Raw genomic sequence first — 70,630 nt, 5'->3', positions numbered from 1 at the left:
GTGAGATTCTTAATCCAGAAAAAATATTCTTCGTCTCTAGTGTATTTTCTTCATCTAGCCGAAGCCTTGAAATGTTTCTTGAAATATGTAGAAAACTTTTCAACCGCGAGCATCCTCGGAGACTTCAAGACTCTCAGCTCGGAGAAGGATGTTAAAGGAGAATTACCGAGTTGATACCCGAGCTAGACGCCGACTTGGAGGGCAAGGTAGTGGAATATATAGAGAATATGCACGAGTTGAAGAGAAAGGAAAAGTTCTCTCGTATAAGGAAACTACACATATTGGAGATCGGATTCCTGAAATATTAAAAGGAGAAGAAAAAGCTCGGACAAGACAACTCTTTTTGACACTCAAGAACCCTAGACTCGGCAGCTACTAGAAAACCCTAGCTTTACCCTTACAAAAGTAGAGGATTCTTGTAAACAAACTGTCGAATCTTGTTCTTGAATCAATTAAGATCTCTTTCTACTTATTAAGCTTGTGTTAACCGCTCGGTTTACAGTTGGTACTGGTTACCCTCGCACACAGATCATTAGACTAATAGACTGGGGAAAAAAAACGTAGTGAATTATGTACATGGCAAGTAATAAAGATTCAGGTAAATGACAATTGAATTAGCAAAAGGATGCGGGAAATTAGAGTACGTTAATTTTAAATGAACCCTTTAGAAAATTTATTGATCTTAAGATAATAGATTCACACATTTACAGGACACTTGATAAACTGGATGTCCACATAAGAAAATATTTTTGAATTTACATGTTTTGCAGCAAAATTACAAATATATCCTGTTTGAAAAAGAAAAAGAAAGTCCTAAAAAAGTCTGCTTGGTAAATTAAATGTCCACAATAGAAAAATAACATGTCACAGAAAATCACTCTTTATGTAACAATTAAATTCTATTCATTCAAAAAAGTTGAAATCTACTGTCTACAATGAAATGAGTTTATCATTTTTTTTTGTAAATTCCATATTTTGGATTTTTGAAAGCCCAAATATTTAAGAAATTATTACTTTAATATATATATAAATATATAATATAAATAGAACTCGATCAAGAAAAAATATTCAAGAAATTAGTACTTTTATAAGAATTCATAGTAAATATATTTTTTTTTACTTAGGGCACTGATAATTGCAACGACATATGAAGTTTAACCTGTCTTTGGCCAGAGAACAACTCGCCAGCCCTTGCCTCTTCAACACACATATCAACCCACACTCTTGGGAATCACACGTTCTCTTTTTAAACAGAATTTCCTCACAGCTAAATGGTGCTGAATTCACATTTCCGACCACTCCTATTTATTACACCAAAATTTATATGAAAATATATTTTTCCATTAAAAGAAATTTGTTTTGATACAAAACAATAACATGGCATTCATTAAAAAAAAAAAGATCGATTATTTGTAATATATTTAGTAAATATTAAATATATAGATACATACCAAGCACGAAAATGTTGAAGATGGCTAAAACGGTGAACAAGAGTTGAATGTGTTTAGTCATCGTAGACGATAGAAATGGATTGATGTTGTTTTCCAAATGATAAAAAGAAAGAACATAATATGTTATAATTAAGAAGTTATGTCTATTTAACTTTTAAACAAATCTATTTTTGGCTATATATGTATCTCCTTAAATTGTGATTTGACTGGCTCTAGATTAACGCAAACTCCGTTTAGTTGTATTGATCTGGTCAACGCAAACTCGAAATTTTTGTTAATCTAAAATATTTAAATTCATTATTTTTTACTATATTTTTTTTATAAACCTTCGAGGTGCAATCTTCTCCTTTACTTTTGGTTGTAGGTAGCCTGCAAGGTTTTGTCTCTCGGCTTCTGTTTTGAATCTGAAAATGCAAACATATGATACAGACACTGTCCTAAGGGCAAGTAGGACAAGAAGAAATACAAGCAAATCATAAAGAACCAAAAAATAGAAATAAGGCATGACGTTTAATGTATTAATTGATAAGGAAAATTACAAGAGCTGGAAGCTTGGAGAAAAGTCTAGAAGCTTGGAAAAAGGAAATTTAGCAAAGATAGAAATTTTCTTTTTTTCTCAAAGAACAAGAAAATTGCAATTCCTGTTAGCATTAGAATAGGAAAAAAGCCTGTTGTATGACACACTCTGTTAGTATAAATAGGGGACTTTGGCCTCAAGGTAGAGGCAGAGATTTAGAGTTTAAGAATTCCTAGCAATTGAATGTCAAGCTTAAGAAATATAGCTTAGAGATTCAAAGAGGGATGAGGAGTTTTTGAGAGAGGTTCTTGATCAAGCTTGTGATCTAAGAACTTGAGATTGAGAGGATAGAAAATAGTTTAAAAGAAAGTATTGTAAACGTATTTTCTATTAATCAAAAAGAGTTTTGAGAAAATCTATGTGTTAATTGTTGATTTAGTTTCTGTACCAATAGCTCTTACACTTTCATTTGGTATCAGAGTTGTCATCTGTGAGGATTGCATACAGGTGAGATCCTGTGAAGAAGATGGAGAGCTATGGAGATCTTGTCAACAATAATAAGGTTATCCTAGATGAAGGAAACTATGGTTTTTGGAAACCAAGATTTAATTCCATTATAGGAGGAATCGATCGCCTCGCTTGGAAGTCTGTACTTGAGAAGTAGGAAGAACCAACAATTAAAGATGAAGCTGGGAAGAGAATACACAAACCAGAGATCGATTGGAAAAATGAGGAACAAAAGAAATCAAAATATAATGCTAGATCTCTCACCGGTATACACTGTAGCGTTGGGAGAAAACAATTCGATTTGATTCAAGGTTGTGAAACTGAAAAAGAAGCATGGAATATCTTACAGACGCCACTACGAAGGAACAACTAAAGTTGAAAGCTCAAGGATGGATATGTTGGCTTCAAAATTTGAAAACTTAAAGATGGAAGAGCATGAATCGATCTCCGATTTCAATTCTAAATTGAGTTCTTTGGCACAAGAGGCTCTAACGCTTGGAAAGAAGTACAAAGATAAAAAATTGGTTAAAAAATTCTTGAGATGCTTGCCATAGAGATTCATGGCCTATAAAACTGCTTTGAATGTTTCTCATAACACCGATAACCTCAGTTTTGGAGAAGTAGTTGGGATGTTGCAAGCACACGAGATGGAACTCGGAGGAATTAAAAAAACTGAAAGGTCTGGCACTAACATCATGTGAAAGCAATGATCAAATATATGAAGGAGAAGACCCTGTGAGTTTACTTGTTCATAGATTTGATCGTGTTTTAAGAAAAGTGGAGCAAGGTCAAAGTCAAAAAAAAATTTTTGTTCTTTCAAAAAGAATACTGAAGAAATCAAAGGTTCAAGAAAAGCTGAGATGCAGTGTCATGAGTGTAAAGGGTTTGGACACTTTATCCGTGAATGCCCAACTATCAAGAGACGAGAACTTAAGTGTTCAGGTTGCAAAGGGATGTGATATTCTCAAAATGAATGTGTTGATAGAAAAGAAAAAAATCAATGCCTGAGTATGGAGGAAGGTTCATATGAGATTAGCGAAGATGAAGAAGAAATTTCAAACTTTATTGCCTTGGTGGGTATCACAAAGTTTGTGGATGGAGAAGAAGTCTCTGATTCTAAATCTGACGAAGAAATAGAAATTGATTTTGTTAAAAGTTACAAGGAGGTTCGAGAGACGCTCATTAAAATTAGTAGAGAAAATCAAGATCTAATCAAAGAAAAATCACGTCTTGAAGCGCTTGTTGCACAACTAAAGAACAATTTGAAGATGAGAAGAAAATCAGCACTGAGAGTCTGAGCTTAATGAAAGAGAAACTGACTTTATCCTTAAAAGCATACAATTTGGAAAAAGAGTTATGCTCAGAAAAGAAGACAATAGTCAATTTACAAGCAGAGTTGGATCAGCAACATCAGAAGATTCGTATGTTTGTAGGAACCAAACAACTTGATAAAATTCTAAGTTATGGAAGAACTGAGAAGTCTAACAGATGGTTAGGATATACTGCGATAAATGGATCCAACTCAGGTCATGTTAAGTTCGTATCTGGTGGATTATCTCATCAAGATCAAGACATTAAATCAAGTGGTCCGATGAGAAAATCAGAGTGTTATTTCTGTAAAAGAGATGGATATATAAGAGCTTTCTGCTACAAGTTTCGGAATAAAATAAGTAAACTCAAGCATCTGGGGAAGTTTTTTGGAATGGATATCGGAATCAGATCTGGGTAAAGAAGTCTGATTTATATCAAACTACATCAGGAAGTAAATCAGAAGCTGGGTTCAGATGCAGTATGGCGTTTGTAACTAAGGAGCAAGTGGATACTGGTCCATGGTATTTTGACAGTGACTGCTCACATCATATGACTGGTATGCTTGACAATCTGCAGGATGTTAAAAAAATTAAAGGAGGAAAGGTGACTTTCGGCGATGGAGGATACGGAGCTATACAAGCTAAAGGGAGAACTAGTAGTGCAGAACTTCCACAATTAATGAACGTATATCTAGTTCAAGGTTTAAAAGCTAATTTGATAAGCGTAGTCAGCTGTGTGATGAAGAAGTGGAAGTTACTTTCACTAAAATTGATTGCAAGGCCATCAATGAAATCGGTGATGTTATTCTAAGAGGAAGAAGATCTGGAAATAATTGTTATATGTGGGAGAACAATACAATATTTTTTTTTTCAGCAAGAGATGAACTTAGTTTGAATTTATGGCATCAACATCTTGGGCATATGAACACAAGAAACTTAACCACTCTTGTCAACAAAGAGATTGTGAGAGGAATACTGAAAATCAAAGGAGAAGACAAGATGGTGTGTGGTCCATGTAGTAAGGAAAAACAAGTAAAAATTCAACACAAGAAAGTTCCATATGTTCAATCAAAAGCAGCATTGGACTTGGTGCATATGGATTTGATGGGACCTATGCAAGTTGAAAGCTTGGCTGGGAAGAGATGTTTTTGTATTAGTGGATGATTTTCCAAGATACACATGGATTAGACTTCTTCGTGAGAAATCTGATACAACAGATAGTTTAAGAATTTGGGCATTGCAATTAATAAATGAGAGAGGAAGAATCGAGAGAATAAGAAGTGATCATGGAATTTTTGTGAAGATCATGGTCATTCTCATCAGTTTTCATCACCTAGAACTCCACAACAAAATGGGGTGGTGGAGAGGAAAAACAGGACACTTCAAGAAATGACTAGAGCAATGATACATGGAAACCAAGTTCCAGAAAGATTTTGGGCTGAAGCACTAAGCCTACTACATTATAAATAGAGTTTATGTTAGAAGAGACTCAATGAAGACTCCTTATGAGATGTGGAAGGGGAAGACACCAAATCTAAGCTATTTTCATGTGTTTGGATGCAAGTGTTACATCCTCAATGATAAATATTATCTTGGGAACTTCGATTCTAAAAGTGATGAAGGAATCTTTTTGGAATATTCATAAAGTAGTACAGCTTTCATAGTCTACAACAAGAGGACATGTGCAATTATGGAATTGGTTAATGTTGTGTTTGATGATAATTATCTTAGTAAATAGAGTGAAGAAAACTCTGAGAGTGATACAGAATAAGATGATTTGAGCGTAACAGAAGAAAATGAAACTTTTACAGAGAAAACTAAATCAGACCAGAATGTTGTTCAGGAAGTAGTACAACAAGTTCATCGAAATCATTCAGCTGCAGATATCATTGGAAATATAAAAGATGGAATGAAGACCAGAGGTATAAAGATTGATTTCAAGAAAATGGCCAGTAATATAGCTGTGTGGGAAACAGTTCAATGTGAATGTTTTTTGTCCGCAATTGAACCAAGAAATCATGTTGAAGCTCTTGATGATGATTTCTGGATTATAGCCATGGAAGAAGAACTTGAGCAATTTGTGAGAAACAATGTATGTGAATTAGTTCCACAACCAGAAGGAGTTAATGTTATAGGAACAAAATGGATCTTTACAAATAAATCTGATGAACATGGTGTTGTAGTACGAAATAAGGCAAGGTTGGTAGCTCAAGGATATACTCAGATGGAAGGTGTCGATTTTGAAGAAACATTTGCACCAGTAGCAAGGTTGGAATCCATTAGATTGTTTCTTGGGACGTCTTGCATATTAAACTTCAAAGTGTATCAAATGGATGTAAAAAGTGCATTCTTGAATGGGATTTTGAAAGAAAAAGTTTATGTGGAACAACCTAAAGGCTTTGAAAACCTGGTTCATTCTGAGTATGTCTACAGGTTGGATAAAGCTCTTTATGGATTAAAACAAGCCTAGAGCATGGTATGAACGCTTGACAAATTTTCTGATTGAGCATGGATACATAAGAGGAAGTGTTGACAAAACACTCTTTGTGTTAGAGAAAAAGAAAGAGATTATGGTTGTTTAAATTTATGCCCTGTTCCAAAAATCGGTCAAATCGGCCGATTATACGGCGTGGAATCGCTAGGCAGTATAGAGCCGCTGCGATTACACCCAAATCGGGAAGAAAATCGGAATTTTTTTTTTTTTTTTGATTTTGACTTGATTTTCTATTTATATATGATGTTAAATCTGAAGATCTACTACTTTTATATCATACCTAATTGAATATAAGATGAAATTGGTAGAAACTGAGCTAAAAAAAAAGTTGCGGCCATAGATTAAGGTTTGACAGTCGCTGGATCGGGTGGAGAAGAAGACCGGGAAAATTACTGTTTTGCCCTTCGTAATAAAAAGGGCAAAAAATGGACAAAATAGACACAGAGAGTCGAACTCGCAACCTTAGTTATTTTAGAGTGTTAAACCGATTGAGCTGTCAAACATTTTTGAAATACTACGGCAAACAATATATATATAACCCTAAAAATTAAATATTTTATAATTTATTATATATAATAATAAAAAACCCTAAACTAATCCCTGATTAATCTCCGATTTAAATCCGATTTTCCGATTAATCGCTAGGCCCTCAGTCACCGCCCGACTAGCGCCTAGCGATTATTAAAACAGGGAATTTATGTAGATGATATTATTTTTGGGAGCACTTCACAGTCTATGGTGGATCAATTTGTGGAAAGCATGACTAAAGAGTTTGAGATGAGCTTGGTTAGAGAGCTAAAATACTTTATGGGTTTGAAAGTTACACAATCAAATGATGGAATATTCATTTCTTAGAGTACGTATGCAAAGCAGCTCCTTAAAAAAATTTCAGTTCGACAAATGCAAAGAAGCAAGGACGCCAATGAGTACATCAATGAAATTAACAAAAGATGAAAATGACAAAAATGTGGATGCAAAGCTTTACAGAAGCATGATTGATAGTTTATTATATCTTACAACTACAAGACCAAATTTATGTCTGAGTGTGGGTATGTGTGCAAGATATCAAGCTAAGCCTAAGAAATCACATCTAGAAGCGGTTAAGAGAATTTTGAAGTATGTTAAAGGAACTACAAATCTTGGACTATGGTTCTCTAAATGTTCAAACAAGAAATTAGCAGGTTTTTGTGATGCAGACTGGACAGGATGTGCAGATGATAGGAAAAGCACAAGTGAAAGATGTTTTTTTCTTGGAAACAACTTAATTTCATGGTTGAGTAAAAAACAAAATTCTGTGTCTTTGTCCACAACAGAGGCAGAATATATTGCTTTGGGAAGTTGCTGCACACAACTTTTATGGATAAAACAAATGGCAGCTGATTATGGAATGGATTCCAGAGAATTGCAGGTTTATTGTGACAGCAAAAGTGTCATAGATATCTCTAAAAATCCAGTACAACACTCAAGAACCAAGCATATAGATATTCGACATCATTTTATAAGGGATCTTGTGGAAGGTAAACATGTTTTGATTGATCATGTTGTTACAAAGTCACAACTAGCTGATTTATTCACAAAATCGCTGGATTTCAATCGATTTGTTGCTCTACGGAATGCAATTGGTATTTGTGAAGTATGAGCTGTGTTAGTCAGAAGGGTGTACAGAAGTTCGAAGATGAAAAGGGATTATTTGTTTTTGATCGGGATGGATCATAATTCTAGTGAGCTTAAATCAATAATATAAAGGGCTTATAACATTAAGAGGTTGAAGTTTGGGTTTAGTATTAAGTTTTTTAATGAAACCTGGGCTTGTTTTTGATAGAAGAGGTTTTTTTTTTTTTGTGATTTGTTTTTTTGGGGGTTGTTTTAAACAAAAAGGAAAAGGGATCTCTAGGGTTGTCGAGATTTAAAAAAAAAAAAAACTTAGGAATTATTGAACATGGTGAGAGCATCTCGCAAAGGGGCGACTGGAGGAAGAAGGGTTGCTCGTGAATCTCGATTAGAAGGAAACAAAAATCGACCTCAGCTTGTTGATGATTTGAGTGACACCGAAGTCAGAACAAGTCTAGTTCTTTATGAAGGTGACAAAGGTTCAATCGATGAGGGTAAAGAGTGTAGATCTGATGGTGATGAGATCGAGAAATCAACTGAAGTAGCATCCTCAGAAGAAAAAAATCGCCAAATCCAAAGAAAGCAAAGGAGACAATGGAGAAGATGAACAAGAGATTTTCTCTTTTGATGATGAAACCGAACCAACACAAGTATCGGTTCAGGAACAGTTGGATCGCGCTGCTCGGAGAAAGAGGATTCATAAACAGTTGGGTCCTTCTCCCCCTAAAAAGCGACAAAAACAAGATGAAGAGCTTAGGACGAAGTCTCCAATTCGGTCCAAATATTTCTTCTTAGCCAAAGCAAAAAGGAGGTACAAATCTTTTTTTATTTAGAGACTTCATAGAGGAACGAGTGGTTGATTTTAACGAGGAAGATAAATGGGGATATTTGGCTTTGATTAAAAATGGAAATTTAGAAGCAACTGTGTCAGGATTAGCTAGTTATGTAAAGGATATTGTGTGTGAATTTTATGCACATTTACCTAGCAAGAAAACTGATAAGGGAGTCAAGGTGTTTGTCAGAGAACATATGTATGATTTTTCTCTTTCGGCTATCAACAATTATCTAAAATTTGCTCCTTTAACAAACGATGAACTCAAAGCTGATGCCGATGCTGATAGTGTTAGTTTAGAGAAGGTTGCTGACATCTTGAGTGAAGAGAATAGGTTTGTTTGGGGAAAGCTTAATACCAGAAATTTGTCTGCAAGAGTTGGAGCTCTTTTTCGCATTGCATCTTCTAATTGGTTTCCTGCTACTAATCAGGGTTATAACTCTGAAGAAAGAGCTCGGTTAATTTATAAGATGTTTCATGGTATTCGGACTGATGTTGGTAAGTTGGTGTTTAAGCAAGTGATGGAGCTTCGTTCGTTTCAGAAGAATGCGTCACGAAACATTTTGTTTCCTCGGATTATCTTTGGTCTTCTTGAGCATCAAAATAAAGTCAGAGTTTTTAAGAAAGTAAAATACATTCCTCCAGTTTTCTACATAAAGGATAAGAGAATTGGTGAAGCCTATGATGCATGGTTCAAAAAGAAGCATCCCAAATCGGCCAAAAGTTTTTTTTCCAGAATCAGCGAATGTATCTCAAGATGAGTCGGATCAAGATGTTGAAGTCTTGCAGCTTGGGAGCATTTGAATTCCACAAATTGGACAAGAGGATCAAGCAGTGACTTATGAATCTCTTGTGGATGTTGCCCAGGCTCTTCAGACTATCACACATGTTGTTCATCGCCTGATTCAAAATCATCCCTTGTCAAAGATGATTTAAGCTCTATTTTTAACATATATGTTCTCAAGCTGGGGGAGATGGTGTGAGTAAGAGTTTGTGGGAGAGTTTCTCTTTTTCATTGGAAGCTTCGGTTGTAGGATTTTGGGGGAGTTCTCTTTAACATTTCAAGCTTCGGTTGTATGTTTTTTGAGGAAGCTATAAAACACAAGGTTGTTGTTTATCTTAAAAAACTTTAAACGGCTCTATTGGATATTTGTTAAAATTGAAGCGGCTTTAAAGAAAGTTCTTTCATTTGCATTGCTACAAACATGAGCTTGAGAGACACAATATTAAAAAGGGGGAGATCGAAGATGCAAACATCTGATACAAACGCTGTCCTAAGGGCAAGTAGGACAAGAAGTAATAAAAGCAAATCATAAAGAACCAAAAAAATGGAAATAAGTCATGACGTTTAATGTATTAATTGATAAGGAAAATTACAAGAGCTGGAAGCTTGGAGAAAAGTCTAGAAGCTTGAAGAAGCAAAGAAAAGCTTGGAAAAAGGAAATTTAGGAAAGATAAAAAATTTATTTTTTTCTCAAAGAACAATAAAATTGTCAATTCCTGTTAGCATTAGAATAGGAAAAAAGCTTGTTGTATGGCACACCTGTTAGTATAAATAAGGGACCTTGGTGTAAATGCAGATTCTAGAACAACTAGCTCTGAGGAACAAGTTGTTGTGCCGGACAGAGAGTTGTGCCAATCGGGAAGCTGTATCAGATCACATACGCATGAGTTGCTGACATGGATGCGTGAGCTGATGTGGCAAGACATGAGTAGATTTGATGATGTGTCGAGGAAAGTTGCTGACTTGGCATTGAAGATAGAGACGAGATTGTACTTGGAGATATGAAGAATATTCTCTACAACAAATAAGGAAAGGATAAGCTTGAGCAGCAAACAGTTTCATTATCCTTGATACTTGAAGATTCGCCTTGTAAGGTTTCTCAAGTCATGTATATATATTCTAAGAGTAGGCCACGAGCCAATTTGAGCACTCTAGAATATTGATAGGTTTGTAAACTTCGAAGCCACAAAAATAAGGCTTAGAAGGTGTGTTCCCAGTTCTCTGTGACTTAATCAGGGAGGTGATTAAGTGCGCAGAGAATTGTTTTTCTTTCTCTTAAATCTATACTGATGAGAGTTTAGATAGAAAAGAGAGAGGGTTAGTTTTATTCTCTTAGATCTACACAGGTGTGTGTTTAGATAGAAAAGAGAGAGGCTTAGATTCATTCTTAGTCGGGATCAATCCTATTGGATAGAATAGGTTGAATAAGGGCCGAGACAAAATTGTATCACTGTAAGAGATAAATTTTGTTAATAAGATTGAATAGAAAAGCGTTGATTTGCGTGTTCCAAGTGTAAATCTGTGTGTTGTGCTTCTCTATACCTTAACACTTGGCCTCAAAGTAGAGGCAGAGATTTAGAGTTTAAGAATTCCTAGCAATTGAATCTGAAGCTTAAGAAATATAGCGTAGAGATTCAAAGAAGGCAGAGGGGTTTTTGAGAGAGGTTCTTGATCAAGCTTGTGATCTAAGAACTTGAGATTGAGAGGATAGAAAATAGTTTAAAAGAAAGAATTGTAAACGTATTTTCTATTAATCAATGAGAAAATCCTTGTGTTAATTGTTGATTTAGTTTCTGTACCAATAGCTCTTACACTTTCAGAATCCGTAAAGCTTGCTTTGTTTTGATGCGGCATTGGTTTGCTCCACGACAATCTCCGGTGGGATCTTCAGTGTTAAATAGTGGTGGTGGTTTGCTGTACGTGGATTTTCTAACCCGTGAGAGATGGTTCTTGTAACTATTAGGGATACAACTTCATGCTCAGGGATTGTGGTTGGAGGCGGCTTCATTTTTCTGCCCGTAAATGCTCTCCGGTGCCGTCGGGTGTGATTTAGTCCACTCCACGTTGATCACAGTTTTCATTTTTTAAGAAAATTTTTCATTTGCTGCGCACCACTTATTCCGTTTGTCCCATAGCTAGTGAGTGATCATGAGTACGAGAGGTCGAGCCCTCTCTCGCCCCATTATTCTAAAAAAATCATCTAAAAAAACGTAGAGAGTAGTTTCTAGTTCTTCTTCCAATTAAATTAAGTATACGCCATTCTCAATTTGGAATTAGCAATATAATTTCGTTTCAGTAACTTGCGTTAATATCTTAAAACTAAAGAAACGTTACAACAGCAGTAAGTTTTTCTGTCACCAAATTAAAAAAAAAAAACACCCTATGAATTAATAGAAAACCTTGGATCACCAAAAAAAATTGTTCAAAGTTGCACCAAATTGGAAATCCCTCCAAATAATTTAATCATGTTTCAATGCATCTTCGCAAATCTCAGTTTTGCTATTAACACTCCCCTAAGTAGTTTATTTAACCAACGTATCAAACGCTATCATATACTCATTATTATTGAGTAAAAGCAAGCTGTCCAGTGTATCATTTTTTTGTTTGTATAGGTAATAGGTTCATCTTTTATGTCGACGTATTAACTTCTTATTCCATGAATTTGACGTTGTAATTAAAATAAAATAATGATACACTGGACTTGCTTTTACGATAATAATGAGTAAAATCTTGTTAAATATTCGATGAACCTACAAAAAAGAACTATAATAAAAATGTAGAATAACCAAGTGTTTTAATCACAAACCAGTACCACTAACTCGTAAACGAATCAACACACTACTCTCTATTTTACACACTCTTTGAAAGTCTCGATGATGAATGATATGAAGTTCTTGATGATCATCGCCGTCGTCATCTCGGCGTCTTTGTTTCCAGCGTTGGTGTTCGGATCTCGTCCGGTGAAATGTGACAATTGCATTGACAGTGGAGAAGAAAAGATCACCATGATGAAGAAGATGAGATCAAGTTTGGATTTGAGCCGTAGGATTCTTCAAGCTTCAAGATATATAAACTATGATGCAATGAAGCAAAACAAACCAGCTAAACCAGATGGTAAACCTGATCAATCCGATAACACTTACCGACGAGGTTGCACTGCTGCTACAGAATGCCACCGCTTTACGAATTAAAATATTTCACAATTCGAATAATTTGTTGTGTTTTATTTTATTTTTAGTTAGTTTTTTTTTTTCAATCGCATTTCACAATTCTCATTGTGATAAAATGAGACCTACTAATTATGATTAGAATTTGCACTGTAGTTAAAAAATGATTATTAAGTGAATCATATGAAAACCATCTTGTCAATATTAGTTTATGGACATTTACATATCTACAGCTACATCTTCATCATCAGTATCATCATCTTCCCAGTCGAGGTTAAATGAATTAGCAGCTTTCTTAAGCTCGGTTAAACCGGTGAGATCTTCCAGGTATGTAGGATGGTTAATAGCTTCAAGTATGAAACTGTTTCCTCTCTCTCGATACTCAGATATCACCTGAATATAATAAAAGTTAAAAAAAAACGTTATGAGCTTCGCGAGAGCTTGGTTCTGTTAGAAAAGTTTTCATGTGGAAAAACTTACGGTTTCAGAGCAAGCTGTACAACTGTTGGAGGCTTGGCCAAGCAGCGTGATCTGTGAGAACTGAGAAACTGAGCCTCGAATCTGATGAGGTAATATCCCGAGAGGCGAATCATCATTGTTTCCTCCATTACTCAAGCTCGAATTGTCGCCTTTTGCATTGATACTGTATCAAACATATGTAAGACGATAAGGCTGAGTATTGAATTTTCAATGTATTGTTTTCAAAAGACTTACCCAAGTGGGTGTTGTAGGACTCCAACTAAGAGTTCAACGGCAAGAGCTCCTGCAATAGGAGCTAGACCTGGCCGTGTAACAGTGCATTGCTGGTCTAGAGTTCGATCAGTCATTGACTGCAAATACAAGAAAAGAGCAGGTCACGACAAATCAGAGCTGAACCAGAGGTATCACAAAACAACAACAAAATATCAAAACCAAAGAAGCCAAGGGAATTTACATCCTGAGGTGCAACCACATCGTTGCAAAAGTAACATCCAAGTCTCTGTTTGTTTGTCTTGTTCATGTCAAGATTCTGCATATCATCAGACAGGGAGGTCGGGCCAGCGCCATGGCGCATTACCATGTAGCTATCGAAACCTAAAGCCGCGTTTATAGCAATCTGAGTTTCAAATCAAACACCAACATATCAAGCAGATTGTTATTATACTTATACTTAACCAGCAAGATAGAAAGAAAGAAACAGAGTTGAGTTACCTTATTGGCATTAGCACAAAGAAGAGAAGGTAACCACCGGCTTTCTCTTGTATCAGTTAACAAGAACACGGCATCATGAGATTCAATCAAATCGCTAAGACGTTTACAATCTGCGAGAATAGAATCCTCTTCTTGGCTAGAAATCGGATGTCCAGGCATCGGTATAGCCATAACAACTCCACTAGATTCCATTGCTGGAAATATCTGTTTGAGACTTTTAACAGCAGCAACAGCTTTAAACTCGCCACGGCCTACACAATCTTCAAATGTGTAGAGAGATTGCCTGACTGGATTAGACATAGCTACTTTACCATAATCAACAAAGGTGATATTGCGGATTCCCCAACCCTAAATAAAGAAAAGATAAACAAGTTCTTAAGTAATCAGTGAGTTCGTAAGATTGTTTGATCTTGCACTCTCTTCGATACATACCATAAGGGTGCGAGCAACTTGGCAGCCCAATGTACCAGCTCCAAGAAGAAGGCATTTGACAGAGGACAAAACGTTTAAGTCAAGAGACGGTAATGCACGCCATCTCATTAACTTTAAGTTTAAATCAACAGCAGAAACAGCCAACCTGCAAAAGGATGAGGATGCGTTTCTTTAAACAGACTATACCTATTTATTTGTTGGAATCTTTGACATGGAGCAGAAAATCACCTTGTTGGATCCATAGAATTAGCAAGGCTAATGGATCGGGGTACTCGTTTCCCTTTGTTAAGCTCCCATCCCACTGAGTTAGGTACAGTCGGAGCTGATTCACCTGATGCAAGTGTAACTGAGGCTTGACCAACAAGGGAAAGGTTCAAGTCAGCGAAACCACGACTCTCTCTGTAGCAAAAGAACCAAACTGTCTCGAGGTTCCATCTTGAGCGAATAAGTGCCAAGTAATTTCGAAGTGGCCAGCCAGGATTATTAGGAAGGTGACACGGGTCATAGAAACCAAAAAGCAACTGCAGAGAGAGAGATAGGTAAAGGTGAATTATTTTCCTATTACCTAACGTATATGGAAGAGTTAGTTACACCTTACTACCTTATGATGATCACCTTGGCACGCTTCCCAGTCTTTAAGATGTCTGATACTAGTTTTCGAATCAGAAGAAACCGAAACCAAAAAGAATGGAACATCTACAGCAGCAAAACACAGATTTTCAGCTACTGCTAGTTGAATTTTGAAGAAAACATAAAAAGAACAAGAATGTTGAGTACCAGTAGTTAAATCTGAGTGACGCCACTCGTTACAAGCAGCGGATACTGACTCCGCCTCTTCAGAACTAAAATAAGCTGAAGCTGGCTTTAAATCTACCAAACTTGCAGGAGGATCAAGAACAAGCGCAGGAAACGCAAACCAATAACGGAAACTCCATTTCTTAAGGTCAGCGAAGGAGATAACGAGGAATCTTGATAACACAGCAGGGTCCTCAAGAGCTTTTCCTGATTGAATATCATCCCAAATCTAAAAAATTCACCAACAAAATAAGATTAGACTTCACCACAAAAGAACTGATGAGAACCAAGTCAGAGATAAGTTTTGTATTAACCTTATTGGCTTCTGCTTTGAGCAGACTTTGTTTGTCAAGTTTATGGAAGCTTTCGAGGGTATTGGTGTTATACAAAATCCCAGGAACAGGACACTTATTCCTATTTCCATGGCTAGTACTAGCAATCGATGATTGTTCATCTAAAGGCAATGACTCTGACAAAAGTGTCAGATGATTTGAGACTTGTGGATGTGAACATGGTCCATAAAAACCTGAAATTTTTCCACATTAATTCCCATCACATTAACACGCTATAACGAACCAAAAACAGAGTAACTCTAAATCTGAATTTATTAAGGATCATAAAACAGAGGATTTTAAAGTTTTCAAAATTTTCTGATTCTCTAAACCTAAACGGATCATAAGAACTTGCCCAGAAGTTAATACATCAAAATTTATGTAACAAAATCGATGAATTGGGTATTTGTTTTTGGTGTGTTTACCGGTGATTGAAATCGGAGAATCGTCGATTCCGAGTTTATCGAGTTTCAAAGACGAGAAGCTATGCCAGAAACCTTCGTCGACGGAACTGTTCAATGGAGCGAATTGAAGTATGGCTGGTGAAGTTTCTTTCTCAGACATGGCTGAGATTGCAATTTTGCTGATGAGAAGGGTCAATGAGTGTAAGGCGAAGAAGAAGACGATGACGGAGAGAAGAGAGAGTCGTGCAAGGAACAAGGTCAATCCGGGTCGGGTCGCCTTTAAATCGAAGCAAACCAAAACCGGTTTAACTTTAAAAATTAAAAACGTAAATCGAACGGCTGAGATTTTACCAACTAAACCAAACCAACCAAATTCGGTTTTGTACTGTCTTCTCAGTTTTAATTGTTAGTTGTTTTTTTTTTGGTAGGCTTTAATTGTTAGTTGTTTGATTGAACCATTCATAATCCTTTTCTTTTTTGGCAAGGCTTGTAAAAAGGGAAATTGGCACAGATAACCAAAAAAAAAACAATAATTAATTATCTAACTATTCTAACTATATAAATATCATACACACTATATAATCTACAATATATACAATTTTATCCTTATTCAACACCAACGCCAACCCCTCTACTTCCTATTAACCATGATCACCTCCGCTGGGTCACCTTCGCTGGACCACCATCGCCGGACCACCTTCACCGGACCACCATCATCGGACCACCGCCGTTGGGCCACCGTCGCCGGAACACCTCCGCTGGACCACCACCACCGGACCACTGCCGCCGGACCACCTCCGCCGGACTACCGCCGTCAGACCACCTCCGCCGGACTACCACTGCCGGACCATCCCTGCCAGACCACCGCTGATAAGCTCAAATAAATCTCTAGAGCTACTCTCTCAAACAAGAGATCACTGCAGTACTTAGGGGTCGAATCCACAGAGACTCAAGATCAAACGCAATAGATTGTAAAGTTTTGTAAATTACGCTAAACAAGTTAAATTGAATTAAAATAAAGCAATGCAAATATTTAAATAAAAGTGTTGTGAATTCAGAAAATCAAAAGAGTTAAGCCTAGGGAATTTCTCAGGAAATTATGAAATATTAAATCAGATAAATTAATTAAGGCTCAAGCAATAAAGATCAGATCTAGAACTCTAAACTTTTGGTAAATTAAATCAGTTCTCACTGCAAATAATATCTAAATTTAAAACCAGAAAATCCAAATCTCTTTGTAAAATTCTAAGAAATAAATCAGCTTTAAAAACAGGTTTAGAAAAGTTCACAGAATTATTAATTCAAATCTCTTTGTAATAAACATTTCTGCTCATCAATGGTTTAATCAGAAAAACAATTATATTCTCATATCAATTTATTTCCCTAAGATAATAATTCTAAGTGATCAATCAAGAATTATTGCGAAGAACAACCAAGGATGAAGATCATAAAAGATTAAGAACCCTAAAAAAATCTCAGATCTAATAAATCATAAAAACCCTATGAAAAACCCTAAACCTAACAGGCAAATTACTCAGACATATTAAATAAAGCACAAATCATAATTCTGAATAACATGAATAGATATTAAAAGTAAAAGAGGGAGTTCAAGAAATCTTCTCTCTACAAAGAATTTAGATCTATCTCTCCCAAAAGCTCTCAATATCCTTCTCTCAAAAACTGCTAGAAAATAACTTGAGGATTTCTAAAACCTAAAAATAATATATATATACATCCTAAAACACGTCCAGGGGCTTATGTTGCAATTATAGAAGACTTTGGGTAAATTTGTAAAACTTCCAAATTTGTTGTTCTCTCGTCGGGTAAACACGAGTGTCGATCGATGCTCCTTTGTGTGGTGTCGATCGATGCTCGTACTCTGATCCGACTCCAACTTGATTTCCTTCGGTAAAGTGCTCCAAAATGATCCAAATTGTTCCATATTGCTCCATCTGTGCCAAATTCCTAGATAACCTGTAAAGACTCAAAAATAACCTAGAAAAAAATCAAAAGACTCAAAAAAACACACTTATATCATGGTTAAAAACCGTAAAAACCATGATATATCAACTCCCCCAGACTTAGCCTTTGCTTGCCCTCAAGCAAAACAGAAACTTAAACCTGTGAAAGAGGTTTGAAAACATAGAATTCACTCAACTGCTGGTAATTGATCTTCGCACTCTTTCTCGCCTTGACTCTCAAGAACTTACTTCATATACTTTGTCAATTGAAAAGCATCAACATTCCTTACTCTAATCCCATAATCCTCTGGAATCTCTAGTCTCACCATTACCATCTCATTACATAAATTAAAGCAAGTACAGGTGAGTTCTTACCTTGTGGTATTCAAACAGTGGCATATGGACTCTCTTCAGGCCAAGACATTCTTCTTACATCTCCTTTCCTCTCCCTTTTCTCACTTCCTTTTTTTTTTCTTTTCTTATTCTTTTTTAGCAAAGGTGTAAGCGAATACCGGGGTCATCGGTAATTTACCTACCCCTCGCTTCCAAGCTTTGTGTGATCATTTGACTCAAGAGTAGAATAATGAGGTCACTGGTAATTTACCTACCTCTCTAAACTGATCAAAATCATCTCATCTTTTATTTCTCTCTTTTTTTCTGATTTTTCTTATCTTTTTTTCTTAAACACTGAAGGGAAGAGAGAGGAGAGACATACTTTAAAAAAATTTCACTGTCTTGTATGGCCTGAAGAAGAAGTCTAGTCCACTGATTTCCAACCCCAAAGTAAGAGATTAAGTCCGGTTAAAATCCTGATAAAAGTTGAGACAACATTAGTTGAACTAGATATCCTTTGAATAAGGGCTTTCAGGATTGTTGATACAGCTCATAGTCTTTCCACACTTCAGTTCTGAGGCCAAGCTTAGTCAAGAATCATTAGAGTGTTAGCCAAAGAACAAGAACCATCAGTTAGAGATCATAATTCAACAGAAATTTTTGAAAAATTTGACTCAATAAAAACAAAAATACAGTTTTGACACAAGACACAAAAACCAAGTAAGTAGTTAGTACTAACCTCCCCCAGACTTAAACAACACTGTCCCCAGTGTTATCAAAGAAGGGAAAAGTCAAGAAACCAAAATTGTGTTGAAAAGTTGAAAGAAAAATTGAACATATTTTCGGGTTACTCAATCGGTGTCGATCGATGCAATTCAAGGCAGTATCGATCGACACCTTCGGCGAATGGTGAATTGTGGCCGAATCTCCTTGTTTGTTGTAGTTAGTTGTGTTTTGTTGGATCAATCCTTTGATGTTAATTCTGTTAAGAAGCACTCAAACACAAACACAGGTTAAAAGCAACATGATAGATAGATAGTTCATAAATCCAAACAACTTTCAAACACAAACTGACTCAAAGCAAAAATAAAAATGACTCAATCCTAGGAAAGGGAAAAAGATAAAGAAAAACCATGATCAGAAGCTAAAATGTAACAGAAACATCATCAGCACCACCATCATCATCAGTATCGTCAGCATCTGCAACATCCTCAGCATCCTCAGCATCCTCAGCATCCTCAGCATCCTCAGCATCCTCAGCATCCTCAGCAGATGGTGAAGATGGCGAAGGGGACCTGCGCCTAGTACGCCTGGTAGGACGAATGCAGCCACACTGTAAGAGTCGAGCCATGCCATTCCAGATGGCACACAAAGTAGAAACCACATAAGTCTGATGAACTCCCTGGTCCATAGTAGCAGGATCCTCTGATGGCTCTGGAAACTCAAAGGCCGCAGTCCCAGAAGAAGAACCAGTCTCAAAACCCCCAGCAGGGTTAGTAGCAGCTGCAGCATCAGTAGTAGTCCGCGAAGTGCGATGGCGACGGGAAGGAGCATAAGCAACATAGTCAGCTGGTGGAGGGCGAAAACGCAACTGCTCAGGATCTCTACCAATGGTGGTAAGATCAGGTCGTGGAAGGCGGACAAAGTGCTCTCCTGTATCATCAATAAACCTCCACAACAAACCCAGTTTCAGCCAGTGTGCACTCCTCAAATACTGCTCATCCATAAGCTGTCTCCTAGTGATAACACTATAACCAGTAATAGGAATCTTCTTGAACTGAAGGATAGCAGTAATAAGGCTCCCCACAGCCTCTCTCTTAACTCCAGTACCTGAAAATGGCTTGGTCTGAAGCTCAACCAAGTGATGTGCGAAAATAGCCCCAAGGTTGAGGCACTGAGGGTCGCGACGTTCAGCAGAAGCCAAAGAAGGGATCATGGCACGCAAAGCAATGTTCAGAAAATAAAGCTCTGCTGCTCGCATCTTATTAGGCTCCATCTTATACTGCAAAGTGGTAGCAACAGCCGTAAGAACATATCGGAGTACAGGATGGTGGACCTCTGATTGAAGCATCTTCTTGGAATTATAAGGACCAAGTCCTATGTAGGACCACAAAGGAGAGAGATCCTCATAGTGCTTAGGCAAAGCAACATTCTGATAAAAACGAGTCCAATGGAACACATCACACAAATGAGCAAAATCGATATCATAAGGCATTCCATTGATGAAGAAATGCAATGCACCCCCAAACGCATCTCGTGCTCGCTCATTTCTGTAAGTAATCCTAACTGATGCCATGAACTGTCACACTAAATCCGGGTACAAATCATACTGCCTAGTACATACCGTTCCTAAACCCATCCTATCAATCAAATCCAAAACCTCATCATGAATGTCCAACCTACGAAGAATGACAGGATCAACAAACCTTGTAGGCTCAATCTCAACTCCCAACCATGCATTATAGAGCATTGTTTCATACTCTCCCCAAGCACCCACTGGTCTATTGATGAATTCAGGCTTGCTAAGCTCAGGAAGCTTGTGTTGAGGCCATTCTATCTTTGATGGAATTGGTTGACCTTCTTCTTTTGGCCATGGAAACCTTGATGGAATGGGAGATGGAAGAGAGAGGTATGGTAAAGTGGTGGGAGCCGTCGTCGAACGTCGTGGAGGTTGGGGAAGGTCCGCCGGAGCTCGCGGAGGCGGCCGGCTGCCGGATTGACGAGGTGGGCGAGCTGAAGAAGAAGCTTCGCCGTCGTTCTTTCGAGTCCTCTTGTTGGCTGTCATCACTCCAAAACACGAAATTGACACTAGATCCAGGTAGAGGGGAGAAAATCGAGTGGATTAGAGCTTGGAATCACTCAAAACGGAGCTGAAATGAGAGAGTTATGAGCAATTTAGGGTTAGCTCGAATTTGGGTTGAAAGAGGGAAGAAGACGAAGTCTCACGATTTTAAGCTTCCTCTCTCGGATTTAAGTGGTATCGACCGATGCTCTTATAAGGTAGCATCGATCGATGCTTCTTCTGTCGGACCCGGCTCACTTTCGATCACAAGCCCACTCGATTGAAACCCAACAAAATCAAACCCGATGGCCCGTTTGCTCGCCTCTGTCCATAAGAGTGTCGACCGATGCCCATTTACATGGTATCGGTCGATGCTAGCTCTGATCAATGGTATTCGTAACTTCTCTCTTTTTTTTTTTTAATTCTGAAACAATAAAACTCAAAACCAAAAATTAATATGTTAGTGATCCTAAAAAGCAAAAATTCAAAATAATTAATTCTTACCAGTGGGTTGCCTCCCACTCAGCGCTTGTTTTAAGTCATTAGCTTGACTTGGCAGCGGATTAGGCAGAGGGTGCATCATCCAAACGCATAATGTGTCAGTCTGGTATCTCAGCTTTCGCCCAATAGTGTTTCACCCTTTGGCCATTAACAGTAAATTTCTCCCCTTTTGAGTTCAACAGCACAATAGCTCCATATGGTCTGACTTCTTGAACAGTAAAAGGACCAGACCAGCGGGAACGCAGCTTTCCAGGAAACAGCTTCAAGCGGGAATTGTAAAGGAGTACCTGGTCATTTGGCTCAAAGTGCCTGGAGATGATCTTCTTATCATGATAAGCTTTGGTCCTCTCCTTGTACAGCTTGGAATTCTCAAATGCATGAAATCTCAGCTCATCCAACTCATTCAACTGCACTAACCTTCTCTCTGAAGCTGTCTTGGCATCAAAATTCATCAACTTAACTGCCCAGGCTGCTTTGTGCTCTAACTCCACTGGAAGATGACAGGCTTTACCATAAAGCAGATGGAAAGGAGTAGTCCCAAGTGGTGTTTTATAAGCAGTTCTATATGCCCAAAGTGCATCATCAAGCTTCATAGCCCAATCTTTCCTTGTAACACCCACTGTTTTCTCTAGAATCTCCTTAATCTGCCTGTTGGAAACTTCAACTTGTCCACTGGTCTGAGGATGGTATGGACTAGCCACTCTATGTTGAACACCATACTTTTTCAGCAGCTTCTCAAACACTTTATTGATAAAGTGCTTACCTCCATCACTGATGACAATTCTAGGAACTCCAAACCTTGGAAAGATAATGGTCTTAAAGAGCTTAAGAACCACAGCAGAATCATTGGTTGGACTTGCAATTGCTTCAACCCACTTGGAGACATAGTCAACAGCCACTAAGATGTATTCATTCTTGTAAGAGGAAGGGAATGGTCCCATAAAGTCAATGCCCCACCAATCAAAAACTTCAACCTCAAGGATAAAGTTTTGTGGCATCTCATGCCTCTTACTAATCTGACCTTTCCGCTGACAAGCATCACATCTGGAAACAAACTCATTAGCATCCTTGAACATTGTTGGCCACCAAAACCCAGCTTGTAGAACCTTAGACACTGTCTTGAAAGTAGCAAAGTGTCCAGCATAATCTGATCCATGACAGTGAAAAAGAACATCAGGAACTTCTGTCTCAGCTAGACATCTTCTGTAAACACCATCACTGCAATGCTTATACAAATAGGGCTCATCCCAATAATATCTCCTTAGCTCTCTCAAGAACCTCTTCTTATGATAGCCTATGAATTGATCAGGTTCTACCTCTGCAGCAAGATAATTGGCAATATCAGCATACCAGGGTTGATTGGAGCTAGCCACAACAGCTAAATCTCCATCATTCGACCAATCTGATTCGGGAAACAAAGGGTGTTGATCGATGCTGGTGTGGTGTCGATCGACACCGCATGCATCCGAAGACAAATTCGTGGAATCATCAGTCCGAAACCCAGTATCAACAAAATAAACATGCTCTTCAGGAAGACAATCACGAATTGGAACATCATCATCAATCCTAATCCTGGACAAGTGATCAGCAACACCATTCTCTATCCCCTTCTTATCCCTCACTTCAATGTCAAACTCTTAGAAGAAGAATCCATCTCAAAAGTCTAGGCTTAGCATCCTTCTTCTGCATCAAGTACCTTAATGCATCATGATCAGTATGAACAATGACTTTTGAACCAACCAGATAAGATCTAAACTTCTCAAAAGCAAACACCACAGCCAACAACTCCTTTTCTGTTGTTGCATAATTTCTTTGTGCCTCATCAAGTGTCCTGCTTGCATAATAGATTGCATGAAGCTTCTTATATTTTCTTTGTCCCAGCACTGCTCCTACTGCAAAGTCACTAGCATCACACATTACTTCAAAAGGAAGATCCCAATCTGGTGGCTGAACAATAGGTGCACTCACAAGCTCATGCTTAATCCTCTCAAAGGCTATGCGACATTCATCAGTGAATTCAAACTTGACATCTTTGCACAACAAAGCAGAAAGTGGTCTTGCTATCTTGCTGAAATCTTTGATAAAACGCCTATAGAACCCTGCATGTCCAAGAAAGCTCCTTACTGCCTTCACATTCTCTGGTAGTTGAAGACTTGTCATCACCTCTATCTTAGCGCGGTCAACTTCTATTCCAGCTCCTGAAACCCTGTGGCCAAGCACTATGCCATCTCTAACCATAAAATGACATTTTTCCCAGTTTAGCACCAAATGCTTCTCTTCACACCTTGCTAGCACCTTACAGAGATTATCCAAAAAGCTTTTGAATGAAGATCCATAAACTGAAAAATCATCCATGAACACCTCCATATAATCCTCAATCATATCAGTGAAGATTGACATCATGCATCTCTGAAATGTTGCAGGAGCATTACAGAGACCAAAAGGCATTCTGCGGTAAGCGAAGGTACCATAGGGACAAGTGAAGGTGGTCTTCTCTTGGTCATCAGGATGAATGGGAATCTGGAAAAAGCCTGAGTAACCATCCAAAAAGCAGTAGTATGGATGATTAGCTAACCTCTCCAACATCTGGTCAATGAAAGGAAGTGGGAAGTGATCTTTCCTTGTTGCAGCATTCAGCTTCCTGTAGTCTATGCACATCCGATGACCAGTAATTGTCCTTGTAGGGATCAGCTCATTCTTGTCATTCTTCACCACTGTAACTCCACCCTTCTTAGGAACAACATGTACCGGACTAACCCAATTGCTGTCAGATATTGGATAAATGATCCCAGCATTCAGCAGCTTCATGATCTCCTTCTTGACAACATCTTGCAGATTCGGATTCAGTCTCCTCTGATGCTCAATGGATGTCTTAGCTCCTTCCTCAAGATGAATCCTATGCATACACAAGTCTGGAGAGATTCCTGCAATATCATCAAGAGAATAGCCAAGAGCCTTGCGGAACTTGCGCAGCTTGCTTAGCAGTAAAGTGAGCTCTGCATTGTTTAAGGAAGCACTAACAATAACAGGATAAGAAGAGTTCTCACCTAGATATGCATACCTTAAACCTGCAGGAAGTGGCTTGAGATCAACCTTTGGAGCTTTTTCAAGACTCCAATCAAAAACCTTTGCAGCTGGTGGAGAAGTACAAACCAATTCCTCTTGTGCAACCAGCTTCTTCACTTGTTCATTAGCATCAAGCAGTTTGACATACCCAGCAGCAATGTCATCTAGATGCTTAGCTTCTTCAGTAGAAGCAACCAATGCTCTCTCTAAAGGATCCTCAGGATGCAGCTCCTGGAATATCTCCTCAGCCAGATTAGACAATGTGTCTACATAGAATGTCTGGCCATCAATGGTTGGCCTCTTAACCAACTTCTCCATGTCAAAGCGCATTTGTAAATCACCAATGTTGAGACCAATCTGACCCTTCTTGACATTAATTATAGCTCAGTAGCTAAGAATGATCTTCCCAGAATAAGAGGGTCCTTGGGTTCCTCCTCATACTTTAACACCACAAAATCAGTAGGTATCAAGCACTCACCAATCTTAATTGGAACATCTTCAAGAACACCATCTGGAATACGAACGGACCGGTCAGCAAGGATGAGAGTGAGCTTAGTAGGCTGGAAGTCTGTCATTCCCAGGCTGAGTGCTACTGATCTTGGCATGAGGTTGACACTAGAACCAAGATCACACAAAGATCTAGCAAATTTGTCAGTGAAGATAGTGCAATCAAGAACAAAGCTCCCTGGATCAGGAAGTTTTTCTGGGATCTTGTTCTGAATGATGGCACTGACTTGGGCTGATATCATCATAACTCCTTGCTCAGCATTAAAATCCTTGGTTACCATCCTCTTGACATATCTCCTAAGCATTGGAGAAGTCTTAACAGCATCAACCAAAGGCAACTCAAGAATAAGCTTATCCATCATGGTCTTGCACTTGGCATCATCTAGCTCTTGTTTAGACTTCCTTGGATTTTTGGGGAAAGGAACCTTAGGTGTGTAAACTCTTTCTGCAACTGGAGTAGAAGACTTCACATTCGCAGTTTCTGTCCGTGGTTGGCGTCGATCGATGCCACCTGGTTGGTGTCGATCGACGCTTTGTTCTGGGATTTTGTTCGAAACTTTGCATGGTTTGGGTGTCGACCGATGCCCATCTGTGTCGGTCGATACTGGCTCGGCAGAAACATCCTCTTCGTCGTCTATATCAATCAACTCCTGTAGATCATCAGTTTGATTCTTCTGGGGTATAGGATGGAGTTGTTTGCCACTTCTCAAAGTCACTGCATTGCAAGAATGTTTAGGATTTGATTCAGTTCTTGAAGGGAGATAACCTTCTTGCCTTTTCACAGACCCAGCAGTCTGCGCAACCTGAGTTTCCAGCTTCTTGACATAGATGTTCAAAGCTTCAAACTTCCCATTAAGATCAGTGTAGACATTATCCAGCTTCCCATTGAAAGTCACGGTCATTTGTTCTTGGCCTTGCAAAAGCTGCTCAAGCATAGCTTCCATCTTACTAGTTTCAGCGGACTTAGGAGGTGGAGACTGATATGAGTTGTTGCCATAAGTCCTTGTGAATCCACTGTTTTGTTGCTGCTTCTGATATTCAGGTTTGGGTGTGAAACCAGAAGAGTTGCCCTGAAAGTTACTGCGCTGGCTGTTTCCACTGTAAGGCCTACTACCTTGCTGATTTCCAAACCTCTGCCCCTGATTCCCATAGACATAGTTCACCTCTTCTTCCTCATAATTTCCTTGATCAGATTCTGGCTCATATGTCTCAACTTCAGCAGCAAAATGAATAGATTTCTTACCCACAAGGAGATTATGCACAGAATCCAGCTTAGCATTAACAGAAGCTAACTGGTGTGAGTCATATCCTCCATGTAATCGCTTCCTTTCAGCATCTGCTCTCTTAGTATTATTGCTAGCAGCTAAGTTCTCAATCAACAATTCAGCATCTACTGGCAATATTGTCTTGAAATTCCCATGACTTGCAGCATCTAAAGCCAACTGATACTCCCAGTCACACCCTCTGAAGAAGATACTTAGCAATTGAACCCTTGAGAAACCATGGTGTGGACAGTCCCTTTGATAAGCCTTGAATCTTACCCAAGCTACTTTGAAAGCTTCATCCGGTCTCTGCTTGAAGGAAGACAGCTTGATTCTCAACTCATCTGATATTGCATCATCATAGAAGTGGTTGAGGAAGGCCACCTTGACATCACGCCAGCTTGTTAATGATCCAGCAGGCAGCTGTTTCAACCATTGAGATGCCTCTCCTGCAAGTGAGTAAGGGAAGAGTTTGCAGAAGATGTAGTCCTCAGTTACCCCATTAGCCTTGATGCTAGTCACCAGATCCTCAAAATGCTCAATGTGATCCAAGGGCTTCTCATTGGGCAAAGCAGAGAAAGGTCTCTACCCAACTAGTTGAAAGTATGCAGGTTTCAACTCAAAATCATTCCCCTGAAAAGGGAGAGGAACAATAGCAGACCGGTTCTCATACACCAGATCAGCCCGATTGTAGTCAGCAATGGTCCTGATCAGATCCCGGTTGTTCTCCTGTCGTCGAACTGGGTTCTGTACGTGGTTGGCAGCTCCACGCACATTTGCAGGTGGGTGTCGATCGATGCCACCTGGTTGGTGTCGATCGACACCAAGGTCCGGATCATCAACGACACCACCTTGCTGGTTCACAACAGCCTGCTCGTTGACAACAGGTTCAGGAATCACGTTTCCTTCTGCATCAAGCTTTTGGCCCTGCTCATTGCGCCAATGGCCCTCTTGATCCCTCAAAACACCAGCCTCATCACGCATCAGAATGATCGTATTAACCATCTTCAGAGATTTAGTCGCTTTTCTGTTCTCACGTTCAAGTTTTCCCAACTCTTTGTTTGAAAGATTCACAGTAGGACCAGACTTGTTGTTCCTTGTGTGAGGTCTAGGAGGCATGCACCTGAAACACCAAAGAGAAGAAAAACAAAAACGTGTAAGTAGAAAATAAAAAGAAAAATTTAGACGAAATTAAAAACTTAAATCTAATGGTGGATCAGAGAGTCCCCGACAACGGCGCCAAAATTTGATAAGCTCAAATAAATCCCTAGAGCTACTCTCTCAAACAAGAGATCACTGCAGTACTTAGGGGTCGAATCCACAGAGACTCAAGATCTAACACAATAGATTGTAAAGTTCTGTAAATTACGCTAAACAAGTTAAATTGAATTAAAATAAAGCAATGCAAATATTTAAATAAAAGTGTTGTGAATTCAGAAAATCAAAAGAGTTAAGCCTAGGGAATTTCTCAGGAAATTATGAAATATTAAATCAGATAAATTAATTAAGGTTCAAGCAATAAAGATCAAATCTCGAACTCTAAACTTTTGGTAAATTAAATCAGTTCTCATTGCAAATAATATCTAAATTTAAAACCAGAAAATCCAAATCTCTTTGTAAAATTCTAAGAAATAAATCAGCTTTAAAAACAGGTTTAGAAAAGTTCACAGAATTATTAATTCAAATCTCTTTGTAATAAACAATTCTGCTCATCAATGGTTTAATCAGAAAAACAATTATATTCTCATATCAATTTATTTCCCTAAGATAACAATTCTAGGTGATCAATCAAGAATTATTGCGAAGAACAACCAAGGATGAAGATCATAAAAGATTAAGAACCCTAAAAAAATTTCAGATCTAATAAATCATAAAAACCCTATGAAAAACCCTAAACCTAACAGGCAAATTATTCAGACATATTAAATAAAGCACAAATCATAATTCTAAATAACATGAATAGATATTAAAAGTAAAAGAGGGAGTTCAAGAAATCTTCTCTCTACAAAGAATTTAGATCTATCTCTCCCAAAAGCTCTCAATATCCTTCTCTCAAAAACTGCTAGAAAATAACTTGAGGATTTCTAAAACCTAAAAATAATATATATATACATCCTAAAACACGTCCAGCGGCTTATGTTGCTATTATAGAAGACTTTGGGCAAATTTGTAAAACTTCCAAATTTGTTGTTCTCTCGTCGGGTAAACACGAGTGTCGATCGATGCTCCTTTGTGTGGTGTCGATCGATGCTCGTACTCTGATCCGACTCCAACTTGATTTCCTTCGGTAAAGTGCTCCAAAATGATCCAAAATTCCTAGATAACCTGTAAAGACTCAAAAATAACCTAGAAACAAATCAAAAGACTAAAAAAAACACACTTATATCATGGTTAAAAACCGTAAAAACCATGATATATCAACCGCCACCGGACTACCTTCTCCGGACTACCGCCGCCGGACCAACGCCGCCACCACTACTCCATCACCACCAAAACTGCCATTTAGGTAATTTTCCGTTGACTAATGGTTATTCACCTAATTTTCTTTATTATATGGTTATTTTCTACATAACTTTTTTTATTTTGGTTATCCCACAAATTCACCCAAAGTTGTAGGGAAAAAATACAGATCCTACCAAAAAAAAAAAAAAATTATGTTTACCAAAATTTCATATTGTTGGATCCCAAACGCATAAAAACATCATTTTATTTTTCTGGCAAATATGTATTTTATACTTGCCAAAAACAAAATATACATATGTCGTTATAAACTGATAACTAATATTATTTCACCATTAGATGTCTGAAATTTTGTTTAGAAACTCAAAATTTTGCTTTTCTTACCAATTTTTCAATTTCACTAAGTGGAATTTTATTATGTATATGCTTCAAATTACCACTAGCTAATACCGTCCAGATTTATCGCCTTATATGTGAAAGAAATGTTTCGAAATTATTAAATCTTTTTGCATCACATGATAAACGTAAATTACAATTTCACAAAATGCATACAACCATCTGAAATTCTGAATACAATTTTTTCTTACACAAACTATTCAGATTATTTATAGACATAAATCCCACACGCAAATACACAATTAAAAGCATAACCGGGTACTGAACCGGATTTGATATCATATGGTAGGGTAAGAAGCTTTCATGGCAAGACCACATAATCCTTCTTTAGCCTTGACATCTTTTTGAATCCTCATGTATCCACTCTCTCCCCACTTTGTTCCCCAAGAATTCTTAATGATCCAATACTTTGATCCGTTTGTAGATTCACCATATCCGATCGCAGTCACTGCGTGATCAAGATACGTAGTGCACTCTCCAGTAAACACACCAGACGAATAGAATTGGAAATCAAAACCACCTCCTTCGATTCCAACGCTAACTGGTTGGTGTGCCACTGCCTTCATCAGTGCGTTCTCGTCGTTAGCCGGAACATCCTCATAACCTATATGTATGTACGATGTGTAACCATGTCAAGACTAATAAGTTCAACATATTAGGCTAATGAATTCCAGACTTGTTTTTTGATTAAAATAACTTAATTATTTTTATGAAAAAAGAAATTATGTTACCTTGACTTAATCAATATAAATATATTTTACATTTTTTTTTAATTTGGTTTTTCTGATTATGGCTGTTAAAATAAAAACCAATTTTGTTTATAAGAAAATTTTGGTTCTGTTCGGCTAAAAGTGAAACCTGTGATAGACGTTGCTTTCGGGTTGGTCTTTTTGGAATTGCAAGTACCATCTTCTCCTTTGTAAGGATAATTTGATTCAGTTGTTAAACCGCCGGTCACCTTTATGTGCTCGAACGCGGTGTCCATTAAACCGCCTTCACAGCCAAAATCGTTTGTGTCGCAGTCGACAAGTTGTTGTTCAGACAAAGAGATAAGTTTGCCTTTCTTGATCTGAGCTGCTCCTTCAATAGCCGCAACCGCTGAAAACGCCCAACAACATCCTACACAAAATATCACTTCATTAGTGTCACCATCATAAATATTTAATTTTCATGTATTTATACTATTGGATAACCCGTCACAACATATACTATCTCAATAAAATGGTATGAAACAAAATGAAACATAGCAAAATATCATAAAGATGTAAAAAATTTATGAATAAAGATCTAATTTATACCGCAAGTGCGTTGATCCTTGATAGGGGTCACAGCTCCTTTCGTCCTCCAATCAACAGAGATGGGCAAACCACCAGAAGAAACGTTTTGGTACCTAAACGCCGTCGTTTTAGTTTGGCCTAGGCTAGACAAAGCCGAGACTACTTTGTAACCAGTGTACATTGAACGGAACTCGTCATTGGTTAAATCAGCAAACTGATTTACCGCAAGTTTGAACGTTCTACCGACAGGCATGCTGTTCAAGAGTTCAATACGTTCAACGTTGCTTTTGAACACAACGTAGCGATTGTTTTTCTCCTTCATATCCGCGTAAACGCGGCCGTGTTTAGTCATCCACTCGATGTGCTTCTTTTGCATGATGAGTTCATTGTCGAGTGGACGAGAAAGAGCGATGGAAAAACATATTGATAGAATTAGAGAGACCAAGAAACATACTTGCATCAGTTTAAAAGCCATTGCTTTAGGAAAGTTAAATGATTCTTGGTACTAGTTTGATTATTCCAAAAGGGTATTGAGATGGGGTTTTATAGTGAAAAAAGATTGGATGTAATTGGTAATCTTCACATGAAGTGACCGATCCAAATCAAAGCATTTTTGGTTTACAAGTAATGATCTCATACATTTATACATAACTAACTGATGGTTGATGTTTATTACGTAGTTTATTTTTTTCCGTATATCAAACTGAAGTCAAGTTTTAATTTGGTCACTTCACTATGCTTGGATTTATAGTTTTAGTTGCACTATGTTCATTGCCGTGTTCAGAGATATTTGTTGAAGTTTTGCGTAAAGACTATGTTAGTTATAGTTTTAGTTATATTTGTTTCGTGTTCACTAGATATGTGTATCTAGACGTAGTACACTGTACACGAAACAAACGGGCCCATATATAAATACTTATTTGACGCATTTAATTTAAAATTTAACAAAGCATTTTAAATTAATATTTCCAAAAACCATACTATTATTTATCGTGACTATTATTTAAAACAAAAAAAAATATTTTATTTATCTAGAAAAGACAATATTTGTTCTTAGATAAAAATTAAAAAAGTAAAAACGCATAATATTTTGAATATTTGATTTTTTTTGTTAGCGAAATAATTTTTGACATTTGGGTACTCAGATCGGGTTTTGGTAGGAACCGTTCGGGTTTGGATATTTCGAGTAGAAAAGTTTTGGACCCAATAGAATAAACCTAAAAATTTGGTTTGATTTCGGTTTTGGTCCTTTCCGGTTCGGGTCGGATTGGGTATAGATTTTCAGAACCGTTAAAAACCCTGATTATTTTTGTGTGCATAAAAATCCGGAATTTTACCCGAATATCCAAAAAAATTCGAATAAATTTTTGGGTTTTAGGATAAATACCCAAATTTTTGGGTAAAATTTAAAATTTCGGGTATAATTTCGGATACTCAAATAAAAATATAATGTATTATGTTCTAAATTATTTAGGGTAAAGTATAGATTTAATACGTTTTGAAAAAATAATTCATTTTTTAGTACCTTTACTATTCAAAATGTTAAAAATGGGTGGTGTGAGAGAGTGTGAGTGTGAGTGGTGAGAGGGTGAGAGACGTGAGAGAGGGTGTGTGAGATGGAAAGTGTGACCCATTTTGTGTGAGATAGAAAAATAGTGAGAGAGTGGGGAATTTCAGTAGCATTTTTTTTTCTTTTATTCTGTTTTTTTTAATTAAACACCCATGTCTAATTATTTAGATATTTGATCATATAAATATTTTTAAAAAATTTTTTCAGATACAAAAATACTTTTTTTTTCTTTATAAATTGATATGCATTTTTTTAGTTTTTTTTTGAAAAATATTTTATACCAAAAGTGATATATGCAATGGTTCTGTACAGATGTCTGTACAGATAGTAGTCTATACACATAATAATGTGTACAGATGTAATTTGTACAAAACCATTGTGGTACAAACATCTGTACAGACATCTGAAAGTCTAAGAATTAAACAAATTACATCTACACACTTAATAATGTGTAAAAACTTACATTACAATGTGTACAGATATCTGTACAGTCTCTACAGATACATAATTTGTAAAAAATATTTAATATTATCAAATAAAATCATCAAACAAATGCATACCAAATTATAAAGAAAAAATTTAGATTATTTGTATATGTACAGATGTAGTCTGCATAAAATCATTGCGGTACAAACATATGAACGTCTAAAAATTAAACAAATTATATTTACACACTTAATAATGTGTACAAACTTACATTACAATGTGTAGAGACATCTGTACACATTATAAGTCTGTACGGATACATAATTTGTAAAAAATATTTAATATTAGCAAATAAAATCATCAAACAAAATGCATATCAAATTATAAAGAAAAGAATTTAGAATTTTTGTATTTGAAAAAATTTCGAAAAAAAATTAATATAATCAAGTATTTAAGTAACTAAACATGAGGGGTTAATTTAATAAAAAAAAGCTACAGTCTACAGTGAGAAACTACCTATTTCTATAATTATGAATAGGAAATGTATTACTTTCCCTATTAAATTCCAAAAACGTACTAAAAATCTAATTATCTCAATTATTTATATGTATTATTATTTTGGATATTTTTGAGTTCGAATTCAGAGGTTTGGATTTTCGGATAGAGGAGCTTAGAACTCAATAAGATAAATCCAACATTTTGGGTTCGGATTTGGGTCTATTTTTTTGAATCAGTTCAGGTTTGGATTTTTGGTTTCGATTTTTTTTTTTCAACCAAACATTAAATTAAATTAAAACAGAACTCCAAGATTGGTAGCCCAAATTGGAGGATAAGAGTTTACAAAAGAAGTTTCAGAAATTAAAGAACGTGAAGAACGTGCAAGACAATCTGCTCTGACATTGGACTCACGTGGAATCCTGGAAAGGGTGAAGGAAGGAAGTGAGGATCTGAACAATGAGAAATCTTCCAACAAATTCGAGAAGGCGGGCTAGTCATCTGGAGTCTGCACCATCGCGACTAACTCTGCACAATCCGTCTCGTAGGCATGACAGAGCCTCCATAGCCCATATCAGAGCTTGTAACTCCGCCAAAAGGTCCACGTCGAATAGTTCTTGCTCCTAGGAGGATCGTCGAATCTTCACCATTACAGTACCACCAATCCAGTCCCTGAAAAGGATCCGAGCCTTTCTAGGAGCCGTCTAGCCGACAGCGTGGAGAAGAAACCCTATCCTCCAAAAGAGACGGAGGCTGCAAATATCTCCCCGAAAAAGCTTTGGCCTCCTCCCAAAGTACTTTATCATTAGCCGCCTGATCTAGAATATCATTTGGTTCTGCCTCTATTCCCTAGAATACCTTTTTATTCATATCTTTCCAGATTGACCATAAGATCCATGGAAGGTGAAAAGCTATATCCGATACATCATACTGGGATGAGGCCCGCCAAAAAATAAAGTCTAAATTCGCATAGATTGAGGCATATGGAAAACGCTCAGGATCTAAAGATACCGGAGACATTTCCCATATCCTCCGCGAGCGGGGACACTAAAAAAAAGCGTGATTTATAGACTCAGCTGCTTAATCGCATCTTTTACACCATGTATCGCATCGGATACCCCAATATGCTAGCCGTTCCAAAACTGGGAGAGTACCCGAGGCAATCTGCCAAAAAAAGTGTTGGATCTTCGGGGGGACATCCAGTTTCCATGACTGAGCCCGGAGAGCCATGCACGTCGGCCCGTATTCAACATCCGCAATTAAATTCCGAGCGAGCCGATAACCTGATTTCACCAAATATTTCCCCGATTTAGTAAAATGCCAAACTAAACGATCCGGTTTATAAGTTTTACTGACCGCCATACTCCGTATAAGCTGTATATCCACAGGATCCATAAATTCTTCTAGGATAGGCAAATGCCAATCCTTCGTTATTGGGTTAATTAAATGATTAACCATCAAGTTCGGATGCAATAATCTCCCCCGTCCATTAGCAGGTCTTGGTCGAGTATCTGGTAACCACGGATCTCGCCAAACCGAAATAGAACAGCCAGAGCCTACCGCCCATCGCGCACCTTGCTCCACTAAGTCCTTAGTTGAATAAATACTCCTTCATGCAAAGGAAGGATTCAATGCCGGCTTAACTAGGTGGGCGGGCAGTGCGACCACCCCGGGTACATAAATTAAAGGGGCATATACGTATAAAAAAAGGGGCAAAAAAAAAAATTGTAAGTTAAAGAGGCACAAAAAAAAACTTTGTAAGTTAAAGGGACACAAAAAAATTTTTGTAAACTAAAAATGGGCACAAAAAAAAAAGTTACATGAACCAAAGAGAACAAAAAAATAATTAATAAGTTTTTCTATAGGTTAAGGAGCATTTTTTTTTAGTTTGCCCAGGGACATGTAATATGTTTAAACCGACACTAGAAGGATTATATGGCTTTTTGGCCATAATAAGATGTTTTTTAACCGAGGAACATGATAATCGTATTTCTTAAACGTAGACTACGTTGGTACTCTTTATTAGTTGCGTACAGTAGTACGTGGGTACCTTTCATGGATCAAAATCACTAATCTCATCAAAAACATGGAATCTTTTTTTTTGTCTTTTTGTAATTAACTAATTTGAATTCAAGGATTCCGTTCATTTACAAGAGAACCATTCGTGCAAGTTAAAAGCTTAATTAATCAAAGTAAGAAAAGAAGAAGAAAAATGAGTCGACAAAATGAACTAATTTCGATCAAATCATCGAATCATTCATAGTCACACACAACAAGTAAACTTCATTACGCTAAGTATTCTTTTGTAGATAAATTGATATGATTTGCTAAAAGTTTCCTGTTCAATGATGTTTTCCACTAATTTCATATATTTGAATCTCTCTAGCTTAAAGTTTTTATTTCTCCTTAAAATATAATAAGTTGTAGTTAGGAATAATAGAAAAAAAAAATATAATATATATATATATATATATAATAATAATACAAGAGGGATACGTACGAAATTGCATTTTTGGACTTAAATCCAAACCATATATTTGGCTGAAGTGATAACGTCTAAAAGACTAAATTGAAATTGTTGTTTAGAAAAGAAAAAGACTAAATTGAAATTGACAAATAACTGCATCTTTACAAATATAATTAGAAAAATTTTTAGTTGTATTTTTTTTTAACACCACACACAAAAAAAAATTATTAGCATACAAATAAGTATGAAACATTTACGTCGAACTTTCTCTCTTCTTAAGCGAAAAAAGGCGATTGGCTCTCGTAACTCTAATCGGTTCCGTTTACCGGTTTCACGCCGGTATATAGAATTTTCCGATGGCTAAGCTAAGTCTAAGAGAAAAAAAAAAGAGTTCCTCTCGCTCTTGCCCTTCGATTCCAGGCACATTACAATTTGCTCGTATGTCGGCCATGGTAGGCCAACCGCCCAAATTCAACAAATCGGAAGCGTCTTTTGAGATTGCGGATCTGGCTGGCAAAGACCCATCTCCCCGAGAAAGGGATGCTCCAGTGAATTTTTCTTCACCCCCTCCAGATGTTTCCTCCCTAGATCTGGTTGAGAAATCTTTTTCGGTTGTCGAGCCATGTGATAACCAAGCCTCTCCTTCTGGGATCTCTCCTCCGACGAATGCTGGTCAATCTCTTGCTGCTGTTGAGGCTCTAGCTTCCGGCCTTGCATCTCCGGCTAACGTTGAATCTCCTCCTGCGACTACTCCTCAGGAAACCTCACATGCTACGACTAAATCTCCGATGGATAAACGGTGGACTAGCCTATTCCGTTTGTTCTCATTCCTGATGATAACATCGAATCTGCTAAAGAAGAGTTTAAAGACTTCATCTTTGCCCAATTCTATGGCAATCCTCCAGACATGGGTAGGATAACTGGAGTGGTGAATACGTTATGGGCTCGGTCTGGTTCACTTTTTTTGTGCACAAGATTGGCCATGGAGCCTTCCTGCTCCAGGTTACAAATCCCAAGACCAGAGCAATCCTACTGAATCGTAATATTTGGAACATTGCGGGATATCCCATGTTCGTCTCTCTGTAGTCCCTTGAATTCACTCCAAAGATTCCTCCTATAACCTCCGCGTCCATCACTGCAGAACTTAGAGGTGTCCCTTACTTGTTATTCAACAAGCAAAGCCTCAGTCGATTAGCCACTGTCATTGGTAAGCCAATTGCCGTAGCCCCTGAAACTGAGAGAAAGGAAAATTTTGAAGTGGCAAAGATACTTGTCAGAGTAGACTTGAGCTTGACCAAAGATCTCCCCTCTAAGATCATCACGGGGTTCTCAAATGGCCGTCAAGTGGAAGTCAATGTGTCTTATCCATGGCTTCCCCCTTGATGGGTAGAGTGCAAAACGTTGTCCCTCCAAGGTAGCGAACTCTTCCTTTCCAAGGAGGAGGACTCATAGTTCACGAAGCCGCCCAAGAACCCAGCCACGATCTTGCCAAGGAAGGTCAACAAAAAGATTTCATAAGGGCCCTTCTCAGTTTGTATGGAAGGTCAAAGAGAGGAATGATTCAGTACAGTATTTGATGGGGAAGGCTGACGGAGGGGCCGTCGGTGGGACGGAACCGGCAACAGAATCAGTGACAGAGCAACCAAATGAGAATCTCGCAGGAACTAGGGACGCAGAGGCAGAGGTAGTCATAGTGGCTGACGGGGTGAATGTCACTGTGGTGGCTTTTGACGTCGTAGCGCTCGATCAGGTTTCTAATGATAGGAATATCTCTGAAAGCTTGGCTGCTCCTATTCAGGAGAAACGCGAGGCTGTGTAGGATGAATACGAAGCTCCCTTTATCCTGGTCTCATGCATGAAGAGTAGGAAGAGTGGCCGCAAGGTCACTTTGTCACATTAATAATATTAGTATGTTCTTTTTGTGGAATATTCGAGTTCTGAATAGTACCAGATGTTAGAACTTTAGAAAGCAATGGATTAATCTCCTGAAGCCACATTTTGTAGCGTTTTTAGTAACGCATATTCGGCAAGTAAACGCAGGATGAGTTGCTAGAGCACTCCCTGCTGGTTGGAAGTTTTTTGGTAATTTTGATCAGCACAACACGGCTAGGATTGTTGTTTGCTGGGATCCAACGGTATCTATGGTAGTCTATCAGGTTTCTTCTCAGCTAATCACTTGCAGCTTCTATATTCAGTCGCTAAGCCTAACAGTCACAGTTTCTTTTACTTACGGTTTCAATGATATGGAGGATCGCCTACCTTTGTGGACTGAGTTATGCTGGCTGAATACAAATACTCCTATTAATTGATGTCCTTGGGCGGTGGTTGGAGACTTCAACTAAATTTTGAGGACTTCTCAGCACTCAAAATACTTGACTCAGGATGTGGATGCTTCGGGGATTGATGAGTTTAATCTGGCAATGCAAGAGTCTAATCTGTTTGAAGCTCAGGCAAAAGGCCTACCCTTCACTTGGTGGAATAATCAAGAAGACAATCCCTCAGTAAAGAAGATTGATCATGCATTCATTAACCAATCATGGGCTGTTTCTTTTCCCGATTCATATGCGGAATTCTTGGAACCTCTACAATCGGATCACGCGGTGTGAGAACTGAGGTTTTCAACTGAGTTCCGAAATGAATTAAGTCCGGTAGGCATTTACTGTTTACCACCGTTCTAGTTCCGAGCAAAGAGTAAAGAAGAGTTGTAACTTTGTGAAATGAAAAATGAATATTATTATTGCCAAAAGTAAGTTTTTTTTTTCTGATCCCTTTCTCATTCCCCTTCTCTTATTTATAGCTTTATTACAATTAAAGTCGAATTAATCTACCCCGTAAATCTCGCACTCTCATTAACTCGATTTATTGCTTGATTTATTTGAACGTCCTCCGAACTCCGACGTGTTTTGCTCGACCGTTATACTTTCACTTCGACCTTCCACACTCCAGCATAGCAGGTATTTTGCTCGACCGTTATACTTTCACTTCGACCTTCCAGGTTTTACTTCGTCTTGGCCCATTTTATCCGTCCGTCTTAGGCCCAGGCCCATGATCCGAGGTGCCGGATCACGGTACCAACAGTTGCCCCCATGTCTCCCGAGCTATTTAGTTTGGAGGACTTTTAACTTTCGATGAACCGCTTCGGGAAACTGAATATTTATCATATCCCATGATTTGATTACGATAATGATGGGATTTGCCTTCCCAAACAAGCTCCGGGTCCCACTAAGCGGCTTAGTACAATCTAACACGCTATAAGAGAGAGAGAGAGAGAGCAAACTGGGACCTTTCGCTTCCCTAGGTAATCATTGCTCTCTCTCGACCCGCGGTGTATAAAAGTAGGTCGTTTATCTTGTTTTTGACATTTCTTTTTTTTTTTAAAGTCGCTTCTTGTATTCTGTTTTTTCCTCCTCTCTACTCTCGTTATCCGCCGATAAAAGCTGTTTCTTCTCCTTTCTTCTTAAACGGAGATCATGTCGCCGCCCAAATCTACCCCGATCAAAGCTGCGAAACCGCTCATCCTCGGAGTTTACGGTCCCCACACCCCTTCTATCCTTTCAGAAGACGAAATTGCGGAGATTAGGGGATCGTGTTGTATCTTGTCGGAGATTGAAATTTGCATCCTGGGTGCCAATGAGTCGCCGGAGAATCCTCCTCCCGTTTTTTTTTGCTGCGCCTTTGTCAAGTTTTTCTCCGCAGGCGGATTGTCTTTCCCACTTCCGGAGCTCATCGTTCAGATGATGTCCGAGCTAGGTTTTGCTCTTCCCCAAATGTGTCCTGATTTCGTTTGGACTGTCCTCTGCCTCTAGACTCTCGTGGAGGAGCACGACTATAAGTTGTCCCTTCCGGACTTCCTCCACGTCTACACCGTGAAGACGGGGCGAACCAAGGGCACTCTATACGTGAGCCCGCTTTCCGGCCTAAAGGTCTTTGACGACCTCCCGGAGAAGGACAAAAAGTGGCGAAAGTCATTTTTCTTTTTTCCTGTGAACAAACTCACCTTCGGTCCCCGCGCGAATTTGTTCGTGTCGAAGTGGGCCTCAAAAATTGGTAGCGTAGAGTACTTTATACAGTATTAGATGTCCTTTCCTCTTCCATTTCTAATCCCTTTATCATCATTTTTGCAGCTCACTTCGAGCGTGGACAGCTTTCCCCTACCTTCGCTGAATATTTTTCCCGGCTCTGCGAAGGTCAGATCGCTTGGGATTCGTTCTCTTGTGAACGGATCAGAGAGTCCGGAGTCCGACTTAGGAACTGTTCCTACGTTTCCTCTACCAAACCCCGCTTCTTTGACACCTCCGCCATGGCTTATAGAGAGGAGAAAAACTTCAGAAGAGACTTGGATAATGCCGAGAAAGAGGCAAAGAGGCTAATGTCCAACTCCCTAGCGAAGGGCAAAGCTCGCCTTCCAGCGAGAAGTGCTGACTCTTCTGCTTCGAAATTGACTGAAGCTCCACCCTCAACCTTGGTGACTACCGCAACTCCTGCTCGGAAGCACAGCACTGAACCGACCTCGGAACCAGCCGTGCCCCCTTTGATTATTATCTCGGATTCGACTGACGAACCTGGAGAAGGTGGTGCTCTTGCTACGGTTACCGAGAGTGGCCGAGCTGCTAGTGGTTCGCAGCAGATGGAGCTGTAAAAGAAGAGGAAAGAGCCTGAAACTTCTTCCTCTTCCCGTGAGAAGGCCCGGGCCCGAAATAGCTCCTCTGGAGACGGGCAAAGCAGATCTGGTTCGAGGGAAGGCTTCCTTCCCTCCGAGAAGAAATCCGGGGCCCCCCTCTGACTAAAGAGTCCGGAGTTTCCTCCAGTAGACTTCCGCCAAAAGAACAACGTCACTCTCCCCAAGGTAAGAGCTTTGTTATTACTTATTCATTTATTTTTAACACGGGAAAAGCCGTTGGTTACGTTTCTTTTTTACATGATGCGACAGTAAGTTAAATAGCTTCCTTTGATGCAGCTCCTCCTCCCTCGCCCGCGGACTTATTGAGGAGTTTTGCTCGACCCGGGGTTCGTGTTCCGCCTTTTGCGGACATGACCGAGACTAACCGCGGAAACTTCTTCCAATTTGCGGATAAAGTTGGCGAGGTGAGTCTAGATTTTGCTCTCCTCATCTTAGATGACACTAGTTGGAGGGCAGTACTAACTCCCTGTTTTTGCAGATGATGATTGAGTTCAACAGTTCGGTTGCCTCGTATGAGGATCAACTTTTTGCCGCCCCTTCGGTTTCTGAACTGTCGAAGCTAAAAGACAAGGTGGCCAAACTGGAGACCCAGGTGGAGGAGTTCACCCATCTAGAGGCGATAAACGCCAAGGCTGTGGAGAAGGCCGAGCAGATTCGGTCTCGGATGAAGAAAGCTCAAGTACTCGATCTCGGGATCGCAAATGAGGATCTTAGGGGGAAGCTGAAGAAAGCCGGCGACCTTTACTATGAGGCTTCGGCGAGCGAGAAGGCTGCCAAGAACAGGCTCAATGAGATCGAACTCCGGAACCAACTCCTAGAGGCCAGTCATTGCTGCAAGATGGAGAAGGTTCGAAGAGAGGAGCGCCAATCTCTAAGGCGATCCCTCCGCCCCTTGATTGGAGATGTAAGAGCTCACTTCGAAGAGAGGGAGCGTCTGACCCCAGCTTTGGTTAGGGCTGCTGAGATTAAGGCGAACCGAATGCTGATCGAAGAGATATCTAAAGGTGAAATTGCAGACCTCGAAGCAGAGCTCAAATCAATCCGGGCTGACGAAGAAAAGGGCGACGGTGATGTCGCGAAGGTAACCCTCCGTGATTTGATATTTCAGCCTTCTCCAGCCTCTTGGCAGATTCGCCCACTGAATAGCTATGCAGCAAGCCCCCACTGAGCATCGTAATCGATGAATGTGGGACTAACATCGGGCAGGTGTCAAACCAAGAACTGGAGGTGATTAGAGCTAACACTTCCAAAGCTGACGCGCCTGAGGTGTCGTTGTCCGAGCTGTTCCCCGATGTTTCTGAGGAGTTGACTGCGGATGCTGTGGAGCGCAGTTTGGCCCCTGATCCCCCTTCTACTTCGTGAATCGCTTTTTCATGGGGTCTTTTTGGGCCCGAGTTGCCTCCCCTCTTGTTGCTTTTGCTTTACTTTTTGTTTTTGTTTGTTTAAAAACTTGATTCGGGAGTTCTTTGGTCTTGGTGACCCTCCCATAACATTGCCTGCTTTATTAAATAAATCTTTTTGCTATATAGATTGCCAAGTGAACTTCCAGCGAAGTGCTCTTCGACAAAGTCATAAAAGTTACTTAGCCATTGAAAAACAAATTTAGACTTAGTCTGTCAAGGTACAGGACTGTTGTTTTAAGGGGTGTGAAGTAGGACTTTGGTTTCAAAGACACAAAGTGAGACTTCGGTTTTGTAGATGCGAAGTGAGATCTTGGTTTTTGAGACCTTTTTATTTATTTGAGAATAAGAGAAGGTTACAAATATTTTAGCCTTAGGACCTCAAAAAGATACGAAGTGAGACTTCGATTTTTTTTTTAAAGGTACGAAGTAGGACTTTGGTTTGAAGTCCCCAAATGTTCATCTTAAACTTTCAGACTCTATTCGTACGAAGTAAAACTTCGGTTTAAAGGTACGAAGTAAGACTTTGGTTTTTAAGGATAGGAAGTGTGACTTCGGTTTAAAGAATACGAAGTATGACTTCGGTTTATATTGTTTGTGCGAAGTAACGCTAAAAGTTTATAAAAAACTTTTATTTTATTTGATGCTAATAGCTGGACCCGAAGTGGGCTGCCTACGTACCCTTTCGGGATCAAGCCAATATTAGTTCGATACAATATTTAATACCGAACTAATTATAAAAACGTTTAAGATGTAACGAATTCTAGGACCTTGGCACGGTCTTCCCGCTTGAATCTTCGAGACGATAGACGCCATTTCGGACCTCGCAGGTGATCTTATACGGACCTTCCCAGTTGATCCCCAGTTTTCCTGCATTGTTCTCTTTGGTGTTTTCGTGGACTTTCCGAAGGACTAGATCGCCGACTGCCAAGGGCCTGCTTCGGATTTTGGAGTTATAGTAACGGGCAGCTGCGTTCTGGTAGTTCTGAATCCGAACTGAAGCCCGATCCCGACGCTCATTGATTGTATCAAGGGTGTCCTGTAAAAATTCCTCATTTTCCACAGCTCGGAGTGGGTTTAACGAGGTACGGACTCCAAGTACTCCATAAACCAAGGAAAAAGGTGTTTCATTAGTAGCCCGGCGAGGTGTTTTTCGGATCGCCCAAAAAACGCCTTGCAGCTCGTCTAGCCAGCGCCCTTTACGAGAATCAAGTCATTTTTTCAAGTTAGCTAATATGACTTTATTCATTGCCTCGGCTTGCCCATTACCTTGTGGGTAACGAGGAGTTGACTTACTGAGTCGAATTTTTCATTTCGCATAAAAACATTCGAACTGCAAGGAGATGAACTGCGGGCCATTATCCGTGACGATTTCATGAGGAACGCCATAACGATAGATTATGCTTTTTAGCACAAACTGTTCTACCTCCTCACTCGTTACTTTCGCGTAGGCCGCTACTTCTACCCACTTAGAGAAATGATCAATAAGAGCTAAAACGTACTGTACTCCTCCCGGTCCCCGATGCAAAGGGCCAATGATATCCATAGACCACCTCATGAATGGGTAAGGTGCGGACACCGAAGACAATAGTTCAGAAAGTTGGTGAATTGACGGAGCATACTTTTGATACTTCTCGCAAGTTCGGGAATATTCTTCGCAGTCGGACACCATAGTAGGCCAGAAATACCCCTGTCTTTTGATTTTGTAGGCCAGAGTTTGCCCTCCAGAGTGATTTCCATTGGGGCCATCTTAAACAGCTCACATTAACGTCTCGGGCTCCTCACCGGCTACACATGTTAGGAATGGACCAGCTACACTTCGACGTAGGAGAATCCTGCCATAGATGCAATACCGTGCACAAACGATTTTGAGTTTCCTGGCTGCCCACTTGTCAGCTGGGAGTTTTCCTTTTTCCAAGTAAGCCCAGATCGGGCTACGCCAATCTTCTGCCCCCCAATCGTTGGTGTTCGTATTGCTTGATGGGGTATCCGACTGGTCGATGGCTGGTGAGCTGGAGCGTTCCGGACCTTGGTCCGAGTTTTCTTCGACTAGAGGTGGATGAATAATATCCCGAGCGCGAGTGATGGGAGCTGAATCCATCGTCCTGCGAACTACCTCTTCGGCGGCTAATTTTTTCTTCATTGCCTGAGTTACTACATTTGAACTCTCTAATCGTATGCTCGGAAATTCGATGACTTCGATTGGGATAATTCTTGTCATAGTAGGGTCCGAAGTCGATGCTAGGGCTGCTAAAGTGTCCGCAGCGGAGTTCTCACCTCGTGGGATCTTGGTAATTTTGAAATCATCGAACTTAGTTACTAACTCCCGAGCCGCAGATAAGTAAGCCTCCATACGGCCATCCTTCGTCTCGTACTCTCTTAGAAAATGATTGGTGACCAGCTGTGAATCACAAAAAGCCGGAGCTTTCGAACACTGATCCCTACTGCGAGGCGTAAGCCAGCGAGGAAGGACTCGTATTCGGCTTCGTTATTTGATGCACTGAAAGCCAAACGAAATGACTGCTCAATCACTTTACCGGTAGGAGAGTTGAGACGAACCCCAATCCCTGCACCCGACCTAGAAGATGCTCCATCTACATATAAGGTCCATGGGATCTCGACACTGTCGTCGACCGAACTAGCTAAAGGGAGTTCTATCAGGAAATCTGCCAGCATTTGCGCCTTAGCAAAAGTTCGAGTTTGGAACTCGATGTCATATTCACTAAGCTCGACGGACCACTTAGCTAACCTCCCAGACTGGCTCGGACTATGTAACACCGTCTGCAGTGGTTGCGTCGTTAAAATTACGATTGTATGAGATTGAAAGTAAGGTCGCAGCTTTCTTGCCGAAGTAACTACTGCTAGGGCCAACTTCTCCATCATAGGATACCTGGACTCTGCCCCTGTAAGCGACTTACTGACATAGAAGATTGGTCTCTGCTCCCCCTTTCTTCCCGAACTAAGACCCCACTTACTGCGCTGTCCGAGACAGCTACATAAAGGAAAAGTGGCTCACCTAACTCAGGTTTAGCCAAGACCGGAGGTTCGGATAGGTACGCTTTTAGCTGAGCGAATGCTTCTTCGCACTTCGCATCCCACAAGAAGTTTTTCCCTCCTTTTCTCAATTACTGGTAGAATGGGAGGCATTTATCTGTAGAGCGGGAGATGAAACGATTGAGAGCTGCAATTCACCCATTAAGACGCTGCACTTCGCGTAATGTCTTAGGGGAACTCATGGATAAGAAGGCGTTAATTCGCCTCGAGTTCGCTTCAATTCCTCGTTCTGTGACGATGTATCCTAAAAATTCCCCTGATGGGACTGCAAAGGTGCACTTCGTGGGATTAAGCTTCATCCCGAACTGGTTCAAGATGTCAAAGCAAACTTTCAAGTCTGAAAGGTGCGAGCTGGCTTCCATGGACTTTACCAGCATGTCGTCAATGTAGACTTCCATGGTTTTTCCGAGCTGATGCTCGAACATCCGGTTCACTAGTCGTTGGTAGGTTGCTCCGGCGTTTTTTAATCCAAAAGGCATTACCTTGTAACAGTAGGTCCTACGGTCTGCAATGAATGCGGTCTTTTCCTGGTCGTCCGGGTTCATGAGGATTTGGTTGTAACCAGAGAAGGCGTCCGTGAAAGACATCAGCTCGTGGCCCAAAGTGGACTCGACTAGCCTATCGATGTGCGGAAGTGGAAAGCTGTCCTTGGGGCACGCCTTATTCAGATCGTTAAAATCAATACAAACTTGTGATTGCCCATTCTTCTTCTTTACTACCACCGTGTTTGCAAGCCACTCGGGGTACTTTACTTCGCGTATATTCCCTGCACTCAGTAAGCGATCCACTTCTTTGTTAACGATTTCAGCTCGTTCGGGGCCCAGTTTCCTTCGCTTCTGCTTTACCGGTCTTAACGTTGGATCTACATTTAGCTCGTATGAGATTACCTCCGGACTGATCCCAGGCATTTCGTCTACGGACCACGCAAAAGTGGTCATATTTTCCTTCAAAAAAGAAATCAACTTGATTTCCTGATCTGGAAACTTATCATTAATAATGATAGACTCAGTGAGGTCGCCTTTGAGCTGCTTCCGAACTGGATTCTTCGGGACCTCAAGCTGTGGTTGCTATTGGACCAGAAGCTTGTGACTCGCGAGATAGCAGCTCCTCGCCGTCCGTTGACTTCCTAAAATCTCCCGAACTCCTTGCGGGGTTGGGGAATTGATGCACTGATGGTACGTTGAAGCTACTGCCTTCATCTGGTAAAGCCAAGGTGTTCCCATAATAGCATTATAGGCCGCAGGTCGGTCAAAGACTGTGAACTCCACCATTCTTCCAACTCCTTGAGTTGAGACCGGTAGTGTTATTGTCCCTAACGACATCGTTGTCTCACTCGTAAACGAGACCAAAGGTGAGGGTGGTCCCGCAATATGCGCTCTTCCGATACCCATTCTAGTAAGTGTTTCAAGAAATGTTTGATCCACCGAACTCCCTGTATCCACTAAGATCCGGCACACTTCGTGGTTCGCAATATCCAACGATATGACTAGTGCATCGTCGTGCGGAGTATCTAGTTCCTTGGTTTCTTTCTCCGAGAAGGTGACTTCGGGTAAATCACTCGTGGTGATTTTGATTCGTTTAGGTTGCGGGCTTGCGAGCTTACATTCATGGTCTTTTATTGCTGTGATGGAGTTCCGGAAGAGGCGTGAACCTCCCATTATGACGTCTATCCTTTTCTTACGAGTTGAACCGTTGTTGGATGTCTTAGGTTTATTCAGCGGTGGAGCATCTTCTTTGACCTCGGAAACTGATTTCGGGTCGAGCTCGGAGATAGTCACACTTGGCATCTCACCTGACACGAATTTTTCTGCGAGGAGGTGCATCAATTTTTTGCAATCCCGGGTGGAATGACCATTTGTTTTGTGAAGCTCGCAGTACGTGTTCTCATCCCGAACCCACTTGTTACTTGGGAGTACTCCGCTCTTGGAGCGTGGTGAAAAAGGCGGTTTAGGCGGAGAACTTTTGGGAGATCCTTTTTGTGGAGATTGGTTCATGGCAAACGTGCCCGCTCCGGACTTCGGGGTTGAAGGCGGAGTCTTTTTGTCTGGGACTTCGAACTTAGGCTTGGTTATGACTTTGTGCTTTTGAATTGCTTCTGCTTTCTCTTCCTCCGCGACTATCCAGTTCGAAGCTCAATGGAGAGCGTCCTGGATGGTTGCGAACTTGTTTACAGTTAGCTCTTCGCGAAAACGGGACTCATGCCAGAGACCATTCTTTAGTGCTGCCAAGGCAGTTGAACCCGATAGCCCCAAAATCTGGATCTGTATTTCTTTGAACTTAGTAATATACGACCGGAGCGACTCTCCGACAACTTGACTTAGATTCTACAGTTTGGCGTCTGTTACTGCCGTTTCGATCAAACTAGAGTATTGCTTGACAAAGGAAGTGGATGGCTCGGTGAAATTGTTAATGGAGTCAGCTGCCAAAGATGCGAACCAAAGCAGGGCCGGTCCACAAAACGTTTCTGCGAACAACTTACAGTACCCAGCATCCGTTTCATGAGGCTCGAGGTCCACGTGGCTGGCGGTCAGCAAAAGGTCTTTAGATGAGTTGTTGGGTCTCCTTTCCCTTCGTAGCTTGTGAATTTTATTTTCCCGGTATCCTTGATGCGAACTCGAGCTATATGATCTGAGAAAGGAGTTCGCTTTGATTCTTCAATTACTCGGGAAATATCAGGTGCTGAGGTAGTCGCATTGTGCACCATAGACCGCATATCCCGGATTTCGCTCCGCATACGGTGGATCTCGGGGTTGGAGGCATAACCAAGAGTCAGAATATTTCCGCCCACAGGGGGAGGAAGACGAACCGGGACTACAGAGGATCTAGCGACGTCAAGCTGAACCGGAGTGTGGCTATCGCCAACCAACGGTGGCGCTGCTTGAGTACTCAGCTGGGGTGGGAAAGTATTTCCCGGAGTGGCGGTTGCTGCTGCTGGCTGCAAAGTGAAAGGCGGAACGACACCAGTGAAATCCAAAGCACGTCTGCGAGGGTTTTGATCGGAGGACAAGAGAAGCTGAAAGGTCGGTTACCGACGTAGTGACTGCCTCCAAGCAGGTAGAGACCTGCCCTTCCAGGTTGTCAAAACGCTCGGCAAGAGCAGCGGAGGCTGCTTGCTGACGGTCGGATTTCTCAGTGAAATCATGCAAAAGTTTCTAGATGGTTTCTAGAGTTACCTGATTGGAAGAGTTAGTAGCCATAGCGGTGTTTGTACGATGTGGGTTCGGGTATGAAGTCGGAACTAGCAAGAGTACAGGTGATAACTCTCCCCCTCTCTCTAGCGCCAAATGTGAGAACTGAGGTTTTCACCTGAGTTCCGAAATGAATTAAGTCCGGTAGGCGTTTACTGTTTACCACCGTTCTAGTTCCGAGCAAAGAGTAAAGAAGAGTTGTAACTTTGTGAACTGAAAATTGAATATTATTATTGCTAAAAGTAAGTTTTTTTTTCCGATCCCTTTCTCATTCCCCTTCTTCTCTTATTTATAGCTTTATTACAATTAAAGTCGAATCAATCTACCCCGTAAATCTCGCACTCTTGTTAACTCGATTTATTGCTTGATTTATTTGAACGTTCTCCGAACTCCGAGGTGTTTTGCTCGACCGTTATACTTTCACTTCGACCTTCCACGCTCCAGCATAGCAGGCCGGTTTTACTTCATCTTGGCCCATTTTATCCGTCCATCTTAGGCCCAGGCCCATGATCCGAGGTGCCGGATCACGGTACCAACAGGCGGCTTGTTTTTTTCATCTCCCCTCTCTGAGGAGTGCAGTGAGGAAACCCTTCAATTTCTTTCAGCATGTTACGGATCATCCGTAGTGTAAGGACTCAATCTCGCAAAGCTGGTAAGGTCGATGCAAAAACTTAAAATGATCTTGAGGCTACTAAACAAGCAACATTTTAGTGACATCAGTAGGAGAGTTCAGAGTCAGGCTGGACTAGTCGCAGAGTTTCAAAAAACGGTTCTCTCTAATCATGACGCTCTAGCAGTCAGAAAGGAGCATAAAGCTAGGACTTTATGGCAAACACTACTATCTGCAGAGGAGAAATTTTACCGCCAAAAGTAGAAGGTTATGTGGCTCAGTTTGGGAGACAAGAACATGGTTTTCTTCCACAAGTCTGTGACGCAAAGGGCTGCTAGAAACCACATCCACTTCTTGTGTGATTAGACAGGAAGAAGGATTGCAGACATCTCAGAGATAAAAGCTTATGATGTAGCCTATTTTGAAGGTATTCTGGGTAATACTAACTTGCCACTCACTCCAATCTCAGTTGCTGAGCTAGGGGACCTGCTACCATTCAGATGCTCTGACTCACAAGTCCAAGCTCTCCAGAAGGGAGTGAAACTAGAGCAAATCATGGCGGTCGTCTTAGCTATGCTTTTGAATAAAAGTCCAGGCCCGGATGGTTTCTTAGTCGAGGTTTTTCGTGCATCTTAGGATGTTGTCAGAAACACGGTGGTGGAAGCTTTTTGAAAAGGTAGGAGCTTGGGTGAGAATGTACTGCTTGCATCGGAGTTGATAAAAGATTATCAAAAAGCAAACTGTTCAAAGAGCTGTATGGTGAAGGTCGATATTCAGAAAGCATTTGATACAGTGTGTTGGGATCTAGTTCTCAAAATCCTTGAAGCTCAGAAATTCCCCCCCCCCCCCCCCTTTTGCAGTTGGATTAAAGAATGTATCTCTTCCCCAAGGTTCTCAGTGGCTATTAATGGTGAATTGGCATGATACTTCTCCGGGGAAAAAGGTCTACGGCAAAAGGATTATATTTCTCCTTACCTCTTCATCCTCGTAATGGAGGTTCTATCGAAGCTTCTTGAGTCAGCAGCTTCATATGGTAGCATGATATATCATGGTTTTTCTGGTTTTTAACCATGATATAAGGAGTCTTTTAGAGTCCTTTGATGTGTTTTCTAGGATGTTTTGGAGTCTTTGCAGGTTTTCTAGGATTTTAGCATGGATGGAGTAAAGTGGAACAATTTGGAGTAATAATCCGGAGGAAGTCAACTTGGAATCAATCAAGAGTGCTGGTGTCGATCGACACCACCCTTGGTGTCGGTCGACACCCTGTTTAACCGACGAGAGAAGCCAATTTGGAAGTTTTACAAAGTTGCCCGAAGTTTTCCAAAATTGCAACACAAGTCCCTGACGTGTTTTACGACATATAAATCGTATTTTTAGGTTTTCCAAACCATTAAGTTGTTTTCTAGCAAGTTTTATTTTTCTGTAACCCTGTGAGATTTTTGAGAGCTTTTGGGAGAGAGAGATCTGCTTTGTAGAAAAAAATTCTTGAACTCCTTCTTTACTCTTTTAATTTCAATTGCTTATTATTCAGAAAGATGTTTTGTGCTTTGTTGAATATGTCTGAGTAGTTTGCTTGTTAGGTTCAGGGTTTTTCATAGGGTTTTTATGAATTATTAGATCTGTTTATTTAGGATTCAATATCTTTCTAGATCTTCATCATATGTTGTTCTTAATGCTAGATCTTTGATTAGTCATCTGGATTTAGATCTTAGGATTATTGATTGATATGAGAATATAATTGATTTTTCTGATAAAACCTTTTGATGAACAAAATTACTTCTTGCAAAGAGATTTGATTTAGTGATTTTGTGAACAATTTAAACCTGTTTTTAAAGCTGATTTTTAACCTAGAATTTGGATTTTCTGGTTTTTAATCTAGATAATATTTGCAGTGAGAACTGATTTATTTTACGGAAGTGTTTAGAGTTCTAGATCTGTTCTTAATTGCTTAAATCCTAATTTATTTATTGATTTAATAATTTGTAATTTCCTGAGAATTTCCCTAGACCTATCTTTTGATCTATTGAATTTTCACAGCTTAATTTAATATTTTGCATTGTTATTTCAATTCAAATTAATCTGTTTAGCATAATTAAAAAACCTCTATAATTTATTGTGTAGTCTTGAGTCCTTGTGGAATTCGACCCCTAAGTACTGCATTGATCTCTTAATTTGAGAGAGTAGCTCTAGGGTATATTTGAGCATATCAAATTTTGGCCCCGTTGTCGGGGACTCTTTGATCTACCATTAGATTTGAGTTTTTAATTTTGTCTAAATTTTTCTTTTTATTTGAAACTTACACCCTTTTGTTTTCTTTTCTCTTGTGTGTTTCAGGTGCATGCCTCCTAGGCCTAACACTAGAAACAATAAGACTGGTCCAACTTTGAAGCTTTCAAACCAAGAGTTGGGAAAACTTGAGCGTGAGAACCGAAAAACAGCCAAATCCTTGAAGATGGTTAACACAATCGTTCTGATGCGTGATGAGGATAGTGCTTTGAGGGATCAAGAGGGCCACTTGTGCAATGAGCAGGGCCAAAATCTTGATGCAGAAGACAATGTGATTGTTGAACCTGTTGTTGTCAACGAGCAAGCTGGTGTTGGCGACGAGCAGGCTGTTGTTGTTGATGGTGTCGATCGACACCAACAGTGTGTCGGTCGATACCCCCTTCCTGCAGACGGACATGGAGCTGCAGACCATGTCCAAAACCCGGTTCGAAGACAGGAGAATAACCGAGACTTGCTCAGGACCATTGCTGACTTTAACAGAGCTGACCTGGTTTATCCGAACCGATCTGCCATTATTCCTCCTCCATTCCAAAGGAATGACTTTGAGCTGAAGCCTGCTTACTTTCAACTAGTTGGACAAAGACCCTTCTCTAACCTGCCAAATGAGAAGGCTCTGGACCATATTGAGCACTTTGAAGACCTGGTGACCAGTATCAAGGTTAATGGAGTGACTGAGGACTACATCTTCTGCAAACTCTTCCCTTACTCACTTGCAGGAGAGGCATCTCAGTGGTTGAAAAAATTGCCAGCTAGATCTTTGACATCTTGGCAACAAGTCAAAGTGGCTTTTCTCAACTTTTTTTATGATGATGCAATGTCAGATGAGCTAAGAGTCAAGCTGTCCTCTTTCAAACAGAGACCAGATGAGGCTTTCAAAGCAGCTTGGGTGAGATTCAAAGTCTATCATAGGGACTGTCCACACCATGGTTTTTCAAGGGTGCAGCTGTTGAGTATCTTTTTCAGAGGAATTGACTGGGAATATCAGCTAGCTTTGGATGCTGCAAGCCATGGAAACTTCAAGACATGATTTCCAGAAGATGCTGAAGCTTTGATTGAGAATTTGGCTTCCAGCAATAGCACTAAGAGAGCAGATACTGATAGGAAGAGATTGCATGGAGGATTTGATTCAAACCAGCTAGCTTCTGTTAATGCTAAGCTTGATTCAGTTCACAATCTCTTGGTTGGTAAGAAATCAGTTCACTTTGCTGCTGAAGTTGAATCATTTGAGCCACAACCTGAGTCTGGGAATGAAGAAGCAGATGTCAACTTTGTATATGGGAATCAGGGTCAGAGATTCGGTAATCAGCAAAGCAACAAGCCTTACAGTGGGAACTTTTCAGGATACACACCTAACCCAGATTACCAGAAGCAGCAACAGAACAATGGCTATACAAGAACCTATGGGAACTCATCTTATCAGTCTCCTCCTCCTAAGACTTCTTCTGAGAGTAGAATAGAGGCCATGCTTGATCAGCTTCTTTAGGGACAGGAGAATATGACAGTGACCTTCAATGGAAAAATCGACAATGTCTACACTGAGATGAATGGGAAGATAGATGCATTAAACAATCATGTCAAGAAGCTAGAGAATCAAGTTATTCAAACAGCTGGATCCTTCAAGAGGCAAGAGGGATTTCTCCCTGGGAAAGCTGAGTCAAATCCCAAACATTCTTGTAATGCCATATCAGTGAGAGGTGAAGATGATGGTGAAATTGTTTGTGCAGAAAAAGGATAGAAATCGCAAAATTTGTCGGCTTCAGATGATAGTGTCGATCGACACCACCTGGGTGTCAGTCGACACTCATCTCAGACAGAACCCGAAACTGCAAAATCTCAGGTTCCAGCTGCTGAAAGGGTGTACCAACCGAAGATTCCTTTTTCTACGCCAAGAAGGTCCAAGCAGGAGCTTGATGAAGCTAGATGCAAGGCAATGATGGACAAGGTGATGATTGAGATGCTTTTGATTGATGCAGTAAAGCTTTTACCATCTCTTAAGCGGTATGTGAAGAGAATGGTATCAAATGGTTTGAGTCCTGAGGAATGAGCTTTGCTAACTAAGGATGTCAGTGCTATTCTGTTAAATCAGCCTGTTCAAAGGAGGAAAGAGAGGAAGCAAGAAGTGGTAGTCTCTGAAAAAGTGAATGCAGCAATTCAGTGTACAACTTGTGATCGTCTACTTTTCCTTCTGGGAGCTACAACTTCATCTTCTTCTTCCCTTCTAGCTTCTTACTTTGGATGTATAAATTTCCTTTTATTTTTTGTACAAAGAAAACAGAAAATTGGTATAAATCTTAACCTTTTACCAAAAAAAAAGTATGACATATTTTCACATGGTAATTAGAAAATAGTAACTTTAGACAGCAATATAAAATTTAGATGTATGGATTTTGTAAAGGAAAAATGCGAATGAATACTTTTCACAATGGCATAAAATGTTCAAACATTTTCAATAACACTTTGTTATTGTGAAAGAATCATCCTAGTCGAATCCTCAAATTAAATCACAATCGATTTTTCCATGAACCAAAGTTACGTCTCATCCGAGTTTTGAGTTTTGACTAACACGAGTGTGTCACTGTTTTGTTGACTTGGCCTAATCATTCTTCTTCCTCTCTTTGCAGAAACACTTAAAGCCCAAGTATAACTATAATATGGCCCCAACTCATTCGCGAGATAAACAAACCTTCTAATAAGATACTACTATTGTAAAACACACGTGTGATTATTCCATCACAAGACACATGTCCTTACACTTGTTCATGTGATATTACACTAACTTAACACTTGTCTTTGTAGTTCACCACTTGTCATTACCAAGTGCATAAGTGTGTGACTCATCTCTTTTGGAGTTCACTATAAATAAGGAGTTGTAATAAGAGTGACATAGTGAAGTTGTCTTTGATCAAGTACACTCTCAAAATCTCTCTCTCTCGTGACTGTCCCTCCCTCTCTATCTCTTTGTTAGTTTATGTTCTCTTTACAAAGTGTTACAAAACACAAACCTCATAAGTGTTTTGTAGTCATAGTTCACAACACTTCTCTTCTACTACTCTTTGTTTTCTCTTGTCTCATACACCATTATATAGTGGTTTCTCAACAAGTTATCAGCACGATCGTCTCCCGATCCATTATCATTAGTTTGTAGTAACATTCAAGAAAATGTCAAATTTTGAGATTGAGGATGGAGATATGTGTCTAGCAGACAGTGCTACAACGCACTCAATACTTAAAAAGAAAAAATATTTCTCCTCTCTCAAAATAAAAGACTCCGCTAGAAGCGTGAGTACTATATGTGGTAATGCAAAGATTATTATAGGCTCTGGAAAAGCCAATTTTTCAATGCCAAGGGGAACAAAATTTGAAATTGATGCATTATATTGCCCCAAGTCTAATAGAAATTTAATTAGTTTCAGAGATATCCGAAGAAATGGATATCATATAGAGACTCTGAATAAGAATGGCATTGAATATCTTTGCATAACGTCTGAGGAGAAACATATATTGGAAGAATTACCAATGTTATCCTCTGGATTGTATTTCACAAAAATAAATAATTTTGCATCTTATGTTACAGTAAACTCTAAGTTTACTAGTACATTTAAGATATGGCATGAAAGACTTGGACATCCTAGTTCAGTCATGATGCGAAAAATTGCGCAAAATTCCAATGGTCATCCATTGAAGAACGAAAAGATTTTTAGATCTGATGAGTTTTCATGTGATGCATGTTCTCAAGGAAAACTCATAATTCGGCCATCGCCAGCCAAAATTGGGAATGAATCACCATTGTTCTTAGAGAGAATACATGGTGATATATGTGGACCTATCCACCCTTCATGCGGGCTGTTTCGTTATTTTATGGTAATGATTGACGCATCTAGTAGATGGTCAAATGTGTGTCTATTGACAACAAGAAATACGGCCTTCGCAAAATTCATTGCCCAAATAATCAGGTTGAAAGTTCAATTCCCTGATTATGCCATAAAGAAAGTCAGGCTTGATAACGCCGGTGAATTCACTTCACAAGCTTTCAATGACTATTGTATGTCAATAGGAATCGATGTGGAGCATCTGATTCCTCATGTTCATACACAAAATGGCATGGCTGAATCTTTGATTAAACGGCTACAACTCATTGCTAGACCGTTAATATTGAGAACAAAACTCCCAATTTCTATATGGGGTCATGCTATATTGCATGCTGCGGCATTGGTCCAAATACGACCATGCACATATAATAAATATTCCCCTTTACAATTGGCATCTGGCCAAGAGCCAAACATATCCTATCTCTGTATTTTTGGATGTGCGGTTTATGTTCCTATAGCCCACCGCAAAGAACAAAAATGGGGCCAAAAAAGAGATTGGGCATATATGTCGGTTATGCATCACCGAGTATAATTCGATATCTTGAACCGCAAAATGGTGATATGTTTAAGGCACTTTTTGCCGATTGCCATTTTAATGAAGATGAATTTCCCGCGTTAGGGGGAGGAATTAAACAAGTACCAAAAGATATTACATGGTATACACCATCTTTGATATTTCTTGATCCCCCTACAAATCAACGTGAACTGGAAGTTCAGAAAATCGTACATTTACACAATTTGGCAAATCAATTACCAGATGCGTTCATAGATACAAAAAGGGTGACAAAGTCATATATCCCCGCTGCAAATGCACCATCAAGAGTTGAAATTCCTAGAGAGGAACTTTATGGAAGCAAAGCTAATGAACCTAAGGTTCAATTGAAACGGGGGAGGCCAATGGGCTCTAAAGATAAAAATCCCCGAAAGAAAAAGAAAATGGGAGATGAAAAGGTTCAGGAAGAACCAAATAAAGAGAAAAGTCCTCAGGATGATACAGAAAAATATGAGGTTTCTATTAACTATGCTCAAGATGGAATGTTATGGGCTAGAGATGAAATCGATGATGATAATGGAATATTCTCTTTTTCTGTATCTAAAGAGATCGATCATAAAAAAGATGATCCAGATCCAAGGTCTGTATCAGAATGCCAACATAGGCATGATTGGGAGAAATGGAAAAATGCTATGCAACTTGAGTTGCTTTCCCTCAATAAAAGAAATGTCTTTGAACCTCTTGTCACTGCATCTAAAGATGTAAAACCTGTTGGTTGTAAGTGGGTATTTGTGCGAAAAAGAAATGAGAAAGATGAAATCACAAGATATAAAGCCCGACTTGTTGCACAAGGTTTTTCTCAAAGACCTGGAGTTGATTATGAAGAAACATATTCTCCAGTCATGGATGCAATTACATTCAGGTACTTAATGAGTCTAACGGCTTCTAAGAATTTAGAAATGTACCTTATGGATGTAGTGACAGCATATTTATATGGATCATTGGATAGTGATATATACATGAAAATGCCAGAAGGATTTAAGATTCCTGAGGCATTAGACTCTAAGTCTAATGAAATTTGTGCGATCAAATTACAACGATCACTTTACGGATTAAAACAATCCGGGCGCATATGGTATAATCGTTTAAGCGAATACCTATTGAAGAAAGGGTATGTTAATAATAAAATATGCCCATGCGTCTTCATAAAGAAATCTCCATCGGGATTTGTGATCATTGCTGTATATGTTGATGATCTAAATATAATTGGAACTCAAAAGGAGATTGATGATGCAAGAACTCATATGAAGGAAGAGTTTGAAATGAAAGATCTTGGAAAGACTAAATTCTGTCTCGGGCTTCAAATAGAGCATTTCCAAAATGGAATATTTGTGCATCAATCAAATTATACGAAAAAGATTTTAAAGCGCTTTAATATGGACAAAGCGACTCCTTTGAGTACTCCAATGGTCAACAGATCTTTGAATATCGATAGTGATCCATTCAGACCTTGTGAAAATAACGAGAAAATACTTGGTCCCGAAGTACCTTATATGAGTGCTATCGGTGGACTCATGTATCTTGCAAATTGCACTAGACCAGATATTGCATTCGCTACGAATCTACTTGCAAGATACAACTCATCCCCTACCCGCAAGCATTGGAATGGGATAAAACATATTCTCCGTTATCTTCTAGGTACGATTGACTTGGGATTATTCTATCCTAGAAACTTTTCGGTTGGTCTTGTTGGTTTTGCAGATGCAGGATATTTATCAGATCCACATAAATCCCGATCCCAAACTGGATATGTTTTCACAATTGGAGGAACTGCAATATCATGGCGCTCAGAAACAGACTTTAGTCGCCACTTCTTCAAATCATGCAGAAATAATTGCTCTTCATGAAGCATCGAGGGAATGTGTATGGCTCAGAACAATGACTAACCACATACAAGAATCTAGTGGAATAGTCACCAAGAAAGAGCCAACAACATTATTTGAAGACAATGCTGCTTGTGTCGCCCTGTAACATCCGTGAACCGGAATCCCGGTTTGGGATGTGCATCGATCGATGCAGTAGGAGCATCGGTCGATGCTGGCTCGATTCTCTGCGTTTTGACTTAAGTCAAACGCTGCGTTTTGGTCAAAAGGGAATATAAAACCCTTAGGGTCGAGGCTTTTGGTCTCATTCTTCGTGGTGTGGCCGTTTTTAGAGAAAAGAAAAAGAGAGGAAAAGTTCTTGAGAGTTCTTGGTGATTTTTTGGAGATTTGAGGCGTTCCTGTAGAGATCTGTAGCTGGGATCGTTGTAGGAGCTTCCTGGGAGCGTGTTCTTGATTGTTTAAGGTTTAGTTTCTCCTGTGGCAAAGGTAAGTGCATGACCATGGCTTATCTAAGCTAGAGAACTCATTAATCTTCCTGTTGTGTGTTGTTAGACGTATTAGGATGTTGCTATGGACGTTAGGAAGCTTTCTTGTGGCTTGGGATCGAGTTTTGTGGTTGTAGGAACAAAGATCCGGCGAGAAGCTTCGGGGAAATCACGGTGCTCGACGTTGCGTCGATCGATCCATATCTTGCATCGGTCGATGCAAGTGCGAGGACGGCGCGTAAAACTCTAGGACTTTCGTGTTGCGTCGAGCATGCGTTGGTCGATGCAGACTGGGTATCGGTCGATGCAAGTTACACTTGCATCGGTCGATGCCGCTTCTGTGTCGATCGATGCTTCCCCATTTGGCATCGGTCGATGCATGTGTGGCGTCGGTCGATGCTAAGTCCTGGTTTGTTATTCGTTGTTGTGGATTATTGTGTGATGATTATTGATACTCTATTGCTTGTGTGTATAGCCCAGTAGATGGGAGGATTGCCTTACTGAGTGTTTATAAAATACTCATGCATTGCAATATGTGTTTGTGGTGCAGGTAAAGGTAAAGTGTGATCGTGGAATCCAGGCAATGAAGAGGAGGATGTTCTAGGGACTCGGTTTGATATTGTCTGGCATTGCTAGGTTGCTAGAGTTGGGTCATTAGAACATTGTAGGTTGCTGGTTCTTTGATTCTTGATGTTTGGATATTGTTATGTTGGAGTTATGGTTATATTTTATTATTGGTTTATTATTGAATATTGGTTGGTTATTTCCGCTGTTGCATGTGTTTGTGGTTAGGTGGCTATTTGGTATGGGACCACTAGTTGTAGTTTATTTTATTATTTATTTATTAAAAAAAGAAAGGTCGGTCGTTTCACGCCCAAATCAAAGAAGGTTACATCAAGAGCGACATAATAAAGCATATACCTCCAAGATTTTTCTCCTACACTCAAGAACTCGAGCAAAAGAAGGAAGTTAATATTCAACATATCCGCTCAAGTGACAATGCAGCAGATCTATTCACAAAGGCGCTTCCGACTACCACATTCAGAAAGCATATTCACAGTATTGGAATGCGTCATCTACGAGATTTATGAAGAAGGATTGTACATATCTTTTCGAGGGGGAGATTACGTTACTATACTCTTTTTCCCTTGTCATGGTTTTTATCCCAATGGGTTTTTCCGTGACAAGGTTTTTAATGAGGTAGTACGTAACTCGTCAATGGTGATGGATAATCAAGGGGGAGTATTGTAAAACACATGTGTAATTATTCCACCACAAGACACATGTCCTTACACTTGTTCATGTAATATTACACTAACTTAACACTTGTCTTTGTAGTTCACCACTTGCCATTACCAAGTGCATAAGTGTGTGACTCATCTCTTTTGGAGTTTACTATAAATAAGGAGTTGTAATAAGAGTGACATAGTGAAGTTGTCTTTGATCAAGTACACTCTCAAAGTCTCTCTCTCTCGTGACTGTCCCTCTCTCTCTATCTTTTTGTTAGTTCTTGTTCTCTTTACAAAATCTTACAAAACATAAAACTTATAAGTGTATTTGTAGTTATAATTCACAACAACTACTAAGTACTAACTGATCATCAATCCTTAATTTTTTAGTGGTATAGTTTGAACATTTAGCACTTTATAAAATATTAGAATTGACCATGTTGTGTACCACATGATAATATTTTATATATTTTTATATATAATGTAAAATGATATTCGTTATTTATATATATAATATATTATTATATTTGCAAACATTTACATTATCAGTTATTGAATAAATAGATGTTGAATTTGAAAGATTTATATGTATCTATATTTTATTAAGAATATTTGACTAAGTAATTTTTTAAAATTTTAATATATATTATTTAATTTCAATTTTAAATAATTTCGGTTTTAAGTTATAATTTTGGATTAAATGATTATAATCTCGATGAATAGTATGATATTTATTAATTGTCATATTTATTGTTAATGATAGAAATTAGAAATATTAGGATATTGATGAATGACCATATATAGAAAAAGTAATATAATTAATGAGGATACAAATCATTGAATCGGGTTATATATTTTAATTTTGATCTGACCTGCAAAGATGACACAAATATGTACTTAAAAATATTAAGATAGATAATTAGTTTTTTTATATACTACTTAAGTCTTTCCCTCTTTATCCATAGTTATGGTTTTGCTCGGTTGTATGATTGTGAGCAGATAAGGAAAACAGGCAAATACGGTGAAAGATGTGAAATTGATAAGCGCGGGTAGAGATTGCAGGAGTCCAGTCTGTAATCTCTCAGGTGCTATCACCACAATGCATGTCATAATTCAACATCAGGTTATTGAAAAAGGTAAACTTGATTTAATCGATTTTTTGATGATTCAGAAGCCCTCTTTATCCACAAAGCAATGCATGTCATTGGTCAAGTAGAGTTAAAAAGCTTGGGAGATTCATATTCTGTTCTTAAGCCTTCTTCAATACATTTTTTTTCAGAAATACACTTGCCTATCACCTCTGGTAAATTTTGGGATTCTTCTTGGACAGGCTATTAAGCATGGATGCGATAACTATCACTAGTCAAGATTCTTATCTGGAGGCTTACTTGATATTGTTTTGTAAGAATATGCTACTTTCTCTGGATTGCTTACTTGGAGTTATGACAAATAGAGAACAAAAACAACAGGTATATTGGTTTAACTTCAGTGATTGTGATGCAAATGTTTTATTTTATGTGATATGAATTCTGGCTAAAAGCAATGCAATATGTTTTATGTTTCATTGGCATTGTTGTTTGTTGCTGCTTTGCATCATTGAAGTATATGTTGTCGGAGAACATATAACTACATTTACATAGGAAGTTGTAGTTAATTGTATAGATTATCCAATGATGTATGTGTGCCAGTGCCACATCTGTTAGATTGGAGCCATCTTGCATTCAAGACTCCACACGCTGCATATCCGAAGTGTGGTTATCTGAATTAAATGACTTCAGTGTTTTTCCCTCACTTGTTTATTTCACTTTATTGAACTGTGACCAAGCGTTCAGCTCACACTTGCACTTGTTGTGACTGTAGACTTTGTCAAGACTTTTTCTGTCGTGATTCTTATGTAACTTGTTTGTTTCTTGTGGTCAGGTTTTGGATGCATCATGGTACATGCCACATGAGCAAAGAAATCCAATCCAAGATTGGGATTTTTTTCATTAAAGCTTCGGCAAGCCTTTAGATTGTGAGTTTCCCATTTATCATGTAATATATTATGTTTTTATAAAATGTACTAAAATTATAATTTATACTTTTATATTCTTTTTATATAAATTTTAATCAACATTTTTCACATTATAAGTTATACTAAAAAACACATTTTATATAGATAAATAATTTTTTATTTTTAAGACACTCATTTTAAGGTTCACCAGTGGAGTGAAAAAAATTAATACATATATAGTTAGTGGAGTTCTTAAATTAAACTAATATTAATCTAAAGTTAAAATACCCATTAAGGGTTGTCTAATGAGGATATATACATTAATTTTGTTTTTCAGTACCATCTTTTTTTCACTTTTTACCATTCCACATCATTTTATTTTTTCTCCACCTAATAATTCAACATTCATACAATTTTTATCATCTGTAATGGTTTTGTTTATAAAATTCAATACCTTGCTCCATTACTTTTATTCTATATTTTATTTTGTATTATGTTTTTATAATTACATATAAATAAGAACTATTAATTGAAAAAAATTAACAAAAAAAAAATTAACAAATCTTTCTTAAACAAATAAGATTATTATGATTTCTTTTTTTTTGAAAGTAATAAGGAGAAGAATCATTCATTACTAAAATAAATAAAATTGGAGGTTAATAGAAAAATAATAGTAAAAGAAAAAACATTTATAAGTTCAAATGAAATGAAACAAGTCTCTATTTATAATGTATGAAAATAATAAATTTTTATGTAAAGCAAAATAAAATAAAACTATGAAAATAATAAATTTTGATAAAAATTTTATGTAAAAAAAAAACTTTGATTACTAAATAATAATGACTTTACATAAAAAAGTATGAAAATAATAGATTTTTATGTAAAGCAAAATAAAATAAAACTTTGATTACTATCAAATAATTGATGTCAAATAGTTAGAATGAATTAAAATTATAAAGAACTTTAGCAACCAATAAGAATGCATCATGTGTTCTAGTGGTCCCAACTTTTGTTTATTCAACATAATTTAGTCCACATAGTTTTTTTTTTACTAGTGAATTAATGATTTAACACATCCATTGTACATAGCAAACTTTTATGTTCACTTTTACTATAAATTGCAACACAAAGTGAACATATTCTTCATCAATCAATTCTTATTTTCTCTACTTCCTCCAAAGAAAAAAAAAAAAAAAGAGATGAAGTTCTTGGTTTCATTGGTTATGTTCTCTCTTCTCGTAAACGGTTTCGCATTTGCTCAAACTCTCATTCAAGATTCTTGCAAGAAAGCAGCCGTGAAAGAACCGGCCTTGATATACAATTTCTGCGTCGATTCTCTTACACAAGATCCACAAAGCAAAACCGCAACCACCCTCGAAGGTTTGATCCTAGCGTCGACGAAGAACGCTGCAGTGAAAACTATGAATGTTAAAGGAATCGCTGAACAGATCTTCAAGGGCAAGGGATATGGAGGTATTGAAGCAGAGCTACACGATTGTGTTGAGTTTTATGACGACGCTAATGATTTGTTAAACACTGCTTTAGCGAGCGTTCAATCACAAGATTATAAAACCGCTAACGAGGATTTTAGTATTGCTTTGGATGTACTAGGAAATTGCAAGGATGGTATCCAGGAAATAAATAAACAAAAGTCTCCCGTTAGTAACGAGAACAATATTTTGTTACAGAAGATTTTGATTCCTTTTGTTTTCAATAATATGCTACGATGAATTTGTCAAAGTGCTTCACTAATTAAACATCGATTAATGTTTACCATGTAAAGTTGAGAGCAAAGAGACTTTATCTTAGTGGAAATAAAATTTTGCTTTACATGTCTGCGTTTTGTTTTTTTTTTTGTCGGCAACATTGACATATTGATTTTTCTTTTGGTAACACATTGACATATTGATTTTGAAATGTAGAAAAAAAGAAGCTGTTTTCTTGAAATTAAAACTTAATACGTGATTTAAATTATGTAAGAAAATATACAAATATATTATATAATCTTAATTAATATATTGAAGAAGGCTGGAAAATTATATGTGAAACGACCGACCTTTTTTTTTTAAATAATAAATAATAAATAATATACTTATAAATAAACTACAACTAGTGGTCCCATACCCACAAGCCACCTAACCACATTCACAATCAACAGCGGAATAACAAACCATTAAATATCCAATAAACCAATAACCAATAAAATAATAACCAATATAATTCCAATCACAAACTAATGATCCAAACAGCATAAATCAAATAACCAGCAATCCTAAACAATGTTCTAGGACTCAACTCTAGCAACCTAACAGAAGCCAGACAACCAAGCGAACCACTAGAACATCCTCCTCTTTATCGCCTTGATTCCACGATCACACTTTGCCTTTACCTGCACCACAAACACATATTGAGATGCATGAGTATTTGATAAACACTCAGTGAGGCAATCCTCCCATCTACTGGGCTATACACACAAGCAACAATGATTCCAAAGTTCCAAACAAGCATCAAACAAAACACACAAACCAGGAAATCAAACATCGTCTCGCTGGAAGGGAGGTGTCGACCGACACTGGCCTTGGTGTCGACCGACACTACCCCACAGTGTCGATCGATGCCCAACTTGCTGGTGTCGACCAACACCAAGTGGTGTCAATCGACACTCCTTCTGCAACTGCGATCCGCGCGAAGTCGAGAGTCGAATCTCACTCCCAAATCACCTCCAAATCGTCCAATACTCGAAACCCAAGCCTTATACATCCGTAGGAACCTGTATCAACCAATCCCAGCAAGAAAAACACACAAACAAGCAACAACAAGCAAGAACAAGGGAATCAAAGGCTTAGATTAGCCATGGTCATGCACTCACCTCTCTGCAGAAAGATTCTGACCAATAAGAACGAATTCCCTCACTCCTAGCAAGCTTCTAGCACTTTCCCAGCCTTAGATCTCTCAAGAAACAGCAAGGAATCTCACCAATCTCACCAAACACTCAAGAACTCTCTTTCTCTTCCTTTTTCTCTCAAAAACGTTAAACGGCGACAATAGAAAACTCCCCAAAACCCTTCTGGTCGACCACACTCTTAAATATCTTGGTTTAATGGTTTTTCCTAAACCAAACCGGTCCAAATCGATAATTAAATCGAACTGGTCGAACCAGAAATTAGTGGTGTCGACCGACACCCCCTTGGTGTCGATCGACACCCATCCCCAAAAACCAATTTTTGGTTCGCGGATGTTACAATTCTCCCCCACCAAACTAGATTCGTCCTCGAATCTCGAACGACCGTCAGCCAAGGACTCCCATGCAACCGTCTCTACGGCCCGCACTCCTCTGACCGATCTACAGAAGGTCACCTCTAGGCGATAGACTCGCGCTCCAGGCGTCATTTGCTCTCGACTTTTGGACTTTCCTTTACTCGTAGGCCTAAACCTTTGAGTTTTATTGGCTCCTCATCAGACCTAAGTCTGCATGCCAAATGTTGCCTCTTCATCGGGCCTAAACCCGCATGCCATAATATATAAGGAAAAATCCAACTCGTCTCTCGGTCGTCACCCTACAGCGCGCCTCCGGACCGTCGTCCGAAGTTGATATACCAACCATACTCCCAAGTCACAAAGTCTCCGAGTATGGCAGTACTAGGAGAACCAAAGTTCCCCAAGAGTCACGAGCAAACGATTCTGAACGCGTCTGAGTCCTATCCCTATCCAGGTTTCCTTCTCGTGGCTTGCGTAAAACATCTCAATGTCATACCCACCACATATCCCCTCACTGGAATACCCCATGACCACACAAGGATCATATACATGACACAAGGGCCAAACAAATATCCTAAAGAGGACCGCCACCAAGGCCAAACAAATGTCCTAAAGAGGACCTGTTAAACAGACACTCTGGCTAAACAGCCCGCCACAAAGGCCATCTGTCCCGAAGGACCATCTGTCCCAAAGGACCGTCTGTCCCGAAGGACCATTTGTCCCGAAGGACCGTTTGTCCCGAAGGACAGTCTGTCCCGAAGGACCACCTAAACAGGCACTCTGGCTAAACAGCCTGCCACAAAGGCCACACAATAACAAAAGAATATTGCCACACACAGCACAGTGACTCGAAAGTCTGCCACTAAGGCCACACAAGCCCCTCCAAGGCTCTCCACCACTAAAATGGATAAATTCTAACTCCCGTAAAACTTTCCATATTTAGCACTTTCCATTTTTGGAACTTCCATTTTTAGAAACTTCTATTTCAGGAAACTTTCCTCCAGAAACCCCGCCTCATGGAAACTTTGTACCCCGAGCACCACCTCATCTTGTTACTGAGTCGCACAACCAACCACCCCAAGCGACCGAGTAAACAAGAGAGATGGGCTGGAATACTCCATTCCCGCTCCAGCCACGGATTACAGATGGAACCAGGCTAAACAAGCTCAAGTCGCGGTTTGCTTCTCATACCACTTCTTGAACCTTGCCTTCATCTTCGCCTCAAGCTCCCAAGTCTGCTCCTCAACACCATCACAGTCCCACAGGACTCTCATCAAAGGAATCTTCTTCTTCCGAAGTTCCTTGATCCTCCTCTCGAGAACCCTCACTGGTCTCGCCTCCAATGTCATGTTAGGCTGAAGATCCTCAGGAATCTTAGCCAACACTTCCGCAACATAGACATATGGAAAACCTTATGGAATGCACGCATAACCTCAGGTAACTCCAGTCTATATGCAACTGGTCCAACCCGCTCAATCACTCTGAATGGATCCATATACCTCGGACTCAACTTAGTCTCTGACAATGACCTGTTCGGGCCCCGCAACATGGCCATTTTGAGGTACACTCTATCTCCTACCTGAAACTCAAGATCTCTCCTCCTCCTATCAGCATAACTCCTCTATCTATCCTGAGCCTCCTTCATGTTCAGCTTGAGAACCCGAATCTTCTCTGAGGTCTCCTGAACAAAACTAGCACCAAACATGCTCCTCTCCCCCACCTGAGTCCAGCATAATGGTGTACGACATGGTCTCCCATACAAGGCCTCCTAAGGAGCCATCTTAATACTCGCCTGATAACTGTTGTTGTAAGCAAACTCTACCAGGTTCAGGTGATCTGCCCAATGGCCACCCCAATCCAATACACACATCCTCAGCAAATCCTCCAACGTCTGGATCGTCCTCTCATACTGCCCATCTGTCTGGGGATGATAAGTTGTACTCATATGCACCTTAGTGCCCATCTCTGCCTGAAATGCCTTTCAGAACACCGAAGTGAACTTAGAATCCCTATCAGACACAATGCTCACTGGCACCCCATGCAATCTGACTATCTCTCTCACATACTTCTTAGCCAAGACCGCTGCTCCATCAGTCTTCTTAATGGCCAGAAAATGTGCTGACTTAGTCAACCCATCCACAATGACCCAAATAGCATCAAAGGTCCATGACACTGGTAATCCTACCACAAAATCCATAGTGATCATATCCCACTTCCACTCAGGAATGGATAAACTCTTCAGTAAACCGCCAGGAACCTAATGCTCAGCCTTCACTAGCTGACACACATCGCACCTCGCGACCCCAGTAGCTACATCCTTCTTCATCCCGACCCAGTGATAGTACCTCTTGAGATCACGGTACATCTTAGTCGCTCCTGGATGAATAGAAAACCTGCTCGCATGAGCCTCTCTCAGGATCTCCTGTCTCAACTCCTCATTCTTGGGCACACAAACCCGACCGTACACCAAGATAGTACCATTATCTGAGACCTGATACTCTGAATCCACATCCTTTGAGGCATTCACCAGCCCCAAATCCTGCTCCTGAGCCAACCGCGCCCTACTCAGAAGATCTGCTCTATCCACTGCTTCCAAACCCAACGGTTCCTGTGAAACAGCACACAAGCTCAAAGCACTGATCTCTCCTACCAGAGACTTCATCTCCTGCTCCTAAGCTGAAGCTACCCTCTTCTGACTCAGATCATCCGCTACCGTGTTAGCCTTACCAGGGTGATAGGCTATCTCCAAATCATAATCTGCCACCAGCTCCATCCGACGCCTCTGCCTCAAGTTCAGCTTGGGCTGAGTGAATATGTACTTCGGGCTCTTATGATCTGTAAACACCTGTACCTTTGCACCATAAAGATAAGATCTCCAGATCTTCAGGGCAAAAACTACAGCAGCCATCTCCAAATCATGAGTAGGATAGTTGCCCTCATGCTTCCGCAATTGCCGCGAAGCATAGGCAATCACCTTCCCATGCTGCATCAACACACACCCCAAACCAACTCTAAATGCAACAGTATAAACCACATAGGGTTCCTCCTGCTCAGGCAAAGCCAACACTGGCGTAGTAGTCAACATCTCCTTAAGGCTTTCAAAGCCCTACTCACACTCATGTGACCACACAAAAGGAACATCTTTCCCTGTCAACTTAGTCATAGGGCATGCTCTACTCGCAAAACCCTGCACAAACCTCCTGTAGCAACCTGCCAATCAAAGGAAACTCCTGATCTCTATGGAATTCTGCGGTCTAGGCCAATCTCTGATAGCCTGAATCTTCTCCGGATCTACAGAAATTCCCTCTGTAGAAACAATGTGACCCAGAAACCCATCTCATGCGGCCAAAAACTGCACTTGCTCAACTTAGAAAACAACTTTTGCTCCCGCAGCTTCTCCAGAACTGCACTCAAATGCACTGCATGCTCTTCAGGACTCTTAGAAAATACCAGGATAGCGTCGATGAAAATGATGACAGACACGTCCAGAAACTCTTGAAACACGCTGTTCATCAACCTCATAAACGCTGCTGGCGCGTTAGTCAACCCGAACGACATCACCACAAACTCATAAACCCATACCTCATCCTTCTTCTTGACGAACACCGACGCTCCCCACAGTGAAGTGATAAGACAAAAGAGTCCCCTGCTCAACAAATCCTCTAGCTGCGTCTTCAGCTCTACTAAACAAAAATCAAGTATGCCGACATCAACTCACCACCACTCGGATATCAACATCTCTTGTCCATCGAAGAACCTCTAGTAACTTGTTTCTTAGGCAAACTTCCACAAGATAGCTTATTACAAAGTTAGCTTTTCGCTTAGCAATTCTCCACAGCAAATCATCAATACAAACGTAATAAAACAAACAAGTACCATACGTTCGCACATTCTGATTCACCACGTCAAATGCTTTGCAAGCCGCCAACTCAAACCTCTTGCCTTGTCTCCCTCAGCAAGCTTACCAAAACCTTGAATCTTGCAACCCTGTCCATCTCCGATGAACGTAATCCAACATCGTCGCAACGATTAGATTATCCTGCCATGAAGGCTTCTCGTGAACTTATGTATCTGGCAAACATGCCTTTCCCGACTCAGACCTGCTGTAACCACCCCCCCCCCTTCCCTGGACTCCAGCACCACCGGCCTCACAATCCTGGCGAAACAGCCACACATTCATAACCGCTCTGGTTCATAAAACCCTGATCCATTGGTCAACACATCTAAAACCCGAGATTAAACCACCGTCAATCTCTCGAGGTCTACATTCAATCGGGTTGTTTATACTCACGTCCTAGGTATTGCTTGCTCCCAAATCCTCCACCCTTAGGTCGCAACCTTCCAGCCATACCGATCTCACTCTCAGACCAGCGTCTTCAAGTTATACCGTCTCACTCTTGGAACACAATCCTCAAGATCTCGGTATCAGGGGAACTACTCATCCCCTCAGGGAAACATAATCCCCTCTGCCACTCTCGGAGCCCCCAACCCCTCGAGCTATCGGTATTCAGGAGAATCACCATCCCCTCAGGAGCAACAATCCTTAACCACTATAAACATCTCCCGACCAAAAGTACCTCCTGTGGTCCAAGTATAACATTGCAATGTTACACCTGCCCACTCAACTTTTAATATCCAACTGGATTACCCACCAAACAGAGAAAATATCTGCTCCAACTACAAAAGTCCACCTATCCGCCTCTCTAGGCTCGATACCTCTTGAGAATAATCTCATACCGGTCATCTACAACTGCTCCATCCTCCTAACATAAGATGGAAACTCCTCAACATCTGCAGCCCTCGGCTGCACCCTGCCACATGTGGTACAACTGGAGCTTGCACTGGTACCCCTCTCGGTAACCGCTCTAACAGCACGCCAATAGATCCGCCAAGCGATCATCTCGACCCTGGGCTCCACCTGCTGCAAACCCACACCTGGGTTCCCAGCACCCCCGACATTCACACTGGCTAACCCTCTCTGACGTACCTCCTCGTGGAACTATGGACCACACACTCGCTGGCCTCGGGACCCGCCCGACCATGACCACGACCACGTCCCCGTCCATGTCCAACAACTCAAACACCTTTAACCACTGCACTTCCAAGAACAGAGGCTAACAAGCAATCTAAAACACAAAAACACAAACTCACCGTGGAATCACACTGTAGGCTCGAAGAGGATGTTCTAGGACTCCATGCCACACACAATTGACTAACTCACATAATCAATCAAAGCATGCAAATCCCAAACATCTACAGCACAAAGCCTAGTGAACCCAAACCTAGAACCGTAAGGGCTCCGATATCAAAATGAAACGACCGACCTTTTTTTTTAATAATAAATAATAAATAATATACTTATAAATAAACTACAACTAGTGGTCCAATACACACTAGCCACCTAACCACATTCACAATCAACAGCGGAATAACAAACCATTAAATATCCAATAAACCAATAACCAATAAAATAATAACCACCATAATTATAATCACAAACTAATGATCCAAACAGCATAAATCAAATAACCAGCAATCCTAAACAATGTTCTAGGACTCAACTCTAGCAACCTAACAGAAGCCAGACGACCAAGCGAACCACTAGAACATCCTCCTCTTCATCGCCTTGATTCCACGATCACACTTTGCCTTTACCTGCACCAAAAACACATATTGAGATGCATGAGTATTTGATAAACACTCAGTGAGGCAATCCTCCCATCTACTGGGCTATACACACAAGCAACAATGATTCCAAAGTTCTAAACAAGCATCAAACAAAACACACAAACCAGGAAATCAAACATCGTCTCGCTGGAAGGGAGGTGTCGAACGACACCAGCCAAGTGTCGAACGACACCAGCCAAGTGTCGAACGACACCAGCCAAGTGTCGAACGACACCAGCCAAGTGTCGACCGACACTGGCTGATACTAAGATTTTTGTGTCTCCTAGTCGGTTCAATTAACCTTATGTGTTGTAATACTTAAGGTGTCAATCCAGTTGGGAAAGCTTACTATCACTCAAGATGCAATCAAGAAGTCACAAGTTAAGCCAATTCAAAGAGTGTTTTTATCTAACAGTCCTAGAATGATCAAAATGCAAAACGGAAATGAGTCACAGAACTAGAAACAAGAATGCATGACAAGAAGCGAAAGTGAATAAAAACGCAAACGATTCTAAGCATGAACAAACGAAACAATTCCAGGAATGTAATAAAAATCAGAAAGAAAGACGTTCTAAGGATGGGGTAATTGATGTCGGTTGAGTATCCTAGTCTAAGGAGTGTTTAACATACCACAAGCAAAGTATCCCTAAACAATGAACATCACAACTTAGCTAATCCAATCTCTTGGCAAAAGCTACTCAAACTCAACCACTTCCATACCTAGCTCTCGCTAGAGAAACGTAGTTGGGTAGGCATGACAAACAAGTTCATTCACGTCAACGAACATCCTAGACAACTAATCTCTTAGGCTAGGAACGTAAGTCTCTGGCACTAGTTGGTCAGACATTTCATCAAACACCTTTTGGGTGTAGAAATATCTCGAACCTAGTTCCAATTGATCAGAGAGAAACTAGCAATTCTAACTTTAGTCCAGAAGGGAATCATACAAATCAAGCTTAAACACCCTACATCCTAAGATCCTCCACCTAATCTATACCATCCTCAAGAACTAACACACTACTCAGATCCGAAAATCATAGTCAAGGATGCAAAAACAGAAATTATTGAAACAAGCGTTATTAGGTAGATAAAAATAAGATGAACAACTTTGTAGAAAGAATCAAATGCAAAATCTCAATAATCTCAAAGATATCGGAATACAAGTCTGAGAACGTTTTTTGGAGGCTAGGTTCAAAAACCTTCT

The 70,630-nt window shown here is 39.6% G+C and overlaps 5 protein-coding genes, 1 long non-coding RNA gene, 1 other non-coding gene and 4 pseudogenes across 9 annotated transcripts; 5 read left to right on the top strand and 6 right to left on the bottom strand.

Annotated features, from left to right (window-relative positions):
• Positions 1–656: 656 nt before the first annotated feature.
• On the bottom strand, positions 657–1,571 carry LOC147919795 (uncharacterized). Its single transcript, XR_015592581.1, has 2 exons — positions 1,452–1,571; positions 657–1,301 (listed from the first exon to the last, which is right to left on the bottom strand). It is a non-coding gene; the product is annotated as an uncharacterized LOC147919795 (long non-coding RNA).
• Positions 1,572–8,218: 6,647 nt separating this feature from the next.
• Positions 8,219–9,910, top strand: LOC147919794 (uncharacterized; annotated as a pseudogene). Its single transcript, XR_015592311.1, has 2 exons — positions 8,219–8,332; positions 8,436–9,910. The product of XR_015592311.1 is annotated as an uncharacterized LOC147919794 (transcript).
• Positions 9,911–12,379: 2,469 nt separating this feature from the next.
• Positions 12,380–12,875, top strand: LOC104771834 (protein RALF-like 18 pseudogene; annotated as a pseudogene).
• On the bottom strand, positions 12,825–16,102 carry LOC104771833 (ubiquitin-like modifier-activating enzyme atg7). The gene is made up of 11 exons (XM_010496441.3): positions 15,849–16,102; positions 15,406–15,617; positions 15,074–15,320; positions 14,898–14,992; positions 14,525–14,817; positions 14,297–14,441; positions 13,865–14,212; positions 13,608–13,769; positions 13,388–13,503; positions 13,154–13,316; positions 12,825–13,066 (listed from the first exon to the last, which is right to left on the bottom strand). The coding sequence occupies exons 1-11, from the start codon at positions 15,985–15,987 to the stop codon at positions 12,893–12,895; spliced, it is 2,094 nt and encodes a 697-aa protein (XP_010494743.1). The 5' UTR covers positions 15,988–16,102; the 3' UTR covers positions 12,825–12,892.
• A 5,400-nt stretch (positions 16,103–21,502) lies between these two features.
• On the bottom strand, positions 21,503–26,313 carry LOC147919793 (uncharacterized). Its single transcript, XM_087504107.1, has 6 exons — positions 26,271–26,313; positions 25,046–26,190; positions 23,689–23,939; positions 23,240–23,493; positions 22,586–22,722; positions 21,503–22,081 (listed from the first exon to the last, which is right to left on the bottom strand). Exons 1-6 carry the CDS (start codon positions 26,311–26,313, stop codon positions 21,503–21,505), a joined length of 2,409 nt encoding a protein of 802 aa, XP_087360233.1.
• A 161-nt stretch (positions 26,314–26,474) lies between these two features.
• On the top strand, positions 26,475–26,575 carry LOC147919792 (small nucleolar RNA R71; annotated as a pseudogene).
• Positions 26,576–29,184: 2,609 nt separating this feature from the next.
• Positions 29,185–30,987, bottom strand: LOC104771832 (senescence-specific cysteine protease SAG12-like). Its single transcript, XM_010496440.2, has 3 exons — positions 30,394–30,987; positions 29,954–30,214; positions 29,185–29,699 (listed from the first exon to the last, which is right to left on the bottom strand). The coding sequence occupies exons 1-3, from the start codon at positions 30,845–30,847 to the stop codon at positions 29,374–29,376; spliced, it is 1,041 nt and encodes a 346-aa protein (XP_010494742.2). The 5' UTR covers positions 30,848–30,987; the 3' UTR covers positions 29,185–29,373.
• Positions 30,988–40,361: 9,374 nt separating this feature from the next.
• On the top strand, positions 40,362–41,373 carry LOC147919791 (uncharacterized). The gene is made up of 3 exons (XM_087504106.1): positions 40,362–40,415; positions 40,490–41,092; positions 41,218–41,373. The coding sequence occupies exons 1-3, from the start codon at positions 40,362–40,364 to the stop codon at positions 41,371–41,373; spliced, it is 813 nt and encodes a 270-aa protein (XP_087360232.1).
• Positions 41,374–45,532: 4,159 nt separating this feature from the next.
• Positions 45,533–46,459, bottom strand: LOC104772875 (uncharacterized). The gene has a single exon (XM_010497433.2). It carries the CDS (start codon positions 46,457–46,459, stop codon positions 45,533–45,535), a length of 927 nt encoding a protein of 308 aa, XP_010495735.2.
• A 4,913-nt stretch (positions 46,460–51,372) lies between these two features.
• On the bottom strand, positions 51,373–51,479 carry LOC147919790 (small nucleolar RNA R71). Its single transcript, XR_015594309.1, has one exon. It is a non-coding gene; the product is annotated as a small nucleolar RNA R71 (small nucleolar RNA).
• Positions 51,480–61,632: 10,153 nt separating this feature from the next.
• On the top strand, positions 61,633–62,333 carry LOC104771830 (pectinesterase inhibitor 12 pseudogene; annotated as a pseudogene). Its single transcript, XR_015592580.1, has one exon. The product of XR_015592580.1 is annotated as a pectinesterase inhibitor 12 pseudogene (transcript).
• The last annotated feature ends 8,297 nt before the right edge of the window (positions 62,334–70,630 follow it).

Source organism: Camelina sativa, chromosome 20, assembly GCF_030686135.1.
Source record: "Camelina sativa cultivar CO46 ecotype springtype chromosome 20, ASM3068613v1".
Classification (NCBI taxonomy): Eukaryota; Viridiplantae; Streptophyta; class Magnoliopsida; order Brassicales; family Brassicaceae; genus Camelina; species Camelina sativa.
Note: the sequence above shows the minus strand (reverse complement) of the source record. Positions and strands in the feature narration are given on the sequence as shown.

Bases quoted from the DNA above. Each gene is read 5' to 3' on its own strand.
- LOC104771833 (XM_010496441.3), bottom strand. From the start codon at position 15,987: ATGTCTGAGAAAGAAACTTCACCAGCCATACTTCAATTCGCTCCATTG. The intron at 14,442-14,524 runs GTGATTTTCTGC...ATCCTTTTGCAG, and splicing joins AATTCTATGGATCCAACAAG to GTTGGCTGTTTCTGCTGTTG. The intron at 13,317-13,387 runs GTAAGTCTTTTG...TGTTTGATACAG, and splicing joins GTCCTACAACACCCACTTGG to TATCAATGCAAAAGGCGACA.
- LOC147919793 (XM_087504107.1), bottom strand. From the start codon at position 26,313: ATGCTGAAAGGAAGCGATTACATGGAGGATATGACTCACACCA. The intron at 22,723-23,239 runs GCAGGACACTTG...ATCTTGCTGCAG, and splicing joins TCATGCAATCTATTATGCAA to AGGTAGAACCTGATCAATTC. The intron at 22,082-22,585 runs GTTCCTGATGTT...TACCATCCTCAG, and splicing joins GATGTCTAGCTGAGACAGAA to ACCAGTGGACAAGTTGAAGT.
- LOC104771832 (XM_010496440.2), bottom strand. From the start codon at position 30,847: ATGGCTTTTAAACTGATGCAAGTATGTTTCTTGGTCTCTCTAATTCTA. The intron at 30,215-30,393 runs GTATAAATTAGA...TATTTTGTGTAG, and splicing joins CAAGGATCAACGCACTTGCG to GATGTTGTTGGGCGTTTTCA. The intron at 29,700-29,953 runs GTTTCACTTTTA...ACATACATATAG, and splicing joins GAAAGCAACGTCTATCACAG to GTTATGAGGATGTTCCGGCT.
- LOC147919791 (XM_087504106.1), top strand. From the start codon at position 40,362: ATGACCGAGACTAACCGCGGAAACTTCTTCCAATTTGCGGATAAAGTT. The intron at 40,416-40,489 runs GTGAGTCTAGAT...CTGTTTTTGCAG, and splicing joins TTGCGGATAAAGTTGGCGAG to ATGATGATTGAGTTCAACAG. The intron at 41,093-41,217 runs GTAACCCTCCGT...AACATCGGGCAG, and splicing joins GCGACGGTGATGTCGCGAAG to GTGTCAAACCAAGAACTGGA.
- LOC104772875 (XM_010497433.2), bottom strand. From the start codon at position 46,459: ATGAACCAATCTCCACAAAAAGGATCTCCCAAAAGTTCTCCGCCTAAA.